This window comes from Cryptomeria japonica, chromosome 3 (genome assembly GCF_030272615.1).
Source record: "Cryptomeria japonica chromosome 3, Sugi_1.0, whole genome shotgun sequence".
NCBI lineage: Eukaryota > Viridiplantae > Streptophyta > Pinopsida > Cupressales > Cupressaceae > Cryptomeria > Cryptomeria japonica.
Window position 1 is genome coordinate 694,936,367 of NC_081407.1, and position 72,089 is coordinate 695,008,455.

The following is a 72,089-nucleotide window of genomic DNA, read 5'->3' on the forward strand; positions in this document are numbered from 1 at the left end:
CTCCTTTTATGCTTATTGCAAGAATCCCCTTGGCTAATGTGTTTGCCATTGTCTAATATTTCTTGCTAAGAGTAGAGACAAAATATGAAATTTTTCAAGTTGACCAAAATTTCCCAGATTTTTATCTAAAATTGTCAAACCTGAGTTTCAATGTCTCTACCTGAGGAAAGGCATCTTTGCCTCTATTTTAGTGTCACCACCACTAAGGATCGGCATCTCCATTTCTAAGGATCAGCGTCTCCAATTCTATTTCATCATCTCTTCCCCAATCAAAATCTAACCAGTTTCACTCGTGCACCATAAACCCAAGTTGCTTAAACACCCCCAAAAGTCCATTTACCACCAAGTCAAGAAGAACAAGCCAAGTTATAAACAAATCCTCAAGTTTTATAAGTTCTTTTACATCAACTGCAAACTCTTGTTTAAACATTGTACCTTCCTACACCATTTTCATGATTATCTACATGATTATGGAAATGAGTTTGATGAAGAACCTTTGAGATCTTGTGCTTTCCATCAACAATCGGGACTTTCCCAATCCCTTAATAGGAGTGGTCGCATCCCATTATCCATCTTGCTTTTACCAAAAATCACTTATTGAGTCATTCCCCATCGAAGGTAACCATCATTTTGTCCCTCTTATTCAATCCATCGTTCATCCATAATCATTGTCATTTTCATCTTTGAGGACTTAGCACATCAATCAACAACCTTAATCCAATTTTAATCAATCAATCAATCACCTCTCAATCCAAGGTCAACACTTTGCAAAGTTTGACTTAAACCTTTTATCATTTGTCAAAACCCCAATTACCCTTAAGCTTGAGAAAGAATCTATCTCAAGTATATAATTTAGTTGATCCTAATCATTTGGGTTGATAAAAACCCTAATCCCTTGCCCTATTTTTCTTAGGAATGAATTCTATCCTAAGTAGAAGAAGGCTTGATCCAATTTTAATCCAAGGACTAAGTTTAGCCTAGATTAGTTGTTACCTTGCTTTGTGGCCCACATAATTGACCCCTACACTATATCTATGTCCTAATCCAAGGCCTAAGATATTATCCAATCCATCTCATCCTAATCCAAGGACCATCCAATCAAATTCAATCCAATCCAAAACAAACCAAATCCAAATTTGCTAAGTTCTTCTCATCACTTTTTCTCACTGAGTCCAAATTATTCCAAAGTCCATTCTTGTCATTTTTCATCTTTTTCATTCTTGAGGTTACCCATGCATGGTCTTGAATCACTCCCAAAAAGAAAAGATGGTTGTCAAAGGCGATGAGATGACTGGATCTAGTTACCTCGTCGATCATGATCTCCAACAAGAGGAACAGTTAGTTGACCAACCTAAGCACTCCCCACATTTGAAAGCCTTCATGGAAGATTCTTACAATCAAGAAATGATAGAAATATTCTTCAAAGTTGATCCTAATGGGTTATTCAACCATCTCATCAAACAAGGGGCACGTGTGCCCCTTGACTTTGACCGATAAGTCCTTGACACCCCTATGGTGACCTTGTAAACTAGCTCATTCTCGATACCATTCTTTATCCACAACCTGCCACTAAAGCCACCACCACCAATAATCAATTCAACACCCAATCTGATTTCTGCAACCAATCCCAACCCCGCAATAATGTCTCCATCCAAGGTTGACCTCCCCATTCCAACAATCAATCCCCATACGAGTACACCCCGCTCGAGGTCATCTTCCAAAAGCTTGTCAAGGTTGGGGTTGTTGTCTTTTCGATGACTCATCATTTTGATGTGAATCAACCAAAACCTAGATTGTACAATGAGTGAATATTGTGACTACCATTGTGTCCAAGGTCATGATAGATGCAAGTGTATGAAAGTCCAGAATTATATCCAAGACCTGATTGACAAGGGTGATGTTGAGGTTGCAACTTCTAAACCTAGTAATTCAAATGATAAACTCAAAATGTATCAGGGTCCCTTTCCTAAGCATGGTAAGGATAAAGCTTCATCATCTCTTGAAGTCCATTATGACTACACCAACCATATCATTATCTTCAACTCCTTGGGTAGGCCGCATAGAGCCTATTGATACCCATATTAACACCATAACAATTCAAGGAGCTAACCCCTCATCCACTCCTCCCAGACCCTGGGTAACTATTAAAGGTACCCCTCCCCCGTAGTCATCAAGAAGAACCTCCCAAGATACCATAGTCATTCAAGGTTCTTCACCTTCCATATCACATTCCCATAATGACAATAATGTCACCACTCACAAAGGGAGAGTAACCATTCAGGGAGCTCCTCTGCAAACCCCCATGTCATCTACCTATCATTATGATATCCTTGATCACCTCAGCAAGTATGCATGCACAGATCTCCATCTTGAAACTCCTCAAGACTTCACCCGTTCATAAAGAGATCCTTGAACAAGCCCTTCTAGAATCATGTCTCCTAGATAACATAAACGCTGCCCAATTCCAAGCCTTAATTGACAACCTTATCGTGCAACACCATCTCATTTTCACATCCAAAGATTCTCCATCCACAAACCCATCCCATAGTAAACCCCTTCACATTGAGTTTATCATCCAAAAGCATAAAATCAAGAGAGACCTTATAGACGGTTGATCTAGACTAAATCTCACATATAAATTGATCAAACAATTGGATATCTTTGAATACTTGGTTGACACATCTAGAAAGATCATAATTAAAGCCTATGATGATGCAGAAAGGGTCTCTAAAGGCACTATAATACTACCTCTTCAAGTGGGCCCTATAATGGTTGAAAATACATGTCAAGTCTTAGACCTTGATCTTCCCTATAACATCCTCCTTGATCATCCATTGATCCTATTTCATCCATGTGCCATCAATACCTTAAATTCCCTTACAACGACAGAGAAATCACAATCCAAGTTGATCTGCAACCCTTCCAATATTGCAAACTCCTTGAAGGAAAACACCCTTATCATTTCCCACTCAATACACCTATTCCACCACCTCCATCAGATCCTTCAAATGTCTCATCCACCTCCTCCAAACCCGAGATCAAGGTTAGGATAATTGACAATGGCTGTGGAGAGTATACACTTCAAAATACACTCTATGTGGATCAAATCCCACCCTCTCCTAAGTCATATGGAAGGCCTAAAGAAATTGAGATCCAAAAGAAGTCCAATATGAAATACATAAATACCATCTTTAAGCAGTGGGGCCCACTTGATGAGGAGAGCCCGTAAACTAATGTTACCTCTTAGCTATACCAAGAAGAGCATGAAGCACAAACAAATATCCCTAAGAAAATGTATTTTAAGGCATCTTCTATTATAGACAAGATGGGCTATAAAGGAAATGGTCTCAGACCTCAAGAACAAGGAAGGAAAGCACCCATCTCACCCATCTCATACAAACACAATAGGGGCTTGGGTTACTCACCAGTTCCTAAGGTAACTATCACTGGTGCTTCGACATAACCTCCTTTTGAAATCAAAGACTCCAAAGAAGAGGAATTCCATGAATTTCCCTTCGAATACCTTCACGGCCTCTTTGATGATGCCTTCATTAACACCATCACCCCAATCACCCCTTCCACCCTATTTGACCTCCAACTCATCCACCTTGAACTCATTGACTGGGACCAACAAGGACCACCTGCCCTTGATATTTGTGCTAACAAAAATGCCTTCTTGGAATTACTAAACATGTGAGAGCTTGAGAACCACACATCCGTGAATGGAATTCAATTCAACAGGGTAGCATACATTGGTAGTCAGGTCAACTCCCTTAATCGCAAAAATGAAAATAAAAAGAAAAATTAGAAATCCCTTGGTGAAAACCTCTCTGAGGCACCTTCAAACTCAGAAAAAGAAAAAATAAAGGGTGTATCTTCTAGTGAAAACCTGGATCAAGCTCTAGAAGATAAGCGACTTGACCTACCTACCATGGTTCCCTCGTATTAGGAGAAATCATCATTGTTGATTCAAGAAACCAACACTATCAACATGGGTATAGATGACAAACCTAAGAATGTGCTTTTTGCAAAGTCCTTACAAATCAGGAGAAATAAAACTTCATAAGCTTCCTTAATGAGACACAAATCAACTTCATTTGGTCTTATGGTTATATGCCAGGACTTGATCCAGAACTAGTAGTACACAACCTCACTATCTGATCATATGCTAAACTAGTGAAATAGAAACTATGTAAGATGCATCGATAGATTCCCTTACTTGTCAAAGTAGAACTACAAAAGATGTTGGATGCCAGATTCATTAGGCCCATCGACTATCCTGAGTGGGTCTCAAAAATTATAATTGTTGGCAAGCCTATTGGGGTTATAAAGATTTGTACAAACTTCGAGGACCCAACAAAGCATGTCCTAAAGATAATTGTACATTACCTAACGTAGACAGGATTGTAGACCTAGCACCTGGGCATGAGATGCTTTCCTTAATGGATGGTTTCTTTAGATACAATCATATCAAGATCACTGAAGAAGACCAACACAAGATAGCATTCACCAACCCTTGGAGAACATTTTGTTATCAATTCATGCCTTTTGGGTTAAAGAATGCAGGTGCAACTTATCAAAGAGAAATGACAACCATCTTCCATGGCCTCCTGTGTGACATTATGGAAGACTGTGTGGATGACCTCTTGGGAAATTCTAAGACACATGAAGAACACATCCTTGTCTTGAGAAGAATCTTTGAAAGACTAGAAAAGTAAAAAACTACACCTCAATCCCAATAAATGTGTCTTTGGTGTCACATATGGAAAACTATTAGGGTTCATAGTGCCTCATAGAGGAATTGAAGTAGATTTGGCCAAAGTCAAAGAAATCATGGAAATTCCTCCCCCTAAGACACTCAAGAAGCTTTGTAGTCTACAAGGTAATCTTAAATCCATCCACTAGTTTATAGCATAATTTGTAGACAAGTGCCATCCTTTTGCACATATTCTATGCAAGTACACTAATTTTAAGTGGGACTTCCTATGTTAGAAGGATTTTGATAAACTAAAAGAGTATTTGGCCTCTCCTCTAACATTGATGCCACTATACTAGGACAATGACTTCTTTTGTACATATCAACAACTACAGTGGCTCTGGGGGCATTACTTACACAAACTGATGACAAATGAGAAGAGAATATAATATATTATATCATTCACACTCTTGTGGGATATGAACTCAATTATACTCCCATAGAACGAGCTTGCTTTGCAATGGTCTTTAGTACTCAGAAGCTTCAACACTACATGCTTAACAACAAGACTAAAATCATTGCAAAACATCATCCTCTCAAGTACTTGTTGTCTAAAGATACTCTCATAAGACACATAGCTAAATGGATCATATTACTAAGTGAGTTTGAAATTGAGTACATGTATAGGAAAGCAATAAAAGGACAAATCATAATTGATCAATTGGTTGATACTTCCCTTCAAGAAGATCACCCCCTCCTAGCAGAATTTCTTGATGATTCCATCATGTTTGTCACACAATCTACTCAATGGTTGTTATATTTTGATGGTTATTGCACACAACATGGATCGGGGGCAAGCATCTTTCTTATCACCCCTCAAGGTGACTGCATTCCAAAATCCTACAAGATAGTTTTAGCATGCACAAATAACATAGCAGAGTGTGAAGCTCTCATCACTGGACTCCATTTAGATATTCAATGGAAGATCATAGAACTACAAGTCTATGGAGATTCCTAACTTGTCATTAAACAAGTTAATGATGTGTATCAGACAAAGGATGACAATCTACTTCCTTATTACTACATGGTTGAATACTTCAAGCAACACTTCACTTTTATCCATTTTGAACAAGTTCCTTGGACAAGCAACAGAGCCATCAATGCAATGGCTATAATAGATTCTCTCTTGTAGATGCTTGCAAAAAGTCATAAATGTGAATTCTTGGTCAAGCACCTTTTAGTACCAACATATGATGTCCCTAAATCGGACATGTTATGTGTCCTTGTTGGTCTTGATGCCCCATGGTATCAAAAAACCTTCACTTACCTCCAAGATAACATTATCCCCCTCACCTCACCAAAACCCAACAACAGACATTCATTCACTACTCCACTTGATACACTATCCTTGGTGATACCCTATTTTGAAGGAACTTCAATGGAACCATCCTAAGGTGTTTAGACAAAGAGGAAATTGAACGAGCACTACATTAAGTACACGAAGGTACCTGTAAAGCACACTCAAGCGACTTCACTTTCGCTAAGAAAATCTTGTGCACAGGATACTATTGGCCCATAATGGAATAAGATGTCTACCACTATGTGAAGAAATGTATCCCTTGTCAGAAGCATGGTAACAAGACTCATGCACCTTCTTAGGATTTGTGGTCATTTATCACAACTTGGCCCTCCTCTCAGTGGGGGCTCAATATCATAGGAAAAATCCATCCCACCTCATCCAATTGTCACAATTTCATAATAGCCGCCACTAAATACTTTATAAAGTGGGTGGAATCCATACCACTCACCTTTACCACTGGCAAACAAATTTCCAAGTTTATCATAAATTATTTAAATTGTCGCTATGGAATCACTAAATTTATCATTACAAACAATGACAAATACTTCAAAAATTAGGATGTCAAAGAATTATGCCAGAAGTTTTCCATCCAACATCATTTCTCCACTCCATACTACCCACAAGATAATGGTCAAGTTGAGACTTCAAATAAAACTCATATCAAAATCATCAAGAAAATGGTCAATGAAGTTGGCCGTGGTTGGCACTTGCAACTCCATCCTGCCCATTGGGCCTACCACACAAGCATTCACACCCCCACACAAGCTATACCATACTCCTTAGTCTTTGATTTTGAAGTCATCCTACCCCTTGAGATCAAGATACCATCACTACGAGTATCCCTACAAAACATCCATCCTGATGAAGAATATAGAATGGTGAGGCTACAAAAGTTAGAATTTCTAGATGAAAGGTGTCTCAAGGCCTAATCACCTCCAGGTATATCAAAATTTCCTTTGACTGAGCTACAAGAAGAAAGTTAGGACCCAGGAATTTGACATTGGTGACCTTGTCCTTATGAAAAATTGGAGATATCTCCAAGACCTTGAGAAGAAAGGCAATTTTGAGCCTAATTGGCTTGGACATCACTACAAAGTATGGATCAGGAGCCTATCAGTTGACTAAATCTAAAGGAGATCATGTGGATGAGCCCATTAACATCATGCATCTAAATAAATTATATGCCTAGTCTTTAGAGATTAACAGTTTTCAAAAATCACAAAAAGATAAAAAATAAATCAAAAAATCAAAAAATATACAAAAAAATGAAAAAAGCAAAAAAGTAAAGAAAAATCAGTTCGTCCATTAGTGAAAACCACTATGTGGTGCTATGGGAAAGTACCTTGGTGAAAACCTGTTTCTAGGCATCAAGGTAAATAAGTCAGATCCACTATCTCTTTGGACACTCATCCCACCCACTTGCATTACTCCCCCCAACCAACATCCATATTTCTTTAATAATGTGAGCCATTAATTTGCCACTTCGCCCATCATGTGCTCACCTTACCTGTGTAAGTACTTTCCATCGTGATCACCCACATCATTTTCCTATCCTCCTTACATCCAATCTTCCCTCGTTGAGATGATAAGATTTTGTCTAAGCTGTAAATAAGGATCACTCTACTACACTGAGCTTTTATCCCATCACATTGAGATTTACCCCACTTTTTGAGATTATCCCGTTAAACTGAGCTTCTTCTTTACTTGCATGTCACCCAAGCACCCATCCACACCAAGATAATCAAATCTCAGTGATGAGATTCCATATTTGCATCCACTCACACCTCCATCTTCTCTATTACTTAAATTTGTCCTATCAGTTACCTTTGCCCATCGGTATGAATCCTTCACATGTTTGGCATGTTGTCACAATACTAGTCCTACTCTTGGCACTAGATGTCAGTTGGCCATGTGTATGTCATTTGCATGATTGGTATTGTCATATTTATTTACATTTTGTGTCCTATGACTACTCCTATCTAGGGCTACCATGATCATCCTATATCTTGGTATGTCTTGGGTTGGTGTATATTGGGGCATCTTTTGTGGTATGGTGTGCTTGATGGTTTCTCTTGTACAATCTTGCAGTCTCGCATTTGCATCATCATGGTGTTTGTGAGCCTATGTGGATTGAGATACCTATTGTCTAAGAGTCTAGTCTATCCCTTGGATATTCACAACATCTTGATTCCTATAATCAGTGGTGTAGATAATCCTTGGCAATATCAAACTCTATTTTCTCTCCACATCTACACAACATGAAATCCAACCCAAACCCCCCCCCCATTCATTCAGTCCCCTCATTCATCCATCTTGGAGAATCCAATTTATTCATTTCTCTTCCTCCCTTTCATCTATCCAATCCTATTCATTGTATTATGATTGGCTCATTACAAAGAATTGTCCATCCCCATTCCATTACATTTTCATATAAATTCAAATTATCATTGCATGTCATATCAATGTTCACCTTTGCATTTTGTCATTTCATACATTTTAGATGTTCATTATCATTTAGTTGCATATTGCATGATACATTAAATTATTTTGCATTAGGGTTCATTATCATATATTCATAAGGTTCATTTTACTGGTTATAATATATATTTTCATCTCATTTAGGTGTGCTCTACATGGAAGTTTATTCATTAGGATTCATTACAACTCATTTAGGAAACATTAAGTAGTTCATTAAGAGTTGCCTCATTTTGCATATCATTATATTATTATATACATTTTCATGCTATGTCATAATAAACATAGTCATTGCATATCATTTCACCTCATTGCATTCATTAGGCATCCATCTCATATCATAATCACATACACATATCGATCATACATAAATCCATGAAACACTATGCATATCATATATTGCATACGTCATAGGTTATTCATATTCATCACATGTCAAAAATCATCATAGCATTAAAAATCACACACATCACATAGAAATCATGTATCCATCCTGCATCCAAAACATGTTAGTAACATAGCATCTAAGAATAAACCAAAACATGTGCATACATCATATAGACATATATCCATCCTACATCACAAACACGTTAGATAATCATCATTGTGCATCATCATAAGCATAAATAATCCATCATAATCCATGAATCAACATATTAAATCAAAGTCCATAATAAATTCCATCAATAAAGTACATCATAGTATCACCACCAAAAATCATCACTCATCTCATATATATCAAAAAAATAATGTGTTCATACAATGAAACATCCCCAAAGGGTCAAAATGTCACACATGATCTAAGAGATAGCCTGTTCTCTTCCTGTCACATGCACTTGGGTCTTCCCAACCACTAGATGGTCCTGCTAGAGGTGCTCGGGGTTCCCTCATCCCAACATATCCACTTGACTACTGACTCTAAGTCATGTGATACCATGTACTCTTTGTATAGGATGTTGCCTTCTGATCTACTAGTACCTCTTGATGATATAAATCCCTATAATATGGGGTCTCTCGTGCCATCCTCTCTATCTACTCGTGTGCACTCGTGATCTCTGGACATAGGAGAGAAGCCTCCTAGAACTAGTAGCTAGCAAGAAATATCCCTCTCTCCTTGGAGGAAAGTAGCATCTTCCTCTACTCGGGATAATCAAGCCCTTAGGCTTTTATCTCATCATCCATCCTCAGCATGAAGATGGTGCGAAGAGGAAATAGGAATGGTGGAGCGCGTGGGAATGCAGACCCTGTTGTGATGGAAATGTTGTGACGAATTGCAGCCCTGTTGGAAGCCATTGAGACAACACAGAGAAGAGGTCGACGTATTGAAGATGTGAGTGAAGATGGACAAGAAGCCTTGGTAGAAAAAATTAAACCCACCAGCGATTGATCTGAATGAAGAAAGGTTCCTAAGGGTTTTGAGTAGGGCGAATACTAAACCATATTTTACCCCACCGGAATATGATGGAAAGTTGGATTCAGATGAATTGATGGATTGGATCTGAGAGACGGAGAAATGTTTTGATTTTAAGAACACTACAGAAGAAAGGAAGGTGAAATATGCATGTACCTAGTGGAAAGGTCATGCATCTCTTTGGTGGGAGAATTTGTAGATTGATAGACAGAGAAGAGGTAAAAAGGAGATCAAGACATGGGCTCGGATGGTTGCTAAGTTGAAATCAAAATTTAGGCCAATTAATTATCAAGTGAATTTGTTCCAAAAGTTGCAGAATTTGAGGCAGAAAGAATCTAGTGTGAAGGAGTACACCAAAGCATTTTACAAATTGAATATTAGATCCAGACATGTTGATGATGAGGTTGAACAAGTTGCAAGATATTTGAATGGATTGTGGATGTCTATACAAGATGAACTCAGTTTGATCAAATTGCAGAGTGTTGAAGAAGCATACTAGTATGCCCTGAAAGCATAAGAGAAGTTGAACAATAGACATGAGCAGAGAAAAAGTGGTAGAGGTGGAAGGTTTTCCAGAGGAAGATTTCAAGGAGGAAGAGGATATACCAGAGGAAGAGGAACCTATACAGATTAGAACAAGGGCAAGGAAATAAGCAAAGAAGGTAATTCATACCAGAAAAATGATAGAAATTTTTGTTGGAGGAGAGAATCGGATGGCTACCGGAATGAGAATTTTGGAAAAGATGACTCGAGACAAGACAAGAGAGTGTTTAGAGGAACTTTCTATAAGTGTGGAGGAGAAGGACTTCATGTTTTTGAATTTAAGAAGACAGACAATACCGAAAGAACAACAATGGTGGAAAAAAGCCTCATCGGATCAGCTAATAGACCAGAAAATGGAGAATTGTTGATGATGAGGAGAGCTTTGTGTCATACCTGAGGAGATGAAGAGCCCTTGCAGAGGAAGAATTTTTTATGGACCAAATGTAAGGTATCCAGTAAGTTCTATAAAGTTGTTATTGATAGTGGTAGTTTGGATAATCTTGTTTCCGAAAAGATGGTGAATAAGTTGAATTTGGAAAGTTTTCAACACCCTAAGCTTTATCACATATCATGGATTCAGGGTGATCATAAGTTGTTAGTAAGTGTGCAATGTTTGGTGAAATTGAAAATTGGGATTTATCATGATGAAGTCTTGTGTGATATTATGCCTATGGATATTTGTCACCTTTTGTTGGGTAGACCTTGGTAGTTTGATAGACAGGTAATACATGATGGGAGAAAGAATACATACACTATTGTGGCCAATGGGATGCAGAAAGCCTTGTTTCCCTTAGAGGAGCCTTTGAAGAGTGAAGTGTGTATGAATGCTAGAATTTGTTTGGTGTATGGAAAGAAATTCCTGGATGGAATGAGACATGAGAATGTGTGTTTTGCCTTAGTTCCTAAGAAGACTGAGATTCTCGAGCATGAAGAAGAACAACCAAAAGAGATAAAAGAGTTGCTGATAGAGTATGAAGACATCATTTTAGAAAATGTGCCTCATACCTATGAGAAGTATTAGTCATTGCATGGACCTGATTCCCAGAGCTAATTTTCCTGACAAACCTACACACCGAATGACATCGACAGAGAATGAAGACTTGAATAGACAAGTGCAGGAATTGTTGAAGAAAGGTTTGATCAGAGAAAGTTTGAGTCCTTGTGCAGTACTAGTAGTATTAGCACCTAAGAATAATGGAGAATGGAGTTTGTGTACCGATTCCAGAGAAATAAACAAGATCACAGTTAAATACCGGTTTCCTTTGCCTAGGATGGATAACAAAATGGACTGTTTGAGTGGAGCCAAATACTGTACAAAGATAGACTTGAAGAGTAGATATCATCAGATCAAGATCAGAGAAGGAGATGAGTGGAAGATAACATTCAAGACAAATGAAGGACTATATGAATGGTAGGGGATGCCTTTTGCATTGACTAATGCACCGAGTACTTTCATGGGGCTGATGAATGAGTTATTGAAGAAATTCTTGGGTAATTTTGTTATTGTATATTTGGATGACATTCTGATTTTCAGTAAGACAAAAGAGGAGCATTTGTTGCATTTACGACAAGTTTTGCAGAGGTTGAGAGAAGAAAAGTTCTTGATAAACCTTAAGATGTGTACTTTCATGAAGGAAGAATTAGTCTATTTGGGATTTGTGATAGCTGAAGATGCTTTGAAGATGGGCCCTGAGAAAGTAAAAGAAATTGTTGAATGGCCTACACCGGAAAGCATTGGAGAGATAAGATCATTTCATGGTTTGGCTAGTTTTTACCAGAAATTCATTAGAAATTTGACTTATGTTTGTAACCCTATGACTAAGACAACGAGGGGAGATAGGAAGGAAATCAAATGGCCCACCGGAGCAAACAAAAGTTTTGAATTGCTGAAGCGGAAAGTGACTGAGTAGCCTGTGTTAGCATTACTGGACTTCAACAAAGTATTTCAAGTGGATTGTGATGCAAGTGAAACTGCAATTGGAGTCGTATTAAGTCAGGAAGGGAGAGAAATATCTTATTTTAGTGAGAAATTAAATGATGCTCGAAGGAGATATTCAATGTATGTTCAAGAGTTTTATGCCATAATTCAAGCCTTCAAGAAGTGGAGACATTACGTGTTGCCTAAGAAGTTTGTGTTGTATACTGATCATCAAGCTTTGAAGTATTTGAACAGTCAGAGTAAGTTGAATCATAAACATGTGAAATGGGTAGAATTTCTACAAAGTTACACCTTTGTGTTGAAGCATAGAAGTGGGAAATCTAACAAAGTTGTTGATGCATTGAGTAAAAGAAGGAATTTATTGACAAAAATGAGAGTGACAATATTAGAATTTGAGGAGTTGAAGACCTTGTATGATGATGACCTGGATTTTGCACAATCTTGGAGAGCATGTAGAGAACCGGTTACGGTAGACTGAAGCAAGTGATTGGATTACTTCATTCAGGATGGGATGTTATTTAGAGGAGTTTAGTTGTGAATACCTAAGAGTTTTATGAGGTAGAATCTTGTGAAGTGGAAAGGAAAACCAGTTGAAGATTCATCCTAGATTTCTCAGGCAGAGGTAGACCACCTTGGTTTTCCTCTAACCCCAACAAAGTGATAGACTCACTTTTTCAACAACCTCGGATGTCTGATGCAAGAGCATCCCCGGTTTGTGGCAATCTTGCATTAACCAAAAATATTTCCTTTCGGATTTTCTTTCTAATTTGCAGTTTCAGCATTTCATTCTTCATTTTTTAGCTTTGGCTCATTGGATCTCGAGGAGTTGGATTTTTGCTTAAAGACTTGATCATCTAGAGAACCTTTCCAGTTTGATTGTGGCAATGAAGAATGCTTCTTAAGGGTTTTGAGTAGGGAAAATACTAAACCACATTTTACCCCACCAGAATATGATGGAAAGTTGGATGAATTGATGGATTGGGTCTCGAAGATGGAGAAATATTTTAATTTTGAGAACACTGCAAAACAAAGGGAGGTGAAATATGCATGTACTCGGTTGAAAGGTCATGCACATCTTTGGTGAGAGAATTTGCAGGTTGATAGATAGAGAAGAGGTAAAGAGAAGATCAAGACATGAGATCAAATGGTTGCTAAGTTGAAATCAAAATTTATGGCAGCTGATTATCAAGTGAATTTATTATGGAAGTTGCAAAATTTGAGGCAAAAGGAATCTAGTGTGAAGGAGTACACCGAAGCATTTTACAAGTTGAATATCAAATTCAGACATGTTGATGATGAGGTTGAACAAGCTGCAAGATATTTGAGTGGATTGTGGATGTCTATACAAGATGAACTCAGTTTGATAAAATTGCAAAGTGTTGAAGAAGCTTACCAGTTTGCCCTGAAAGCAGAAGAGAAGCTTAACAAAAGACATGAGCAGAGACAGAGAGGTCAAGGTGGAAGGTTCTCCAGAGGAAGATTTCAACAATGAAGAGGATATACCGGAGGATGAAGAGGTTTTCCGGAGGAAGATTTCAAGGAAAGATGATAGAAATTTCTACCTAAGGAGAGAACTAGATGGCTACCAAAATATTAATTTTGGAAAAGATGACTAAAGACAACACAAGAGAGTGTTTAGAGGAACTTTTTATAAGTGTGGAGGAGAAGGACATTGTGCTTTTGAATGTAAGAAGACAGAGCATACCGGAAGAACAATAGTGGTGGAATAAAGCCCACCAGATCAGCTAATAAACAAAAAGATGGAGAACTGTTCATGATGAGGAGAGCTTTGTGTCATACTAGAGGAGATGAAGAGCCTTTGCAGAAGAAGAATTTGTTCAAGACCAAATGTAAGGTATCTGGTAAGTGTTGTAAAGTTGTTATTGATAGTGGTAGTTTAGATAATCTTGTTTCAGAAAAGATGGTGAATAAGTTGAATTTGGAAAGATTGAAACACCCTAAGCCTTATCAGATAGCATGGATTTAGGATGATCATAAGTTTTTAGTAAGTGAGCAATTTTTGGTGAAATTAAAAATTGGGAATTATCATAATGAAGTAGATTGTGTGATATTATGCCTATGGATATTTGTCACCTTTTGTTGGGTAGACCTTGGCAGTTTGATAGACAGGTAATACATGATGGGAGGAAGAATACATGTACACTATTGTGGCCAATGGGATGAAGAAAACCTTGTTGCCCTTGGAGGAGACTTTGAAGAGTGAAGTCTGTACGAATGCTAGAAGTTGTTTGGTGGATGGAATGAGACATGAGAATGTGTGTTTTGCCATAGTTCGTAAGAAGACTGAGAATTCAGAGCATGAAGAAGAACAATCGGAAGAGATAAAAGAGTTGCTGACAAGGTATGAAGACATAATTTCAGAAAATGTGCTTGATACCTGTGAGAAGTATTAGTCATTGCATGGACCTAATTCCCAGAGCTAGTTTACCTGACGAAGCTACACACCAGATGACACCGGCAGAGAATGAAGAGTAGAATAGACGATGTGGGAATTATTGAAGAAAGGTTTGATCAATGAAAGTTTGAGTCCTTGTGTAGTACCAACAGTATTAGCACCAAGGAAGAATGGAGAATGGAGGATGTATACCGATTCCAGAGCAATAAACAAGATCACAGTTAAATATTGGTTTCCTTTGCCTAGGATGGATGACAAAATGGACTGTTTGAGTGGAGCCAAATACTTTACAAAGATAGACTTGAAGAGTGGATATCATCAAATCAGGAGCAGAGAAGGAGATGAGTGGAAGACATCATTCGAGACAAATGAAGGACTGTATGAATGGTTGGTGATTCTTTTTGGATTGACTAATGCACTGAGTTCTTTCATGAGGTTGATGAATGAGGTATTGAGGAAATTCTTGGGTAAGTTTGTTATTGTATATTTGGATGACATTCTGATTTTTAGTAAGACAAAAGAGGAGCATTTGTCGCATTTAAGACAAGTTTTGCAAAGGTTGAGAGAAGAAAATTTATTGATAAACCTTAAGTAGTGTACTTTCGTGAAGGAAGAGTTAGTCTATTTGGGATTTATGATATTAAAAGATGGACCCTAAGAAAGTAAAAGAAATTGTTGAATGGCCTACATTGGAAAGCATTGGAGAGGTAAGATCATTTCATGGATTGGCTAGTTTCTACCAGAAGTTCATCAGAAATTTTAGTTTTGTTTGTAACCCTATGACTAAGACAATGAGGGGAGATAGGAAGGAATTCAAGTCAATCACCAGAGCAAACAAAAGTTATGAATTGTTGAAGTGGAAAATGACTGAGCAGCCTGTGTTAGCTTTATCGAACTTCAACAAAGTATTTCAACAGGATTGTGATGCAAGTGGAACTGCAATTGGAGCCCTATTGAGTCAGGAAGGGAGAGAAATAGCTTATTTTATTGAGAAATTGAATGATGCCCATAGGAGATATTCAGTGTATGATCAGAAATTTTATGCCATAGTTCAAGCCTTGAAGAAGTGGAGACATTACTTGTTGCCTAAGGAGTTTGTGTTGTATACTGATCATCAAGATCTGCAGTATTTGAATAGTCAGAGTAATTTGAATCAAAGACATATGAGATGGGTAGAAATTCTACAGAGTTACACCTTTATGTTAAAGAGTAGAAGTAGGAAATATAACAAAGTTGTTGATGCATTGAGTAGAAGAAGGAATTTGCTGACAGAAATGAGAGTAACAATATTAGGATTTTTGGAGTTGAATACCTTGTATGATGATGACCCATATTTTGCAGAACCTTGGAGAGCATGTAGAGAATCGGCTATGGTAGACAGAAGAAAGTTGTTGGATTACTTCATTCAGGATGGGATGTTATTTAGAGGAGTTCAGTTGTGCATACCTAAGAGTTCTATGAGGGAGAATCTAATAAAGGAGAAACATAGTGGGGGATTAGTCGAACACTTTGTTGTTGATAAAACAATAGCATCGGTAAGTGAGCATTACTTTTGGCCCCAGATTCATAAGGATGTTAGGAAATATGTGCAAAGTTGTAGAATTTGTCAAGTTGCAAAGGGTAGTAATCAAAATGTGGGATTGTATAAACCTTTGATAGTACCAGAGAGGCCTTGGGAGGATATAAGCATGGATTTCATACGTGGATTTCCTAAAACGCAGAGGGAATGATTCTATATTTGTGGTAGTGGATATATTCTTGAAGATGGCTCATTTCATGCATTGTAAGAAGACATTAGATGCAATGCATATGGCTGACCTATTTTTGAAGGAAGTGGTGAGATTGCATGGATTACCTAAAAGCATAGTTTCAGACAGAGATACTAAGTTTGCTGGTTATTTTTGGAGTACACTTTGGAAGAAGATGAGGACAGATTTGAAGTTCAGTTCTACTTTTCACCCACAAACTGATGGAGAGACAAAATTAGTTAATCGGAGCTTGGGAAATTTGTTAAGATGCTTAGTTGGAGACAAAACCGGAAGTTGGGATTTGATTCTTGCACAAGAAGAGTTTGCCTACAATAATTCAATAAATAGGAGTACCAGAAGGACACCTTTTGAGATTGTTACCGAAGCACACCCTAGAGGTATATCAAAATTAAGAGATATTAGCAGTGAAGACTAAAGAAGTTCATAAGAAGAAGAGTTTACAGATCACATAAAGGACTTACATATTCAAGTTAAATAGCATTTGGAGGACATGAACAACAAGTATAAGGAGAAAGCGGATGAAAAAAGGAGACAAATAATTTGAAGTTGGCAATGAAGTGATGGTGTATCTGAGAAAAGAAAAATTCCCTTTTGGAACTTATAACATGTTGCAGATTTGAAAGTTTGGACCTTGCAAGATTTTGAGAAAGTTCAGTTCCAGAAATGCATATGAAGTGGAGTTACCAGATAGTCTAAGTATTTCACCTATATTTAACATTGTAGATCTACATCAGTATCATGAACCAGAATTTAGTGAGGAGAATATTGTAGACTTGGAGGAATAGTTTCCCGAAAGGAACCGAATCATATTGAAGAAATTTTGGATAGTAGTATTGGGCGTAGTACCTGAAACAGTCAATATAAGGAGTATCTTGTGAAGTAGAAAGGCATACCAGTTGAAGATTCATCCTAGATTTCTCAGGAAGAGGTAGACCGCCTTGGTTTTCCACTGACCCCAACAAAGTGATAGACTCATTTTTTCAATAACCTCATATGTTTGATGTAGGAGCATCCCCAGTTTGTGGCAATCTTGCATCAACCAAAAATATTTCCTTTCTGTTTTGCAGTTTCAGCATTTCATTCTGCATTTTCTGGCTTTGGCTCACCGGATCTTGAGGAGTTGGATTTTTGCTTGAAGACTTGATGATCTACCTTATTCCCAAACCGCAGATCATTTGGATCTTTTTTCCGGCAAGTTATCACTACCGATTTTCAAGACAGTTTTCTAGTATCGGTTGCCTGGACCTATTTACATTTGTAATCTACCAGAATCTACCGGATCCCTTCCATATCTTGTGGAACCCTGAGCATTGATTTTGATGTTCCTTGGCGTGTAGCCGACCTTCCCTTCTATCTACACTTCATCCTTTGGATTTCCTAGAGGAATTTCTTTGGCGGTGTTCAACTTTGTTGATTTTACACATTAGGTCTTGTTCTTTGGCATTTGATCCCTTTTTGGGCTGACCAGATCCCCTTGGATTGTACAAAATCATTGTAATTGAGAATTAGAATGCAAATCAGTTAAGATATAGAACATAAAAGATAGATCTTAAGATTTGAGGTCCTAGTTGCGACCTATTCTGTAATTAAGCATGTTTTAGCAAGCTAGTGAGCCGGTTTCTATAACCCAGTTTTTACCGATTGATTGTAGTTAGTTTTTCTGATATAATTCATTTAGCTCTACATTGCCTTCATCATATCTTTGTGTTTTCATTGTGTTTACTCTTGCTGACCAGTCCGGATTGATCTCTTTGAGGTCCCTCCTAATCAGTGATTGCACCAAAGATCCTCCTGCAACCATTCCTACAATTTTATTATCCCTTTCTTCTAAGCCTATTTCTATCCCTAGGGAATCTTATCAAAACCCCTTCATCCTGCTTCTTCTTCCTATCTTCCCTCTTTAACCTCTTAGGTGGATACGATATTTCCTTAAATGAAGATACCGAAACTGCATCTCATGCATCATTTCGAAGAGTAGAGATGGCATTTTGCAGTCCTCTTCCCCTCTTCTTCCCTCCTAGCAGCGGAGACTTTGATCTGGTGATTAGCACCTTCACAGACATTTCCACACCAACACATGCAGGGATCATCTCCGCAAATGATGATCCCCGAGCATAGACATCGATTCGGTGATCGATGTCTACGCCCCACCTTCTTTTCCCCCTCATTAATTACTCCTAATTAATGCTAACCTACTAAATGACCAAGTCAGGACTAGGGTACATACTGGTGGGCCATATTTTGGTGGCCTCTAGTACCTTTAAATCCTCTCACCTCAGTGCTTGTGTCATGGAATGTGCAGCATGATGTCCATTCACTCTGATCACCAAGGGCTCAATGAACTATGTGTGTGATAATGACCCCTCCTTGGGCCTTGTGTTGCTTATATAAGCTCTTATTTCGCTTCTCTATCACTTTTTCTCCGTCCTCTCTTTTTCTTTCATCCAAAATTTCTTCTCGACTACCATTTTTCTATCTTTCTCATCTTTTTCCTATCATTTTCTTCTTTTTCGATAATTTTCCCAAAAAAATTTAAATTTTTTTTGATTAAATTCTTGAGGGGGCATACCTCACCCATGTCTTCACGCTGCCAGGGCATCTTTCTTCATCTTTTACCCACAACCAATTTTTTCATTACGTAAAAGAGGGGGAAAATGTAGGCATCTAAATTAATATTTAATTAATTTAAACCTTTCTACATAATTAATTTATTTAATTATGTCTATCACATTCTTCTTAAAATTAATTAAATTAAATTTGATTAATTTTTATCACTTTGGTCCCTATAATTAATTTATTAAAAATTAATTAAATTTCACATTCTTCTAAAGTCACCCTTATTGTTTTATTTCTTCTAATCCCACTTAGTTAATTAATTCCAATTAATTAACCTAACTATGTGATTCCTACAAATCACTTTTTGTAATCCTCATCTAGCGCAATTAATCACTCTTTAATCATGCTTATCATTTTCCTCAATTTTATATTCCTGACACTCATTATCTCTCCTCATGTCACATCCTCCTGACTTTTCCACTTACACTCTACACTCATTAACCCACCTAAACACTCCTCCTAATCATTTGCACATTCTTAATTAGGGATGACTCAACTCCTTTTTCACATCCTCATGCCCCCTCTTTTGAAGCAATTTTTAATTTCTCTATCCCTTTATTCTTCCCACACAATCTCTTAATTGGAAATTTCTAATTCCTTTGTCCTCCCCCAAGGAATTTTTAATTCTTTCTTATCCTTCCAATGTACTTGGGGATCTCTTCCCCATGTACTTGAGGAGTGTGCAGACAAGAAATGTCTTTATGGAAAATCCCTTGAATCGTACACCTTGTCCTCTCAATCCTCTCCCACTTTCTTTCAATCTTGTTAGTCCACCCATAAGTTTTTCTTTTTTTAAAAAAAATATTCCAATTCACTAGTTGTCTTTTTGTGCCTTTTGTTTCCATTAGGTCATTTGTTCTCTTCGTACTTGAACTGGTGAACTCTTTTTCAAAAGGTTCAAAGGTTCAAGGTTCAAGGCGCAGTTTACAAAAGAAAGTTGTTCTAGTCTTTGTCACCAAAATTCCAAGCGTGTTCCCTTTGTTTTCAGTCATGGAATTTTTGAACCCGTTGAACCAAATTTTAAGTGGTTCAAAGGTTCAAGGTTCAAAAATGTCTTTTTAGTGGGTCACGGCACTGTATTGTTATATGACGAGCACGAGTCTTTTTATGTTGAGTTGATATATTGTCATGAACCTTAAACCAAATTGCAAATGGTTCAAGAGGTTCAAGGTTCACTTTAATTATTCCTTTTCTTTGTCGCTCATTCTCGGTGTTGTTATGTGCCGCTTGTTACCATTCATTTATGACAGTGAACTTGAACCATTGAACCTTGTGTTCAAGTGGTTCAAGGTTCACAAGTTCATTTCAAAATAATCCGAAAAGCTTTTTGGAGGAAATAAAAGCAGTGCGACAAGAAGGAATATTCTCTTATTCGGCTTTTGAAATTCTAAATATGGAAAGTAATTTAGAAAACATCAAATTGCCTATGCAGAAGTGATAGGTAATTAAGAAGGTGTCAGGTTTGTCATTTCATCGTTACTTCACACGCTTGAGTAAATCATGATGAAGCGTGTGCAACCCTATTAATATTTCCCTGTCTAATTAAAGGAAAATGTACGAGTTTATTTCCATATTTAGGAAGGTCATAGTTGCCATAGTTCAATTAATTGGAGGCGTCGAAGGTAAATCTAGCTCTGTTCTCTGGAAGAATTTCCAGTTTTCATAGTGTTATTGGGTAAGTTCAGTTGTCTTCTCCTATGTTGTGTTTCTTTGTGCACTGAAGTTTATCAGTATAGAAAAGGGGGAAATCTGAAAATTGTTGGGGTAGCATAATGTATTGCTGTTAGAATTTCTTGGTTAAGGGAATAGATAGTTAAAATGAGGCATGTGCTACCCAAGCTTGACCGAACCTCATGTTTAGTGAGTATCTTACCAAAAATGGAAGACACCTCCTTAGTTCATGCAGATTCGAGGAATTTCCTTGAAAGGACTAAGAATCCTCAAGCTGGGTCGCTAATGGAGAAGATAGTTAAGAGTGGTCTTGTGAAAGTTGCTGCATTCCCACTAGTCGCGTCGTGTCCAGATTTAGTAATGGCTTGTATGAATAGATATGACTCTAAGAACAGGTGGATTAGAACTAGTGATGGTGAAGTGTTAGTCCATATTAATAGGGAAATGGTGATGGCAACAATGGGTATTCTGCATAAAGAGGAGTATGAGGATTAGACAATTGGAAATTCATACGCCTATTTCTCTGAGAAGAAAAGCAAGTACAAAAGTGTAATTGCAAGAAATTGGCTCTTCAGGGTTCAGAAAGGAGGATCACGACTACCCAAACCCTTAACCAAAGAACACCTCATCACTAAGGTGCGAGACATTGTTGTTCTTTTAAAAGGAGTAAAGGGGAATTCAATCCAAGTGGTTCTATCTGGTGACAGATTTCTGGATTGATCTCAGGTAATTGTGGAGAGGCTTCACGAAGGGCTGAGCAATTTTGTGGGTATGAATGGGTTTTACATGTCTTCTTACCTATTTTATATTTTAGCCTGCACAAAAGATTGGCCTGGATTATCCAATGAACCTTGGATTATCCAATGAACCTTGGATTGATGGAATGAGGGTTTACGATTTTTACCCTTTGTTGCAACAATAGAGATATGTTGAACAAATTGACAAATGGAATGGAGTCTTTGCGGGAAGACTGGCCTTTGAACTTTAGGGTGATCCCAACAAGAGAATGTCCATAGAGGCTATGTAGTTTGTGAGTATTTATGGAAGCTTCTTTATCTAGCTTCCATAGTTTACTTACATACGGGTAGGTGGTTTTGAAGGCCAGCCATTCAAATTGCCCAGGTACACCTTTGATAGCTTCATACTTACAAAGGTGAGCAGGCAGCTGGCTCATATAGATAAAAGACTAGGGGCAAAGGGAGAATCCGGGGTGGTTTTTCCCATTGAGCTTGGGTATTACAGTTGCAAATCGGTATCAGATGCTTTGAATTTGGAACTGGAGTTCAAAAGGATGAACCTACAGCCATATTGTTGGCATATGTGCAGAGCATGATGACATTATGATATTGTATGTTGTCATTGATGTCAATATGCTGAAGTATGAACCGATATGTTGTAGTAAGCGAACTGGCAAGGGAACTGGTATAATGATGTAAGCCGATATTTGTGAAAAAGTGAAGCAGTATGTTTGTTCAAGATGAACCGGTATGTTGGAATAAGAACCGGTAAATGGAAGTTTTGTATTGGGGTTTCATTTGGCATGACTACCAGTTGGTAGTCTCAGCTTCAGGGTTTCCAGTTGATGTATTCCAAGCTTGTGTGATTCAACTGATGACATCTTGTGATGAGTTAGCATTGTAATAAAGACTAGATAGTGTTGCCACATCAGCCTTGTGCGCGTGAAGGATTTCCTTGAGGATCTTACATGGAGATTGATCCTATCTACCTCGGGAATGTGCCAAGTCTCTATAAATGGTGGAGAGCGCTTGATGAGTTATTAGCTTCCTAAAGCGGCAAAGAATGAATGTTGGAGAACATCTTGAGATCTATTGAAGACTGTTGTATTCGATGCAGTGTGATTAACGGTCAGGATTGAATCGACTAGATTGTAAAATCTAAATGTTTAGGGTTTAGGGTTTATGCTACTGACCTATCTGTTTCCTATAAGGTCGATGATGTTTTTCTTTTTGAAGTTGTTGGCAAATGTTATATGTGTATCCCAGTGAGTGATACTTGATTCTTGCTAGACCAAAGAAGTGTGTTGGTACCTACAGAGTGTGATTGCAGAAGAAAAGGAGCTAAAGTGGATCTACCTTGGCATTGAGTGTCGTTATCAGATCAGTGTATTACCTGTTGACTTCTAACCATTTCAGTAGTTGGAAAATCCCTTAACCGGGTAGCTTTAACAGGCTTTTGTGTAAATCCTTTAACGGGGTGACTCAATTCAATGAGTTCTTCAAATCCTCTTTTGAGGTAACCTTTAACAGGGTTCTAACCTTTAACTGGCTATTTAGCCATCCCTTGACCGGGTGATCCCTAGCAGGATCAGTTCCTAGAAGAACCTACTGTAAAAGTCTCTAACCGAACTAGGCTCCTAATAGAGCAGACTTCAAAAGAGTTCAAGAACAACTTGTGGGTATTCATCCCCACCGTGGTTTTTCCTAGTTGGGTTTCCACGTGAAAAATCAGTGTGTCATGTGTGATGCCTTTCATGTGATGGTTTAGTGTTTTATGTCAAACTGGTAAAATATGTTGAACTAGCAGTCATTATATTTTTTATGATAGATTACCTGTTTATGCATAAGGGTGAAGTGGAAATGAGGTATTAGATTGTATGGAAAGCTAAGGGTTTCCGGTTTATGTCTTTCACATTCTCACTGTGTTTTACCGGTAGTAATCTGGTTTAGACCGGTGTTAGTGATTGCCAGTCAAGTGCACTGTTTGCAGTCAAACCGGTTTAGGAAAAGTGTTTTTGCCTGTACTGATTCACCCCCCCCTCTTAGTACCGGTTTGCTACTAACTGGTTTATCATTTATTCATCAATTGGTATCAGAGCATCTTCTAGGTCCTCTGTGTTGTAAGCTTAACTGCTTGAGGAAAAGATCTTACTCTAATGATGAAGAGGGAAGGTCCAAAGTTCAACATAAACAACTTTAAAAATGGAAGGACAGAACGAAGATATACATCAAAAGCATGGGTGCTCAACACTGGAGCTATGTTGAGAATGCTTATGTTATCCCTACTGTTACTCTCATCGATGATCAAAAGAGAGAGATTCGGGAGAATGGGCAAGTCATGGAAGCCCTAATCAGTAGTCTATCTGACATTGAGTTTATTGATGTTCAAGATAAAGACAATCCCAAAGAAGTATGGGATGCTCTTGAGAATATCTATGGCGGTGATGAGCATGTGAAACAAGCTAAGGAAGAGAGCCTTAGGGGAAAGTTTGAAGACATGCGGATGGTTGAAGGAGAGACCATTCAACAATATGGAATAAGAATCAAAACTGTTGTTGGAGACATCAAGAGTGCAGGTGGTATAATAGATGATTCCACTATTGTTAGCAAAGTCTTGAGATCCTTATTACCAGTCTATCCAATAAGGGTTGCTACTATTCAGGAGTTGAGGTCTATAAACAAGACAAAGGTATCCCTAGACTCCATCATTGCTAAGTTGACAACTTATGAGCTAAATAATTATGATGGCAGTATTCAGAAGACTAAATCAGCCTTTAGAGCATCTACTAGACCATCTAGAAAGGGCAAAGAAGCTAGTACCAGTGGTGAACCAAGACAAAGCAGAGAAATGGATGATGAGGAGATCCTGATGGAATTTGAAGCTCTTCTTGCCAAAAGACTTCCTAAGGGAACCGGTAAATACAAAGGTAAGCTCCCTTTGAAATGCTTTTATTGCAATAGGATAGGATACGTTGCTATAAACTGTCCTAATGGTGATAACAAGGACAAACCAGAGAAGTTCAAGAAGTTCAAAGGAAGAAACAGAAGAAACTATTTTGTAGCAGTTGATGAAGGTGTCACTGATGATGAATCAGAAGATGAAGATAGTGAAGACATTGTGTTTGTAGCAGCTAAGGAAGATGTGTCAAACAAGAAGGCTCTTGTCTCCCGCTTTGATAATTCCAATGAGTGGATTATTGATAGTGGTTGTTCTCAACATATGACTGGTGATAGGAGTAAGTTTCTATCTCTAGAAGAGTATGATGGTGGTGTGGTTCATTTTGGTAATGATCCACCATGTATGGTAAAAGGCAGAGGGTCCATCTCTCTAAATGGAAAAATTAGTGCTGACAATGTGTATTGGGTAGAAGGTCTCAGACACAACCTTTTGAGTGTTGCCCAGCTGAATGATAATGGACTCACTCTGGAACTCAGAGATGGAGTGTGTAAAATAAAAGGTAAGAGTGGTGAACTGATGGCCACCAGTATGCAGACCAAAGGTAACCTATTTCAGCTGAATGCAAATATCAATACATTTCTAATGGCTAAGTTTGGTTATAGCTGGATATGGCATAGGAGACTTTGCCATGTAAACTTTGATAATATTGTGAAGGCCAATAAGATCAAGGCAGTTAGAGGATTGCCTATGCTGAGCAAACTAGAAAATCCTTTGTGCAGAGAGTGTCAACTGGGGAAAATGTCTTCCTCAACCTTCAAAGGTAAATCTTTCACTATAGACAATTTACTTGATCTTGTGCATACTGATTTGTGTGGTCCTATGAGAACTAGGAGTGTGCAAGGAGATAGGTATTTTATGATTCTTACTAATGATTGCTCAAGAATGATGTGGGTCACATTCTTGAAAGACAAGTCTGAAGCCTTTGGAAAGTTCAAAGCCTTCAGAGCACTGGTTGAAAAAGAAAGCGGTAAGAGGATTAAGTGCCTAAGAACTGATCAAGGAGGAGAATTCACTTCCAGTGAATTCAACAAGTATTATGAAGAGAATGACATCAAGAGGCAACTATCTACCCCCCAGACTCCACAGCAAAATGGCCTAGCAAAGAGAAACAAGCAGACTATAGTTGAAGTAGCCAGAACAATGTTGATCCAAGGAAAAGTTGCTCACACTTTTTCAAGAGAAGCGGTGAGCACTGCAGTCTACACAATGAACTGGGTACTCATCAAGAAAGGTAAGGATAAAACTCCTTATGAGTATTGGACTGGTAAGATACTAGTGGTAAGCTACTTTAGAGTGTTTGGTATCAAATGTTATATCAAGAGGAGTGAACATCAGAGCAAGTTTGATACAAAATGTGATGAGGGAATATTCCTAGGATATTCCACCAAGAGTAAAGCTCTCAAATGTTTCAACAATAGGACTCAGAGAATTGTTGAAAGCATCAATATTAGAGTTGATGAAACCTCTGAGAAACCTGAGGAAACCGATAGTGAGAAAGTAGGAGATGAACCGGTAGTAACCTTTTGGGAACCAGTTGCAAAACAACCTAGCACTAGTAACCGGAAGATGTTGATGCTGATGAAGATGAGGATGAAGAAGAAAAGCAAGAGGAAGCAATTAGGATCATTCCTAGGTATGTAAAGTTGAATCATGATCCAAAGCAAATCATACGGGACAAGGATGCAAGAATTCTTACAAGAAGAAAGGTTGGAGAAAACTCTTGCATGATCTCTGAATTTGAGCCTAAAACATTTAAAGAGGAACATAAAGATGAAGACTGGATCAAGGAAATGGAAGAGGAACTTGACCAGATAGAAAAGAATGGTACATGGTCTTTGGCACCCAGAACTGAGCATAAAAATGTCATAGGCACCAAATGGGTTTTCAGAAATAAGTTGAATGAAGATGGCACAGTGGTAAGAAACAAAGCCAGACTGGTGTGCAAAGGATATGCTCAAGAAGAAGGAGAAGATTATGGAGAAACCTTTGCTCCCGTAGCCAGATTGGAAGGAGTTCGTATGCTTCTTGCATATGCAGCCTTCAAGGGATTCAAAGTATACCAAATGGATGTAAAATCTGCATTCCTGAATGGAATACTAGAAGAGGAGGTGTATATAGAGCAACCAAATGGGTTTTCCCTATCAGAAGATAGTGACATGATGTGTAGGCTACATAAAGCCTTGTATGGACTAAAGCATGCACCTAGAGCATGGTATGAACACTTGCACTCCCATCTTGTGAAGATTGGATTTGAGAGAACAAGTGAAGATAGCAATATCTACTTGAAATCAGAAGGAGATCAAATTCTAATCTGTGAGGTATTTGTTGATGACATAATTTTTGGAGGAGATGACAGGATGAGTCATGATTTTGTAGATGAGATGAAAAAGGAATTTGAGATGTCACTTATAGGGGAGATTAATTTCTTCATTGGACTACAGATTCAACAAATGAAAGATGGAATCTTTATCACTCAGTCCAAGTATGTCAAAGAGGTGTTGAAGACCTTTGGCATGGAAGACAGTAAACTAGTTGGTACACCGATGGTAACCAGTTGTAAATTATCAAAAGAGGATGACTCAGTGTTGGTAAATGAGAAAGAATACCGATCAATGATTGGTAAATTACACTATGTAGCACATAGCAGACCGGACATTGCACATGCAATGGGCATTATTGCATGGTTCCAGAAAAGCTCAAGACAATCCCACTTGGTAGTAGTCAAGCGGATTCTTAGATATCTGAAGGGAACTATTGACTATGGATTATGATATCCATACAATAATGATTTCAACCTAAAAGTGTTTACAGATGCTGATTGGGCTTGTAATGTGGACGACCGGAAGAGCACAACCGGTGGTGCATTCTTTCTTGGTGGTAGACTAGTCTCATGGATGAGTAAGAAGTAGATTTGTATCTCTTAGTCTATAGCAGAAGCGGAGTATGTTGCAACATTTATGAACTGCACCTAGACAATTTGGATGAAGCATGTATTAAATGGATTCAAAGTTCCTGTATCTGAATCGGTAAGTATATTTTGTGACAGCACAAGTGCAATTAACATCTCCAAGAATCTAGTTTTACATGCTAGAACCAAGCACTTTGAGCTCAAGTATCATTTATTGAGGGAAAAGGTTCCAAACAAAGAGGTTGTACTGGAACATATTTCCAGTAAGGAGTAGTTAGTAGACATATTCACCAAGCCTCTACCAAAGGCTACCTTTACCTATTTGAGAGGTGAATTAGGGGTGGTGCCCCTTCAAGAGGTGAACTAAAGGAGTGTTCTCCACATCAGTCAGGTCTTACATTGATATATCTTTTTCAGGATTGGTGTGTTGAAGGATGCTACTCCTTAGGGGGACTAGCATAGTGGAACATAGATGTGCATGCCTCCACTTTGGCATTGTTGTCAAAGGGGGAGAAGATGTGAAGTGGAGAAGATATCTATAGTATTAGGGAGAAGATGTGAAGCAAAAGCACAAAGATATTTTTTTATATTGCCATCAATGCCAAAGGGGGAGATTGTTGGCATATGTGCAGAGCATGATGACATGATGATATTGTATGTTGTCATTGATGTCAATATGTTGAAGTATGAACCAGTATGTTGTAGTAAGTGAACTAGCAAGAGAACTGATATAATGATGTAAACTAGTATTTGTGAAAAATTGAAGTGGTATGTTGGAATAAGAACCGGTAAATAGAAGTTTTGTATTGGGGTTTCATTTGGCATGACTATCGGTTGGTAGTCTCAGCTTCAGGGTTTCCGGTTGATGTATTCCAAGCTTGTGTGATTCAACTGATGACATTTTGTGATGAGTTAGCATTGTAATAATGACCAGATAGTGTTGCCACGTCAGCCTTGTGCGCATGAAGGATTTCCTTGAGGATCTTGCATGGAGATTGATCCTATCTACCTCGGGAATGTGCAAAGTCTCTATAAACAGTGGAGAGTGCATGATGAGTTATCAGCTTCCTAAAGCGGCAAAGAATGAATGTTGGAGAACGTCTTGAGATCTATTCAAGACTGTTGTATTTGATGCAGTGTGATTAATAGTCAGGATTGAACTGACTAGATTGTAAAACCTAAATGTTTAGGGCTTAGGGTTTATGCTACCGACCTATCTGTTTCCTATAAGGTTGATGATGTTTTTCATTTTGAAGTTGTTGGAAAATGTTATGTGTGTATCCCAGTGAGTGATACTTGATTCTTGTCAGACCGGAGAAGTGTGTTGATACCTATAGAGTGTGATTGCAAAAGAAAAGGAGCTAAAGTGGATCTACCTTGGCATTAAGTGTTGTTATCAAATCAGTGTATTACTTGTTGACTTCTAGCCATTTCAGCAGTTGGAAAATCCCTTAACCGGGTAGCTTTAACAGGCTTTTGTGTAAATCCTTTAACGAGGTGACTCAATTCAATGAGTTCCTCAAATCCTCTAGCGAGGTAACCTTTAACAAGGTTCTAACCTTTAACCGGCTATTTAGCTATCCCTTAACCGGGTGATCCCTAGCAGGATCGGTTCCTAGCAGAACCTACTGCAAAAGTCTCTAACCGGACTAGGCTCCTAACAGAGTGGACTTCAAAAGAGTTCAAGAACAGCTTGTGGGTATTCATCCCCACTGTGGTTTTCCCAGTTGGGTTTCCAAGTGAAAAATCAGTGTGTCATGTGTGATGCCTTTCATGTGATGGCTTAGTATTTTATGTCAAACTGGTAAAATATGTTGAACTAGCAGTCATTATATTTTTTATGATAGATTATCTATTTATGCATAAGGGTAAAGTGGAAATGAGGTATTAGATTGTATGGAATACTAAGGCTTACCAATTTATGTCTTTCACATTCTCATTGTGTTTTACCGGTAGTAATCTGGTTTTGACCGATGTTAGTGATTGCCAGTCAAGTGCACTATTTGCAGTCAAACCGGTACAAGAAAATTGTTTTTGCTTGTACTGATTCACCGCCCCCCTCTCAGTATCAGTTTGGTACTAATTGTTCATCATTTATTCATCACATATATGGCTAGGCCAAGATTTGACAGCAAAGGTTATGCAAGGGAGAACCTTAACATAGACAGTCATTTTTGCCATGAACCTTAGATAGAAGATTATTGGGAAAATTGCAAGGATAAGCATGAAGTGAGAAAGAGGTTGTGGTCAAGATTCACTTTGTGGTAGATAGCTATCTTGAGGCTCCCAATTAATACATCAGGTGTATTGGAAGATACAAAGGAAGATGTCTTGGACCCTGAGTTTGGTTCTAAGATTGAAGGGAAACCAATTCCAGAAATTGATTCGAACAAAAAAGAAGATGATATCATTCAAACAAGGACATTCAATGTTGTCAGGAGAACAAAGAGATGGTTGAGGAAACTGAAATTCAAGGAGGGTCCTTCCATGTCCCCACATGAATCAAGAAGTGATTCACACATCCTAGTTCAATCTCCTATTTTTGCCACTAATAAAATTACTGATATTGCAGGTGTCTCAAAGCCCGCTATAGAGAAAATACTGCCAAGAAGGTTAGGAAGGTCACCATCTGGTCTTACAACTGTCTGAGTAACCAGGTCAAGAAGAAAGAAGAAAAGTAGAGAGCTTGTTCTGCAATAGGTCATGGTGGACTTAGACCCCAGTGAAGAGCCTGAAGAAATAATGGACCCACAGGATCAAAGCGAGATTGGGATACAAGAAGTGGATACAAATGAAGGAGTAGAAACTCAATAGGATCCCATGAATACCCTGGTAATCGTCACCTCCCCAGATGCACAGATCACCCCTCCACCTCAAGGACCTACCAAGATGGTTGGAAGCCACCATTGGAAAGAAGAGGAGTGCGGTGCCGGTCACCATTCCAATGGAGGACATGGTTAGTAAATGCTTAGGAAAAGCATTAAAGCCCAAAAATCTCAAAACACAAGCAATGCTTGATGTGGATGACACAACAGGACACTAGATAGCTGAAGTGGCCAAGCCCATTCCTGGGAGAGATGTAGATAAGGCCACAGAGGAAGATTTTACTGTGGAGAAAATTGATTTGGGCATTCCATCAAGGGTCGTGGATGTAAAGCATTTGGAATCCTCTACAAAGAGGATAATCTCTAGGACTCGGAAAGATGATAAAGACAAGAGAGAAATGAAGCAAATGGTCACAGAGATGGCAGAGTACATCAATGCTATTCATAATCCAAATCCTCTACCATTGTCACAGATACTAGTGTCATTTGACCCTAAGTCTCCAGCAAACCAAAAGATGCTTGATCAAGTTCAAAGGAACAGGGTAGTGACTAAGATGTTCAACAAATGGCTGGATCTAATAATCCAACAAGGATCAGAATATATTACTAATTTGGTCAAGGTTTATAAGGATGCAAAAACTATGAGTAAAGAGCTCGAGCTAGAGACAGTCGACTGGGAAAAGGAAAGGATTAAGTGGGTAGCGATTCTTGCACAAATGAATGATGTTCAGAAGTATGGAGTGATGAAGTTCCTAGTTGAGAAACTGGTGGAGATCCTAGATGATAATGTGTGATATGTGTCAAAGAAAAATGTGGAAGAGCACAACTCAATCATCAAGAAGGGTCATGAAGAGTCCACTAAGCTACTCAAAGGACTAACTGATTTGATTGACACTATACAAAAGGACGTTAAATATATTGATATCCAACTCATGAAGGAGGGAGCTAAGGTGATTGAAGAGGTTGCAGACATGATTAAAGTCTTTCAAGATAGAGTTCATTCCATCCAGACCACAAAATCTTTGACTACCAATGACTTTTCGAAGGTAGCAAGGATTGAATCAATGCACATTGTCTGTTCGGATCACCTGGAGGTTCATAAAGCTAAGGTCATGCAAGTGAATATGGACAAGGAAGTGTGAAAATAGAGGATCATACACATTGGCCTGCCCTATTTCCAAGTTATCCTGAACTTTTCAACTGCACACCTAGAATGGTGACGATTCATGACAAAAAAGAACAAGCCCGTAACTTCCTCAGTTGCGGTGGATGCTTAGTTGTGCTACAATGAAATGTCGGCCTTTCAGTGGCTATTAGTTTAGTTTTCTTTTGTGTCATTCGAACAGTTTCTTTCACTGAAGTGAAAGTAAATGTTATTTGTTAATTATGTTAAAACTATGGCCTGGTGGCTATTTAAGATGAAAAGCTTGATTTTGAAAAGGTTCTGAAACTATGATTTTAGAAACAATAGAAGAGTTTTTTATTCGAATTGTGGGAAATGAAGTAATGGCTGATTATTAATGGAATATTGTGACATCTTTGAATATGTGCATTCTGAGATTCATAATTCTTCTTAGGTTATTATTTGGGCATAATTTAATCTGATAATCAGTTATCTCTGCATTTCTTTTCAGTTCATATTTATTATAGATTGTTGGATGACTCGCATGGTGTTAATCAACTTGATCCCCCTTTCCCTGTGAGGCACGAGAGAGTCTTGATTAAGCTGCTAGTTTCTCTTGTTGAGTTCTCATTTTGTTTTGAATGTATGCAGTAAATATATGTTAATCAAAGTCTGTGAACTCCTCTTTGAGCAACTTCTGAGGAAAATTTAGGCATTTTTTTTTGTGCTAATGGATAAATGTTGAAGCCTTTTCAATACTTTCTGGTTAAAAGTGTTACAAAAATCAATTGTATAGTTAATTAATTGTAAATCATATGAGGAGCTGTCCTCTAATGCAGAGGTTGAATTATCATTAGTTCTTCCAACTGTTGGTATATTTGTTTCTTTCTAAAGGGTAAAATGAAGTCACATTTCGCTTTAAGAAGATAATAATTAAAAGTTCAAGGAGACAAATTTGTTAACCAAAAGATTTTTGGCGACTCTACTGGGACTCAAATTATAAAACTGGTTGCCTAGCTGCAAGTCTGGAGTCAAGGAGATATACTAGGTCCCAAAGAAGGGATGTGTTTTTTGATTCTGTCTTTCAAGAGTTACAGAACCTAGATTTTCAACCCACCTTCTCACCTCAGAGAAGGGCAAGAAGTAGGCCTGCTTTCTCATCGCCATCACCACCTGTGTCATCAGTTTTTCAAGCTCTCACCTTGCACGGTGTTACTCTACCTAGTATAATAAACCCTACTCCCCTCAATATCATATTTTCAATGGCAGCGAATAATCCTTGGGGGACAGCTGTAGGCCCATTGAACCTAGGTCTGAATCTTAACCCCTTACCAAAGGGCACTAGGAATCATTTGCCAAAATTTAGTGGCGATGGAAAGATTACTATTGATGAACACCTAAATTCCTTTAATATAGCCTGTGGAATAATAGCAGTTCAACATGAGGATGTTGCAGTGAGATTGTTTGTCCAGACACTAACCGGGGTAGCAGCAGATTGGTTTTATCACTTACCAAATAGTGTGATAACGACCTGGCAGGATCTAAAAATGCGATTTGAAGAAAGGTTTAAAGTACCAGAGGATGAATACTCCCTCTTAGCTCAATTAGCCCAGTTAAAGAAGGAAATTCTTGAATCTATGAGGGATTTCATAACAAAGTTTGATAAGATCTTGCACAAAATTCCAGCTAATCAAAAGCCCTCAGATGACAATCTTAAGTGTTTTTTTAATTAATTCTATGCCTTCCGAAATAGGTTTCTTGATCCATAGGCAAAGAGTTGCATATTTAAACACTGCCAAAACCCATGCAGTTGAATTGGAAGATGATCTAATCATAGCAGGTAAATGGAAAAGGGAAATACAAACACTTAATGCTTAGCCTTCAACTTCTTCTTCTTATTCTGATCTTTTTATCCAAAGGTTAATGAATGACATGATCACCCTTAAAAGATAGTTGCCCAAAGCTAGTACCTCATACCCACCTCCTTACCAAGATGTACCTAGAAGGAATGTGAACTAGTCTCCGAGCTATGGGAATAAGACCTCGCAATTACCCCCTGCTCAGCAAAGATTAGCAATTGAAGCACCTCCTACTAAAGGGAATATGTGTATATTTCACCTTACTAATGAACATGATGGTAGTTCCTATTCTGAGATGGCACGGTATGCACAATTGATGAATTTCAATTATACCTCGAATGAGTGGGGTGAAGAGGAATCTCCAAAGTAACTTGGCGACTCTGAAATCCATTTTCTTGAGTATGAGTCTGATTTGGAAAGAGGCGGTGATATTTTGGTTACTTTGGAGGATCCTTCATGTGCGGTGCTCACAAGAAACCAACAAAATGTGAAACCCCATATGTCTTCTTCTTCATCTATGATGGCCTTCAAAGGTAAAGGAACTGATTCAAAGTTACATAATAATGATCAAAAATTGCAAGAGCCTTTATTTTTAAAGCCTATAGAAAAATAAAGTTCTTTTAATATAGTAGAATTTTGCAAGTCTTCTCAAATTCAAATCACACCTACTGAGTACCTAAAACTAAATCCTAAAGAATTAGATAGACTGGTACAATTTGTGAAAGGAAATAATACACAACAGATTAATGATATGCAGCGGTCAGTAAATGTCTTATTGCCCTCACATAGCAATGAGTTGGTTCATCCCCCGGTTTGTGAAAATATGCCTAAAATAACTACTCTTCAAACAAATGATTATTTTCCCCTTCTTGAGTCAAAACTAGAGCCCTTTTATATATCATTATTCATTAATGGTCATAGGTTGAATAATTATATTATAGACTCAGGTGCATCTGATAACATAATGCCCTCCATTGTAGCCAAAGCATTGGGGTTATCCCTGACCAAACCTTTGGTAGATGTTATTCCATGGACTAATAAAAAATTCCTCTGCTAGGCCAAATTAAGGATGCTCAAGTAGTTCTTTCCTCCCACTCGGATAAAAGGATCAAGTTGACGATTCTAATAGTTGATATCCCAACCAGTTACGGCATGCTTTTAAGTCATACTTTTTGTAGAGACTTAGGTGGAGAAATCAAAATGGATTGGTCCCAAGCCATAATCCCTGTTGGAAAATAGTGAGTCATCCTGCAACCTAAACCAAAGTCCAAATTCACTATTTTCCCATCTAATGACCCTAGGGCCCAGATTTTGTACCATGATTGTCAATTTGGGAACTACATGATTCTGTCTGACAGTGAAGTGGAGGGGGGTTCATCTCAAAATGAGGAAAAAGAAAGCATGTGGCTAATGGAGTTCGATGGCAGTTGTGCAGCGTCAGGCTCTAGCGCAGGGGTTGTGTTGATACCACCTTCTGGCAATCCTATTCCTTTTTCCTTTAAACTAGAGTTCAAAAACACCAACAATATAGTGGAGTATGAGGCCTTGTTGTTAGGCTTAGCCGAAGCTAAAAGGTTGGGAGTGAAGATCCTACGGGTGAAAGGAGATGTTGAACTTATTGTTAAGAAAGTTATAGGGTTGTTTAGTGTTAAGAATGAAAGGTTGAAGCACTATCAAAATAGAGTTTGGGAAAAAATTGAAGGTTTTGATGCATTCTCCATTGAGGCAATACCTAGAGAATTGAACTCAAAAGTCAATTCATTAGCAGTCTTAGCTTCATTGCTTGTCCCACACCCTGAATTTGTTGAAGAAACTTACAAGATAGAGTTGGTATATTGGCCCAGTGTTCCAGACAACTCTGACTCATGGCAGGTATTTGAGAGTGATAAACAAATAAATAATTTTATGCAAGGTTTGGATATGTTTTCTGCAATGTATTTTGAAGGTTCTGATGCAGAATGCAAAGAATTTTTGCCTAAACGAGCCAAGGAATTACCTAATGGAATCATGCAATTGAAAGGAAATAATATTCTTGGAGGACTAGTTTCTTTCGAGAATTTGTTTGACCGTAATGATGCCTACAAAAATAACAAAGGTGATAAGTTTCGAGAGGCTCGGGATAGTGGAGGCTATGAAAAGGTCAACATTGGTACTGAGAATGAACCTAAATGTATCAGTCTGGGAAAGTGTTGTATATCGGCTTCATTAATCTCTTGGTGGAGTTTAAGGATGTGTTTTCTTGGTGTTATGATGATCTTAAGAACTTCAGAGAGGGAAAATTCTAGCATCAGATTCCCTTGAAGCCCGAAGCAAGCCCATTTCGGCAACAACTTAGAAGCTTTAATCCAAAAGTGGTACATGCTATATTCTAGGAAGTAGATAAGATGCTAAAATCGAGGATTGTATACCCCATCCATCATTCTACATGGATAGAAAATATTGTACCAGTCAAAAATAAAAATGGGGAAATAAGGATTTGCGTCGACTTTAGAAATCTAAACCAAGCTAGCTTAAAAGACAATTATCCCTTGCCGGTCATGAACCAGATTTTGCAAACCATCTCAGGGTCGGAGATGATGTCCATGTTAGATGGATTTTCCATATATAATCAGATCAGTGTTCAGGAAAATGATCAACACAAAACTACCTTTATTACTCCCTGGGGTACATTTGCATATAACCAGATGCCTTTTGGTTTGATCAACGCAGGAGCAACATTTCAGCGGGCCATGGATTTGTCTTTTGGCCACTTAAAGGATAAGATCATTGTTGTATATCTGGATGATTTGACAGTGTTCTTAAAAAGTAGAAAACATCGCATTCGAGACCTAAAATGAGTGTTGCAGAGATGTCGCGAGCATGGGGTATCCTTGAACCCCAAGAAATCGGTGTTTGGAGTCACAGAGGGTAAATTTCTCAATCATATTGTTTCGAAAGAAGGGGTGAAAATAGATCCTGAAAGGGTAAGAGCAATTCAACAATTAACTTTGTCGTCAAGCAAGAATGTTGTCAGATCCTTTTTCGGGCAAGTGAATTTTCTTCAGAGGTTCATTTCAGACTTTGCTGAGACTACCAGATATATTGTGAATTGATAAGTGAGAAACAATCTTTCAAATTGAGCAAGGAGGGGAAGAAGGCATTTGCCTCAATAAAAGATGCAATTGGTCAGGCACCTATCTTGGTTAATCCTGATTTCAATAAAGATTTTTTCATCTACTGCTATGCATCAGAGCACACTATGTCAAGGATTTTGCTACAAAAGAATGATAATAATGATGAGGTCCCTATATCATTCATGAGCATACCTCTGAAAAAGCATGAACTTAAAAACTCAATAATGGAAAAGCAAGCATATGCGGTTGTAAAGGCAATGAAACAGTTTAGGTATTATATTATCCATTATCATGATGTGGTTTATGTACCTCATTCAACTGTCAAGAGCATTCTAACGCATCAAGACATAGGGAAGAATGAAAGAGCTTCTTGGGTAACAAAAATTTAGGAGTTTGATTTAGACATTTGACCCACAAAATTGGTGAGCGGGCAAGGTTTGTGCAGGCTGATCGCTGAAAGTAAGGAGGAAGTGACAGAGGAATTGCCTTTAGTTTTATTTGTTTCCCTACAAGATTCTTGGTTTGCGGATGTAGCTTATTTCTTGACATATGGAGATTGCCCAAAACACCTTTCTGCGAAGGAAAAGAGGAACCTGAGACTGAAATCTGCTAAGTATGTCATATTTAATGATGTACTATATAAAAGGGGATTAGATGGGACCTTTCTAAGATGTGTCGATAAATCACTCCAGGAGTCTCTTTTGAAAACATTCCACGACGAAGCCTGTGGGGGTCATTTTTCTTCAACAGTAACTACTTAGAAGATCTTAAGGAACTATTATTATTGGCCAGGAATGTTCAGGGATGCATATGCATGGGTGGCCAGGTGTGAAAAATGTAAGTTGTTCACTGGTAAAGCTCAACTTGTAGCATTACCACTCAAACCCATCATTGTGAATGAACCTTTCAAACAGTGGGGTCTGGATTTTATTGGTCCCTTGACACCAACCTCAAGTGTTGGTCATACCCATATTTTAACAGCTACATATTATTTTACTAAATGGTTCGAGGCCATTCCGGTACAAAAGACAACCTTAGAGATTGTTTGTAATTTTATGAAGGAGAACATCTTAGTTCATTTTGGAGTCCCATTAAAAATTGTGGTAGATAACGCTACCAATTTCTCCTCCATTGAAATTTATTTGTTTTTCTATGATCATGGAATCTCCCTTGCTCACTCATTTGATTATTATCCTCAGGGGAACGGCTAGGCTGAATCCAGTAACAAAAACCTCATTAATATCATGAAAAAATTAGTGAGTGAGAATTTTAAGGATTGGCATAAGAAACTATATGAAGCTCTTTGGGCCGATTGTACATCGCCAAAGAGGGCAATTGGGATGTCTTTGTTTGAACTGGTCTATGGTGTTGGCGCTCAGGTAGCACTTCCTTTAGAGCTGGCAGCCACCAAGTTACAAACAGTGATTGAAAACGCTTACTTCCAGAGTTCTTTAGAAAAGAGAATCATGCACCTGACAAAGATTGACGAAGAGAGGGATAGACTGGTGGACCGGATAACAGAACATCAAATGAGAGTAAAAAGAATATTCGACAAGCGATCAAGGCCTCAAAAGTTCATGCAGGGTGATCAGGTACTGCTTTGAGACAGAAGAAGAGAACCTAAGGGAGCACATGCTAAGTTTGAGTATCTTTGGAAGGGACCATTCCTGATTCATGAGGTAAAGGGACCGAATTCTTTTAAACTTGCATATTCGAATGGTATTGTTCTTCCTTTGACCTATAATGGTCAAGATTTGAAGTTATATCAATTGTAAACGAGAGTCCCTTGTAGTTTTTGTACAATATTGTTTAGTTATTTTATGTTTGTGTGTCTTTTCGGTTTAGTCAGTTTGTGTGTCTTTGAATAAAGTTTGGCATGCGAAAACAGAGATTCTGAAGTTCATTTCTAGTTCCTTCATAGTTCTAGTCCCCAGTCAGAGCCGATGTTAGTCCACCCGTAAGTTTTTCTTTTTAAAAAAAACAAAATTCCAATTCACGGGTTGTCTTTTGTGCCTTTCGTTTCTGTCGAGTCATTTGTTCTCTTTGTACTTGAACCATTGAACTCTTTTTCAAAAGGTTCAAGGTTCAAGGCACAGTTTAAAAAAGAAAGTTGTTCTGGTCTTTGTCACCAAAATTCCAAGTGTGTTCCCTTTCTTTTCAGTCATTGAAGTTTTGAACCCGTTGAACCAAATTTCAAGTGGTTCAAAGGTTCAAGGTTCAAAAATGCCTTTTTAGTGGGTCGCGGCAATGTATTGTTATATGACAAGCGCAAGTCTTTTTATGTTGAGTTGATATGTGGTCATGAACCTTGAACCAAATTTTAAACGGTTCAAGAGGTTCAAGGTTCACTTGAATTATTCCTTTTCTTTGTCGCTTGTTCTTGGTCTTGTTATGTGCCGCCCGTTACCATTTATTTCTGAAAGTGAACTTGAACCATTGAACCTTGTGTTCAATTGGTTCAAGGTTCACAAGTTCTTTTCAAAATAATCCGAAAATCTTTTTGGACGAAATAAAAGCGGTGCGACAAGAAGGGATATTCTCTTATTCGGCTTTTTGAAATTCTAAATGTGGAAAGTAATCATGAAAACATCAAATTGCCTATGCGTAAGTTATAGGTAATTAAGAAGGTGTCAAGTTTGTCATTTCACTGTTACTTCACACGTTTGAGTAAATCATGATGAAGCGTGTGCAGCCCTATTGATATTTGCCCGTCTGATTAAAGGAAAATGTATAAGTTTATTTTCATATTTAGGAAGGTCACAGTTGCCATACTTCAATTAATTGGAGAAACTGAAGGTAAATTCAGCTCTGTTCTCTAGAAGAATTTCCAATTTTCATAGTGTTATCGGGTAAGTTTAGTTGTCTTCTCCTATGTTGTGTTTCTTTGTGCACTGAAGTTTTATCAGTATAGAAAAGGGGGAAATCTGAAAATTGTCGGGGTAGCATATTGTATTGTTGTTAGAATTTCTCAGTTAAGGGAATAGATAGTTAAAATGAGGCCTATGTTGCCCAAGATTGACCAAACCTCATGTTTAGTGAGTATCTTGCCAGAAATGGAAGACACCTCCTTAGTTCATGCAGATTTGGGGAATTTTCTTGAAAGGACTAAGAATCCTTAGGCTGGGTCGCTAATGGAGAAGATAGTTAAGAGTGGTCTTGTGGAAGCTACTACATACCCACCAGTCGTGTTATGTCCAGATTTAGTGTTGGCTTGTATGAACATATATGACTTTGAGAACAGGTGTATCAGAACCAGTGATGGTGAAGTGTTAGTCCATATTAATAAGGAAATGGTGATGGCGACAATGGGTATTCCACATAAAAAGGAGTATGAGGATTGGACCATTGGAAATTTATATGCCTATTTCTCTGAGAAGAAGAGCAAGTACAGAAGTGTAATTTCAATAAATTGGCTCTTGAGGGTTCAGAGAGGAGGATCACAACTACCCAAACCCTTAACCAACAAGGATCAGAATATATTACTAATCTGGTCAAGGTTTATAAGGATGCAGAAACTGTGAGTAAAGAGCTTGAGTTGGAGACAGTCGGCTAGGAAAAGGAAAGGATTAAGTGGGTAGCGGTTCTATCACAAATGAATGATGTTCAGAAGTATGGAGTGATGAAGTTCCTAGCTGAGAAACCCATGGAGAACCTAGATGATAATGTGCTATACATGTCAAAGAAAAATGTGGAATGGCACAACTCAATCATCGGGCAGGACCATGAAGAGTCCACTAAACTACTCAAAGGATTGACTGATTTGATTGACACTATACAGGAGGACCTTAAATGTATTGATATCCAACTCATGAAGGAGGGAGATAAGGTGATTGAAGAGGTTACAGACATTATTAAAGTCTTTCAAGATAGAGTTCATTCCATTCAGACCATAAAATCTTTGACTACCGATGACTTTTCAAAGGTAGCAAGGATTGAATCAATGTTCATTGTCTATTCGGATCACCTGGAGGTTCATATAGCTAAGGTCACGCAGGTGAATATGGACAAGGAAGTGTGGAAACAGGGGATCATACACATTGGCCTGTCCTATTTCCAAGTTATCCTGAACTTTTTGGCTGCACACCTAGAATGGCGAGGATGCTCGATAAAATAGGACAAGCCCGTAACTTCCTCAGTTGTGGTGGATGCTTATCTGTGCTACAATGAAATGTTGGCCTTTCAATGGCTATTAGTTTAGTTTTCTTTTGTGTCATTCGAATGGTTTCTTTCACTGAAGTGAAAGTAAATGTTATTTGTTAATTATGTAAAAACTATGGCCTGGTGGCTATTTAAGTTGAACAACTTTCTTTTGAAAAGGTTCTGAAACTGTGATTTTAGAAACAATAGAAGAGTTTTTGATACGAATTGTGGGAAATGAAGTAATGGTTGATTATTAATGGAATTTTGTGACATCTTTGAATCTGTGCATTCTGAGATTCATAATTCTTCTTAGGTTGTTATGTGGGCATAATTTAATCTGATAATCAGTTATCTCTGCATTTCTTTTCGGTTCATATTTATTATAAATTGTTGGATGACTCACATGGTGTTAATCAGCTTGATCCCTCTTGCCCTGTGAGGCACGAGAGAGTCTCAATTAAGCTGCTAGTTTCTCTTGTTGAGTTCTCATTTTGTTTTGAATGTATGCAGTAAATATATGTTAATCAGAGTCTGTGAATTCCTCTTTGAGCAAGTTCTCAGGAAAATTTAGGCATTTATTTTTGCTGATGGATAAATGTTGAAGCCTTTTCAATACTTTCTTGTTAAAAGTGTTACAAAAATCAATTGTATAGTTAATTCATTGTAAATCATATGAGGAGCTTCCCTCTAATGCAGAGGTTGAATTATCATTAATTCTTCCAACTGTTGGTATATTTTTTTCTTTCTAAAGGGTAAAACAGAGTCACATTTCACTTTAAGAAGATAATAATTAAAATTTCAAGAAGGAGACAAATCTGTTAACCAACAAATCTCAACCCTTCGTTCCAAAACAATCTTGGCCCTCCATTTTGGCCTCCCCCAATCTATAAATTGGAGTCTCTTCCCTTCACAATTCATCCATCATTTGAGTAAGTTTATGTTGTTAGTTTGAGAGCCAAAATCTATTCAATGTATCCATATTATTCCCAAATCTTGCCACACATAGCCAAATCCATCCACCACAATCCCCCTTTTTATTCAATTACTTGTTGTGTAGTGGAAAGAAATCCACATATCCCCTATTCAAAGACAAAATCAAGTGGAGCACGTGGGTGCACTTCACTTCAACAAGCTCAATCAGAGGAAGGAGCACAAGATTTAGGTATGATGGTGATATTTGTGTCCATTTAAATGATTTTGATTTTTTTTTTATGATTTATGCAACTAATCATTAGCTTAGATTTTTGTCACCTTCAAATATGTATTTTAACCCTTGATGATTTGATATGAGCTCAAACAGCTTTCCTAATAGGTAATGTTGTGACATCTAAAGAGCATGCACAATAGCTTGCAAGTTTGAGATCATGAGATGCATAGTTTAACTCATATTTTTTTAACTTCCTTGACTCATAGCTGATTACTTGCTCATATTGCATTGGGACCCCTTCTAATACTTCTCCAGAATCATTTGTTACAACCACAAAATGTCCTTCTAGATCACACACTTTCAAGATTGGAGTTGTTGTTACCTTTTCTTTCAGATACTCAAAGGAATTTTAACATTTCTCTTTCCATTCAAACCTTATTTCTTTTCTCTGAAGTGTGGTGATGTGGTGGGTTATTCACAAAAAATTCATTACAAATTTCTTGCAGTTTCCTACCAACCTTGTGAAACTTCTCACTTCCTACATGTTTTTTGGGGTTGGCCATTCTAGTATGGCCTTGGTTTTAGTCGGATTTACCATTGTTCCCTTAGTGGATATGGTGTGCCCTAGGTATTTTACTTCATTCTACAAGAGGTTACACTTATATAAATTTCCATACAATTTGTGTTCTCGAAATAATTGCAAAATTATTTGCAAATGTTGAAAATGCTCTTCCTCATTCTTGGAGTATATCAAGATATCATCTAAAAATATTAGAAATTTTTTTTCAAGACAATCTCTGAACATACTATTCATATGGTTCATAAATTTTGTTGGGATGTTGGTGAGCTTAAAAGGTAAAATAGTAAACTCAAAATACCCATATTGAATTCTAAAAGTTATTTTATGGATGTGTTCTTTTAGTCTTAATAGATGGCATCCATGTCATAGGTCTGTTGGAATCGTTTACCATTGTGCCAAAATCTCAAACTATCAACGCTTGATAAAAATGCCAAATTTAACCCAGCCCATAGGATGCAGTTAAGTCATGTCACCAGTATTCAAGGAGGTGTTGACCACAAAGTCAACAATCTCCCCCTCAACATCAACTGAGCCTTTAACACCCACTAAAGGGAGATTTGAACGTCTAACCCAAGGCTCTGAATACCAATTTTTGGAATCGTTTGTCATTGCACCGAAAGACTAAACTATCAATGCCCTCAATACAAATGTCAGATTTAACTTAACCCATGGGAGGTGCTAACCACCAAGTCAACAAGGTCTATCTTAGAAATATTGCAACCCTACACATTTGATCAAAAAGATCGTCAATAGGTGGAAAGGGTTACTTGTTCCTTATAGTAACCTTTTTGAGCATTCAGTAATCAATACTAAGCTTAGGGTTCCATCTTTCTTCTTCACAAATATCATAGGAGTCCCCCCAAGGTGACACACTAGGTTGAATAAGTCATTTACTGATCAACTCTTGTAAATTCTCCTTTAATTCCATAAGCTCAATGGTTTTTATACAATAAGGAGCTTTAGACATAGGTTTATCTCCCTACACCAAATCAATGGAAATGATAAATACTCTCTTTGGTGAGCCACTCCTGATAATTCTTTAGGGAATACATCTTGATATTCTCGAAAGATAAGGGTGTTCCCTATAAATGATTCTTTCCTCTTACTAGCCTCATCAAATCCTAGTCCTTTAGAAGTGGATGACTCACATATCATCATGTCATCTTGAAATATTACCTCCTCTAATTCCCCTACCTCTTCCATTTTGACCACAAACATTTGACACCCTATTCTGTTACTTCGCTTCAACTGCATAGAAAAAATTCATTGTACGTTGACCTCTTGATGGGTTCCTTGAAGATACACCTTATTTCGAAGGTCATCCAAACATTCTATTGTTTTCAAAAAGTAATCTACCTTAGCTATTTGGCTCCACAATAAATTCATTCCTAATAACACATAATAAGAAATTGTAGTATTATAAATTATCACAGAGCTAATTTACACCTCATGTTTGTGCCCCTACTTTAACATTTCCTATCCTCATCTCCTATTTGTGTATGATTTATGCTCAATATCCATTTCTAATGCCATGTACACCCACTAATTGATTTCTCAGAGGGGTGTCCTTCTTCATGGGGCTTAATGATGGTCCTTAATGGAGAAGGACTAGGGAACCCACACCTTGGTCCTACAACCAGAATGCCCTCACCCTGGTCCCTCTTAGTTGGGCCCTATTTTGAAATGAAGCAAGGGTATTATCTCTCCCTCAAGAATTCAATTTTGTGGCTCTACGTGATCGTTGGAGGACGGCCTAATCAGTAAATGACCTAGATACCCCTATATAAAGACATTTGATCAACCTAATTTTATCCAAGCATCATAAGTTGACATATCCTAGCATTCTTGCATCTGTGAAGCCTTCATCATCAAGCATTTTCAAAGATCTTCAAGGTTGCATATTCTTCATTCAACCATTATGGAGAAAAAATAAATCATTAATATGCAAGTATGTGTGTGCGATTAGGGTTTTGTCATGTTCATGTCATTTCATACAACATATGTGATTACATTCAAGAAGCAAATCATCATCATTAACAATTGTAGAACTGAGGTACATATATTTTTATTATTTATTTCAATATTTGCATTATTTCATTCAAGGTTAATTCCTAAACTGTGGTTTGACTCAAGCAAACACCTATTTCCAACAATTTCCCCTTTATTTTTGTGTGCAAGAAATAGGTACAGATCTATAATTTTCAAGATCAACATTATTCACAGAGATGAATAGGTTCCCCTTTAGATAGAGAAAATTTTGGAGGACCAGAGTAACTGACACTCCGGTCTTTAAAATTCAGGTTGACCTTTTGGGAATAAATCTAAACACTCACATATTGCTCAAATTCAAGGTCATGGCTCTGTTTGACAACTGTAGCTTACTAATTATGCATAATATCTTCAATATCATCACATTTACCCTAATTTCAACATTTTCACAATTTAACTTAAAAAGAGGGAATTAAATTCCAACCAATGAATCTAATTAGAATTCTCAGCCCTATCCTTGTTGGATTGAGGCTAGATCTATTGGATACACCCCTCTTTAATGTAATTGGTCCCAAAGCAAAATTAGTGGTTTTTTTACTTTAGTGGTGGAAACCTTAATTTTCACCACATTACATTTTGGTGAACCTGACATCTTACACCTTAATTTCTTATTTATTCTCTCGGATTTGATTGTTTATGCAATTTAAAATTTAAATTTGCATCCATAGATCTCATTTTCAATTGAATTACATAACTTTAGAGGTTGATTTCACAAAAACCCTAATTTATAATTCTAAAAATTGTTTGTGGGTTGCATAATTTTTCAAATCCATTTTCAGATCTGATCTTTATGATATTTTATGCTATAATTTAGAGGTATTTATCTTTCAAATTCACAAATTACATTGCTTAATTAATTGGTTAATTAGTCACTTTTACAAAATTTTGTATTGTTTAATCACAAAATTCAATTTGTGTGCATTCAAATTTCTCTCCTTTATTCAATTGTGATTTCGATTTGGATTTTGCATAATTTCATTACATACATTGGGCAAACATTGATTTGGTTATAAATGGAGTTTTTATCTTGCTTTACCAAATCAATTTTTAATTTAATTCAAGATCTCCATAATGTTCCCTTTTGTGCATATGATGATAGCTCATATTTTTCTTTCATGCATAATAATGATTTTCCCTCCTCTAAGGATTCTCCTATTCATAAGGACACTTTAGTGCAAGGTGAGATTATTAACACTTCTTATAAAAATCTCTCTCCTTAGGGTGATGTTTTGATGAATGATGTTGATATTCCTCTCATAAGGAGATCCTAGAAGAAGAGGATGATATCATAAACACCTTCCTTAATGTTACCTTACCCTCCACGCATGGTATTACTCCTAAAGGTGAAGCATTAATGAGTTTTTGTACCCCTCCTAAAACTCCTATTATTCATTAGGAAAGAGTCAATACTCCTATCAATGGCTTCTCTAATGAAGAGAAAGAATTGAAGAGAAACATAACACAATCCTCCTCTAATAAAGATACTTTAGCGCAAGGGGGCAAGACCAAAATATTGACTTATCAGTCCCTTTAGATTCTCCTCATTCTCCTAGAGCCTATCTTAACCATCAAAAAATTTGTAGAGAAGATGATGTTATGAATTTCATTCATGATCTATCTTCCCATATAAAATTAAGTAAAGGTGAGGCCTTAGATAATAATGAAAACATGAATAAGGATGATAGAAAGGGAAATTTCCCAGCAAAGAATATTCCTTCTCCATCTATTTATTGCCTAGACCCTACAAAATATCGTAAAGATCTTTTCCCAACAATTACTACATATATTCCTGATTTTTTTTCATCCCAACAAGAGGATATTTTGCATGAGCTCCTCAAAACCAATCCAATTACTTTACCTTTGAAAAATCAAAGAAATAATTGTAAAAAATATTTGGGCAATCCTTATTTTTGCAAATATCATCAAATACATGGCTATTCTACTAATGAGTGTAATGATTTGAAAATTAGAATTCAACAACTTTTTGTAGCTTATATCATTCAAGTATTTGATGAAGATGTTGGTATTATGGATGACTTTGTCATGTGTTGCATTGGTTTTGTCATTGATGTCAACACTTGTTTTCTTGGAGGTTTACATTATGTTCACCGATATGTGTTCACCAGCAGGTTATATTGTTCACCGACAATGATGATGACTTGTTATCACTTGGAGATCATTTGGTTATGTCAAAGACATGGATTGGAAGTTTGGTTTTGGTGTTTTTCTTATTGGTATAATCGATTTGACATATTTGCCTTTATCGGCAGATAGGTCTAGGTTATGGACCGATATTCCAAATCAGCACAACACGTCATGGAGATTGTTTATTGATTGGTTATTATGGTAAATGTATTGAGTCAACATGTTGTATCACATCAAGACTTATTTGTAATTGATTCAATTGTAATATCTTTAGTGAGCCGACCTATACATTTGGTCTTAGGTTTTGTATATTATATGATTGTAAGATCTTATTGAAGATCGTGGTCATGTCATGAGTGAGTGTGGATATTGAAGAGTGAAAATAAGAAGATCCTTATGCGAATCACACATACATTATTTGAAGGTTGAAGGAAGGTTATGAAGGTGTTTTGACACTCATGTTCAAAGCTTAACCGGTATTGAATCCAACATTGCAGATGCTATTTTGAGTAGTACATTATCATTGGATTTAACCATCCAATTGTGTAGTCAGTGTGACTCCTATTTTGTGTTTGAGCAGTGAGCTCTAGGCAGTTGGCCTTTTTGCATGTGCAGATCCCATTTGTATACACATACTATCTATAGTAGTATCATTTGATTATGGGTAAGGTATCCCACTGTGGTTTTTCCCTTACCAGGTTTCCATGTCAAAATCTCTGTGTTATGTGTTGTGGATATTGTTTTTGTTTCTATTTCATGCATTAAGTTATACCGGTACTGCTATATCTGTTAATTTGTTTTACCGACACTTAAGTTTGGTTTACTGGCATTAAGGTTAAATTGGAATAACTTGCATTTAGATTACAATTTAGTGACAACTAGTTCACAACTGATTCACCCCCACCCCCCCTCTCAGTTGTCCTTCTCGGGACCTAACAATTGGTATCAGAGCAAAGTCCTCTTTTTGTGGAAGCCTAATAGCTTGAGAAGATCCTATGGAAACAAATATTTTAAGGAAGGACAGTCTGAAGCTTGATGGAACTAACTATGGCATATGGAAGATCAGAATGGAAACACATTTGAACTGCATTGGAAGAGATATATGGGATGTTACAAAGAATGGCTATGTTGCTCCTATTCTGAATCAACCTCATCCACCAACATTGGCCAAGGACATGGACAATGATTGCAAAGCAAGAGAAGCACTTTTGAGCGCATTATCATATCAGCAAATCATGGGATTATCAGATCGATCTACTGCTAAAGCTATTTGGGATAAGTTGGAAACACTGAATGAAGGATATACCACTGTCAAAATTGCAAAATTGGAATGTTACCGAGTCAGGTATGAAAATTTAAAAATGGAAGAAGATGAAAGAATTTCTGCATTTATGGAAAAAGTTAATGAAATTTTTTTAGGAATACAATGATGTGGAGGATCCTTAAGTGAAGATGAAATTGTATCTAAAGTTTTAAGAGCATTGCCACCGGCTTACAAAATGAAAGCAACTACTATTAATGAAATGAGAGCAATGCCTAATACTTCAGTTTCTAGAGATACTTTGGTTGGAACTTTCAACATTTGAACTTGAGGAATTTGGTCTTGTTGCTACTGTAAAGATTGATTTAGCCTTCAAAGCGTCATCATCATCAGCATCATCATCGTCTCACAAAAGTGATTGGAAAGCACTTTATGCAAAAGAACTTGAAGATATGAGGAGAGAAAATGAAAAACTTGAAGAACTTGAAGCACTATTTACAAGGAAAATGCCTAAAGGTCCAATAGGAAGTAAGTACGAAGGTAAAGAACCTTTCAAATGTTTTAATTGAAATGAAGCTGGTCATATGGCATCTAGATGTCTTGATAGACATGCAAGATTAAGGGAAGAAGCAAAAAGATCATATAAGCCTAACCCTGAATATCAGAGATATAGATTCAAGAAAAACAGAGATAAGTCATGTTACTATGCAGATGAAGGTGTTACAGATGACTCAGATGAAGATCCAACAGATAACATATGGCCTTTTGTTGCAATAAAGGAAGATAAAATGACACTTATTATCAAACCGGTAGAGCAGGCACTGGCAACAAAAAATGAAGAAAAAGATGAATGGATTATAGATTCCGGAAGCTCACATCATATGACTAGTGATAAAAGAAAATTCTTATCATTTCAGGAAATTCATGGAGGTCTAGTAAGGTTTGGAGATGGTAAAGCTTGTTCAATCAAAGGAAAAGGCACTATATCTTTGGATGGTAAGCATAATATTGACAATGTTTATTATGTAGAAGGTTTAAAGCATAATCTTTTGAGTGTTGGTTAGTTAGCGGAAAAGGGATTTTAGTTACAGTTCAATAATGGGAAATGCAAAATCATAAACAAAACTAGATTGGAGATTGCAACTAGTAATCAGACTAAAGGTAATATCTTTCACTTGAATACCAGTGATAAAACATGTTTGATTGCACATATAGATGAAAGTTGGTTATGGCATAAAAGACTGTCATGTGAATTTTGATTGCATTGTAAAGATTAGTTCAACTTAGGCAGTAAGGGATTTACCTAAGATTGTGAAACCTCATAATTCGGTATGTAAGGAATGTCAAATGGGAAAGCAAGTTAGAAAAAATTTTAAGAGCATTACTGAGAAGTCCAATAATATTCTTGATTTAATTCATACTGATTTATGTGGTCCAGCAAGAACAAGAAGTCTAAAAGGAGATAGATACTTTATGCTAATAATTGATGATTATTCTAGAATGTGTTGGGTTACTTTTCTCAGGGAGAAATCAGAAGCTTTTGGAAGATTCCAGATATTCAAGGCAATGGTAGAGAATGAAGCTGGCATGAAAATCAAATGTTTAAAATCAGATCAAGGAGGAGAATTTACATCAAGAGAATTTAATGCATTATGTGAAGTGAATGGAATCAAAAGATAACTATCAGCACCCTGGACACCCCAACAGAATGGAGTTGTGGAAAGGAAGAACATAACTATTCCGAATGCAACAAGAACAATGTTAATGGAAGCAAATCTACCTCATGTGTACTGCAGAGAAGCAGTGAATACAATGGTTTACACTTTCAACAGAGTTCACATCAAAAGTGAAACCGGTAAGACCCCTTATGAACTATGGTCTAGTAATATTCCTACTCTTAAATACTTTAGAATATTTGGAAGCAAATGTTATATTAGAAGAGATGAGTATATTGGCAATTTTGATCCTAGAAGTGATGAAGGAATATTTCTTGGTTATTCATCTAAGCAAGGCATATAGATATTATAATAAAAAGGTTACAAAAAATCATTAAGAGTACTAATGTGAAGATAGATGAACACTTTAGAGGAGATTCAAGATCTGTGGAACCGGCAGTTGAAATGATCATAGATCAACCAACATAGACTCCACTGGTACAGAATGAAGACCTAGTCACACCGACATCATAAAAAAACTCAACAGTGACTGAAGAACAACAACCTATGAATGTTAATTAGAACAAACCTAGGTATGTAAGATTGAATCATTCAGACAATCAATAATTGGAAACAAGAATTAAGGTGTTATTACTAGAGAAAGACTAGCAAATGAAGAGGCATGTTTAATTTCTCAAATTGAACCAGCATTTTTTATTGAAGCATGTAAGGATGAACACTGGATAAAAACAATGGAAGATGAATTAGAAGAAATTGAAAAGAATAATACTTGGACATTGGTTCCTCGACCTAAAGACAAAAATTTAATTGGAACTAGATGGGTATATAGGAATAAACTTAAAGAAGATGGAGAAGTAATCAGGAACAAAGAAAGATTAGTTTGTAAAGGTTATTCACAAAAAGAAGGAATTGATAATAATGAAACCTTTGCACCGGTAGCCAGAATTGACGCAGTTAGACTATTTCTTGCATTTGCAGCTTATAAGAACTATAAAGTTTATCAAATGGGTATAAAATGTGTATTTTTTAATGGAGATCTCAAGGAGGAAGTTTACATTGGATAGCCTGATGGATTTTCTTTGACAAATGATAAGGATATGGTTTGCAGGTTAAGGAAAGCTTTATATGGCTTGAAGCAAGATCCTAGAGCTTGGTATGCTAGATTGGATAAATATCTTTTGAAACTTGGTTACACAAAAGGTAATGTTGACAATAATTTATATTATAATGTTACCAATGATGATATTTTGGTTATTGAAGTCTTTGTAGATAATATCATTTTTGGAGGTGAAGATGGATTATGTAAGGACTTTGCTAATCAAATGAAAAAAGAATTTGAAATGTCTATGATTGGAGAGATAAAATTCTTTCTAGGCTTTAGATTTCACAAACAAATAAAGGTATATTCATATGTCAAACAAAGTACTTGAAGGAACTTTTGAAGAAATTTGGTATGGAGAATTCCAAACCGGTAAGTACTCCTATGACTACAACTGACAAATTGACATTGAAGGATGATCCAACTCCTATTAACCCGATAAGGTACAAATCTATGATTGGAGGTTTACTGTATTTGACACAAACAAGACCTGATATAATGAATGCACTATGTATTGTTTCAAGATTTCAAGGCAATCCTAAAGAAAATCATGAATCAATAGTTAAAAGGATTTTCCGGTACCTACAAGGCACAACAAATCTTGGTTTATGGTATCCTAAAGATGAAAATTTTGATCTATGTCATACATCGATGCAAATTGGGCAGGTGATGTAGATGACATGAAGAGTACCATAGGCGGTGCATTCTTTCTTGGTAGTAGATTGATTTCATGGATCTGTATGAAGAAAACTTGTACATCATTATCAACAGCAGAATCAGAATATGTTGCAGCAACAACTAATTATACTCAGGTATTATGGATTAAGCAAATGTTGAAGGATATAAAGGTAAAATGCAAAGAACCAATAATCATTTATTGTGATAATTCAACTGCAATTGATATATCAAAGAATCTGGTATTTCACTCTAAGACAAAGCATGTTTCTATTAAGTATAATTTTTTGAAAGAGAATGTTGAAGCAAATGAAGTGAAATTGGTTTATGTGAATACTAAAGAGCAAATTGCAAATATCTTTACAAATCCTTTGCCTAAGGAAACATTTGAATATCTTAGAGAGCAGCTTGGGGTAATTTCCCCACTGACAGAGACTTAGATGTTGAAGATTGGCATCAAACCAGTAGGAACTAACAGAAAAAATCTTTTTCCAACTTTGATGGAGGAGAGCTACTTCTCAGGGGGAGTAGTTGGCAGAATGTTAAGTTTTGAATTCTTAACTGCTTTAGCATTTGATGTCAAAGGGGGAGAGATATCTATGGAAAAACATTATCCCTTGGAGGAGAGATTATTTAATAGGAGAAATATACTCTTTGGATATGTATTTTTGGTTTCTGTTTCTTTTACAGAACTTTGTATTGATCTATCTTTGGAGATTGATTGGTTTACTGGTTTTGGCATTCTATTTTTGGCACTTAGATGTTTTTCCATCTAGTGTTGTCATCAATGCCAAAGGGGGAGATTGTTGGTATTATGGATGACTTTGTCATGTGTTGCATTGGTTTTATCATTGATGTCAACACTTGTCTTCTTGGAGGTTTACATTATGTTCACCGGTATATGGTTAATGGCTTATGCACAATCACCGGCATGTGTTCACCAACAGGTTATATTGTTCACCGACAATGATGATGACTTGTTATCACTTGGAGATCATTTGGTTATGTCAAAGACATGGATTGGAAGTTTGGTTTTGGTATTTTTCTTATTGGTCTAATCAGGTTGACAAATTTGCCTTTACTGGCAGATAGGTCTAGGTTATGGACCGGTATTCCAGATCAGGATGATACATCATGGAGATTGTTTATTGATTGGTTATTATCGTAAATGTATTGAGATGACATGTTGTATCACATCAAGACTTGTTTGTAATTGATTTAATTGTAATATCTTTAGTGAGTCGACCTATACATTTGGTCTTAGGTTTTGTATATATGATTGTAAGATCTTATTGAAGATCGTGGTCATGTCATGAGTGAGTGTGGATATTAAAGAGAGAAAATAAGCAGATCCTTATGCGAATCACGCAGACATTATTTGAAGGTTGAAGGAAGGTTATGAAGGTGTTTTGACACTCATGTTTAGAGCTTAACCAATACTAAATCCAGCATTGCAAATGCTATTTTGAGCAGTACATTATCATTGGATTTAACCATCCAATTGTGTAGTCAGTGTGACTCCTATTTTGTGTTTGAGCAGTGAGCTCTAGGCAGTTGGCCTTTCTGCATGTGCAGACCCCATTTGTATACACATACTATCTGTAGTAGTATCATCTGATTGTGGGTAAGCTTTCCCACCATGGCTTTTCCCTTACCGAGTTTCCACATCAAAATCTTTGTGTTATGTGTTGTGGATATTGTTTCTATTTCTATTTCATGCATTAAGTTATACAGATACTGCTATATTTGTTAATATGTTTTACCGGCACTTAAGTTTGGTTTACCAATATTAAGCTTAAATTGGAATAACTTGCATTCGGATTACAATTTATTGACAACTAGTTCACAACCGATTCACCCCCCCCCCCCACCCCTCTCAGTTTTCCGTCTCAGGACCTAACAGAAGATGGGGTAACCCCTTGTCTTATTTCATCTCTATAACATATGTTCACCCTTCATGTTGGTCCTCATCCTATGACACTAGAAGTTAACTTCATTGGGGGGGACTATTTTAAATATAATAAACTTGGGGCAGCAACACAATTCATTCTTGCCTTTATCCTATTTCTTCTCTCTATCTAAGGTTTCACCTATTCCCTTTTAGGGATTGCATTTTTCATGTCCTTTATTGAATGGAATGGTGTGTCTCTTATGATTAATCTCTCCTTATGGGAGTTCTTGATCCTTCATTCTAATTCTCTCTTTTTCTTTGAAGATTAGTTCTTCTTTAGAGTTGAATTTTACATATATTAATCTTTTCTTGCATTGAATATTTCTTCATGTGAGTATATTGTGCATTTTCTTATGTCTAATCTCTCCTTATAGGTTGTGTAATTTTTCTCATCATCCCTATACTTGGGAAATGATTACTCTTGTATCCTTTCTAAGGATCCACTTTTCCTTTGTTGAGTCGTGTTTTCTTGTGATTTAATGTCATTCCTTGTGTGAAGTTGTTGTTTTCTCAAGGATTCTCTCTTATACAAGAGGTGTGCATTCTTGACTACAACCTCTTCTTCACTTGGCAATGTATATCTATTGTGAACAAACCCCTTCACTTTGGGTCAAAAGTGTGTCATCCTTCATCAAGAATCCCTTTCATCTAGCAATAGGTGGAAGGTAGACATTCTTGTTTCTTCTTCCCTTTTTTTGGTAGAAGATGTTATGTTTGTTCAAGAAATCCTATTGGAGGTGTTGTCACAGGGATTTGCACCTGATGTAAAGATGAAAAATCTACAATCTCGTGCAACATGAGAGTACTGTTAGGCTGTGGGTATCCTATTGTGAGAGTAGACCTCTAGATTATGGTTTGGCTCCCTTTAGATAACCTAAAAACTAATGACTTTTTGACTGGAAAAGAGGTAGAAGGATGATTCTGAAACTAAAACTGAACTAATAGGTGATGCACCAACTTAATGAGAAGACTTGTTTTTCTACCAAATTCACAATTACTTCAATTTTGAAACTAAAAGCTCACAACTCAGAAAAACTTGTTTTGCATCAATGTTTCATATGAGAGGTTTTATTGTTTGATGTTTATTTGAAAGAAAACAACATTGTTTTCATAACATTCATTCATAAAAAATTATAAACACATTCAATGACCTGCTTTATATCAAGTTGCTCATGTACTAAACATCTAAAGAATGAAGCAAAAATAAAGGATTTTGGTGTAAATCACAATATTCTTATCATATCATTCACATAAAATAATTAGACAAGAATATTTCTAAGAAAAAACTGGAATTGTTTATTGAAAAGTAGGAATCATTTGCATTAGAAATCTAGAAAACTTTACACAAATATAAAAATACTCATGAGTAATAAGTTACAAAATCCAAAAATAAGTTGCTTAAATAGAGATAAGACTAAGAACTAGAGAAGAATGACTTATAGTTAAAATAATCCAAAAATTAAAAATTTGAAATGTTGGTTTTCTATGCTCCATGTTGATTGCTGCTTTTTCTCCAAATCAGCTGCTAATTGGCTACCTATTCTCTTATTCAATTGCTGGGCCCATATGAAATTGAAAATCCCTTAAAATCGGGGTCAAAACTAAAGATTTGGAGCTGATAACTGCTTCAAAACTCCCCTTGGTTGATGACTCACTTTTGGGGGCCTTCAAATCAGATGTTGAACTATTGTTTATGTGTCAAAATCCCCCCAAAAAGTGGGATTTTATCTTTGGTCGCCCTCCTTTCGACTCATTTTGAAATTTTGAGTTTGGTTGCACAAACTTGAATTTGGAATTCAAATTTGATCTTTATGAAATAGAACCTTCCACTGACCATCATGACACATGTCATCTTTATGCTCCTCTCTATGTCAACACAAGATTAATGGACGCCTCTCTAACTATGTTGCCCTTGTGATTTTCAATCAAATACTATGACTTGAGAGGCCATGTGTGATCTAAATGGCGACTCTAATAGTCTTTTCTAGATTTACATTGTCTTCCCATGACTTTGATTAAATAGATGCATGTATTGTTTGATAGTATTGTGATCTATGATGCTTTGTCTTTAGGCTTGCTCATGCTAGAAAGGTATTAGACTAAACAAAGAAGGATATTGAATTTCCTGAGAGTTCATTATGACTACATTATGCCTCTTGACAACTCTTCATGACTGTCTTTTGACCATTGTCTTCTCTTTCACTGATTCATGCTATGAGAATTTATCAAAACCCTCCATCAATTTCCATTACTGATATAAACTTTGATATCCTTCATGACCACGTGACCTTTGTTGCTTGTAATAGTGGTCATCCACTTTATTATTCTCAATGTGCCATTGACACTTAGATTTTCTAGTATAGATAGGGACAACAACAAAATCTCACTTGTGCCTGAAGTATGAGTGCTTCTGACTTGCAAAGGTATTGTCATTATGGTTTGATCAATGCCCAAGAGCATCATTGCATCTATATTGTCAAAAGTTCATGACTTTGAACTATCACTGTGATTTTGTGCTCTGAATTCACAAATCTTTTGCTTTAAAAACCTTTTACTGATGTTGTTTGGATCTCTTGTGTGACATGAATTTCTATATGTCTTATGATGTATCTTAGGTGTACATCTTCTTATGTGGCTTATCATGTTGGGCAGTGACTATTTCCATACCCTATGATTGTGAAGGCTACCATGCTCTTGACTAGTGATTACCACTGTTATACCTACTACTCTCTTTGGTATTTGATCACTATTTCTTGACTAGGTTTGATTGATCAAACCCTCCTTGACCTCAAAGAATATGGTTGGGATTATTGTTCTTAGTTTTAAAGGCTTCATGACTGTGATTACCCTTTGACAATGACAAATCACAGTGATCTTTTCTTCATGCACTGTTAATGTATTGTCTTTGTGACATTCTACTATTCAATCTACTCTAACAATATTTCTCACTCTTTCCTACTATCTCAAGCAGTATCACATCTTTAAATGCTTATGCAGATCATTGTGCCACTAGTTTTTTACTATGCATTGAAAATTGCGAGGGCTTCTTATCAATCTTTAACTTATGTATCTTAGTGGAACCGTTTTTCCATTTGAAGGGTTGCTTGAAATGCATTTACTTGACTGCTCTCTGAGTATGACTACAACTAAACCTTTGATGTTTGCCAAAAAAATTAATGCTCTTGACTTTGACTGCTCCAATCTTCTTTACCAGCAAGCATATGATTGTCCCTTTCATGATCATCATTTCTCTTTGACAGTGAAATAGATGTCTTTACCTTATACCATTAACCTTACTTTTGAATCACTATTACCTTGAGAAAATGGCTACCATTTCTTGTGAAACCACTGTAATGATATCATCAAACAATGATTTCTCTTTCCATTCTCTTCAATAACCTGCTTATTGAACTTGTGGATTGAAATATGCTTAATCTTGAATGGCCTTTGTTTCTCTTGTATCTACTCATCCTTGATAATCTACTCATAGCACCACTTATGGTGACTATGTGATGATACTTTGTCTCTTCAAACACCAACTTCTCTGAGATAATTGTGCATGTGAATATGGATTCCATTTTGATATCTATCAAAATATGAACTCGCTGTAATGATGGATGTTTGAGATCCTCTCTTGCTAATGAAGGTTGATGCTCTTGATGGATTTGACTGAGGTTATCTTTTCTCTTGGACTGGTACTATTTTTGCACTGAATATGATTGTTATTTTATGAGATTTTGTCTTCCAATTTGTCCCTTTACCGTGTATCAACATTTCTCTTGTGATCTTAATTAGTTGCTATTTACTATCATTTGGCTTGCAATAAGCTTTGGGCAAGCTTTATACCTTTGATACCTTTGTCTCAGTTCTTCATGATTGTTGCACTTTTATTGACCTTTTATGAATGGATTGTAATCTTGTTGATTTCTCATGATCAATGCTTGGAGTGTCGAAGAGAGAAAATCCCCCCATATGAATGTCATCATTATGATATTTAGAATTGTGCTCATAGTCTGAGACTTTCCACTATGTGGTTGTTCATAACTTGATTTTAACAGTGGATACTATCACTATGTGTATCATCTTTGGGATGTGTCTTTTTGAGCCTTGGATACCCTATCACTGTGTTTTGTTGTTCTTTGAATGGTACTACAAAATTTTGACCCATTGATATGTATGGCTTGAAGGACTGCTACACATGTAATGAAATGCCTTTCAAGGAGGGTCTTTGGATCCTTGAAGCCTTTTGACTGCATTGTGGTCTTCAAGTACCTTATACTAGTAGGGCTTGCTATTTTTTGAATTCTAGGATAACATGACTATGACCTGTGTCTTTTATTGACTGCTATTAAGCATTAGATCTCTGCTTACACATGATGACTGTCTCTTGAATGCCATAGATTTTGTGATAAGGAAGATCTCATTTAGTAGTCTCTTAGCCTTGATCATTAAATTGAAGAAAAACTTAAAGCCATACAAGATGAAGTACATGCTCACTGTTTCTTATTTCATTACTAACTTGGTCATAAGCTGATCATTGTCATGATTTCATCCCTTTACTCTTTGAGTTTGAGAACAAGCTTAATGAAAGTTGTAGCTCTTTAATATTATGGAATAAGAGGCCTCTAATGATTGTGGTAGACCTAGAAGTTTGTTGGGATGTGTATGCAATTTGGACTTGCTCCCTATCTTTAAAATATATGTCCTTATTCCATGTTCACTACTCTGGCTTTGATAGTGAATATGATACTGACTATTCTTGATCGTATCCTTCCACTTTAACTGCCACTGCCCTAAAGAACCCATGACTGCTATATGTGATCTTTTATGACTATCAAAGGTTTTGGAGACTAGCTCTCTTCTATGACAGTAATCTTTACGATATTCTGACCATTGTGCTATCTCCATTGACATTATATTGGGTAACTACCATGAAAATGATCTTTACCAATCTGATGTAAGCTGAAAATGCATAGTGTTATAATGCTTACAGACTGCACTAACTGTTGTCTTAGGTGCCTTCATGAAAGAATCTTTGAACCCTTATCTCTTGCTGACCTTAACCCTGTTGGCATCATGAAGTTTGGAGTACTTAAGAAGTTGTCATTGATGGCAATACTAGTTCAAATGTCATCATAACTAATCGGAAAAGGGTTATAGTGGATTGGTAAGGAACATGGGACTAAAGACTCCCACCAGTGAGAAGTGACCGGTTTACAGGAAGAAACAGGTAGATTAAATTGAGTAAAGCAAGTTCACTGATATGAAGAAAACAACCGACAAAATATCACTATGGTGAAATGTAGATCTGTTCAATTTAGAAAGTGCCAGATGAAGTCAGAGTGCTTGTTAGAGAATCAACAAGATTTGTGGCATGAACAACTAGTCCCACTGGTATAAGCGACGAGATTCGAGGAATGAACAGATTGGTGCATAGAATGATTTTTGAGTTTGAGTTTTGGAGGGAAAGTTGGCACCAAGATTCAAGATAGCTATATACATGTTTTTCATCTTGAATTTTTGTGTTGTTGAAGTGGTGAGAGGATTGAGGTTGGAAGTCCGAGCAAAGGTGCAAAATAAGCGAAGTGTAGAAGGGTTCCTCATGAATCAGTGAAGCCATCACCGAGCAGAGATCGAAGCAGATACAGAATGGATCTATTTGATAGAAAATTATCATCATAAGATCAATGACTTGTTGCTCTCTAATAATTGCAACATAGTAAAATCCTTTAATCGGGTGGACTTTAATAGATCCCTTTGTAAAATCCCTTAATCGGGTGACATCCTAAGAGATGATCCTAAGTCCTTTAACAAGGCTACCTTTAACATGGTAAAGGTTCTAATAGGCCTTGAGGAAAATCCCTTAAATGGGTGGCACCTAACTGTGTAAAGTTGTAATCTCCTAATAGGGATGGCTCCTCACCAAGCGTACTTAAGAATAATGCAAATTTTGTGATTTTCTACTCACATTGTGGTTTTCTCCCATTTGGGCTTCCACATGATAAATATTGATTGTCATGTGTGTTTATTTTTGTGTGTGCATGTTTCCTATTAATGCTGCTTATACGAATAAGTGTTCAAGTTTGAATAAGAGTTTTGATTTAGGTTAAATCTATAATAAACCGATATAATGTTGATTCACCCCCCCCTCCCAGTCACCAGTTAATATTAACAAACCCTTTTTGTCTTTTCTAAAGCCTTGGCAATGAATGACTACATTTTTGATGACATCTTTGTCTTAGGACTAGGGCTATAGATGCACAAAGGTTTTTAATGAACTCAAAACTACTTTGATTGCATTCATCTTTACAATAAAAACAATATTTGCATAGAAAATGAATATTTTTAAAAACAATAATAACTCCAAATGAGAAATGAGGGGTTTCTTAAGGAAAACAAGGATGAATCTCTAGCCACCAATATAATGAATACACCAAAGCATATAAAATCTACAAGGGCTTTACGGGTTCAACAAAGACTCTAAATCCTTGATGATAACAAGTTGTAATGAACAAGCAATACTTCCTTCCTCAAATCACTGCTGCTACAACTCGTGGCTTTGTGCCTCAAATACCATTTATTCTTTATACACAAGAAGTTGTTATTGTCAGTTATTCTTAAAACTTTGGCAGTCATGACAGTAACAAAGAACAAAAAAGAACAACTATAAAGCTAGGGTTCTTTCAATGGAACTCAAGTATTCTACTCCAAATCAGGTTGAAACTACTTAACTCAAGCCAAACTTGAGTTCACTCAATAAATACGCTGAAAATAGACCCTAAGAATTTCCCTCCAAACATCTCATCAACAACTTTACTTTATCACACTTTTTCATTAATAATACTGGACTTTGAACTTTCAACGTGGAAAATAATTTTGAAGCTTTCGGAACTTTAATAAAAATTTCTTTTGTATGTTTATCAATATAATCAAAAGCACTAAAGTAAAGATTTCATCCCCAATAATTTTAAACTTTCACCATGCGTACCAAAACACAAATATAGTCATATGTGGATTATTTTTGACCTAGAAGACAAAAATTGGATAATAGAAGGTACATGTCTTTTGAGAAAAGATCTCTTCTCCTCTAAGGATCTTGTAAGAGTATTTCCTCTTTAGCTTGGATTTATGAACATTGTTGCCTAAAATGATATCTCAATGACATTGAAGGTTGGGTATCCTTATTTCTTGCTTCCTTAAGACATTAACATAGGGATATGTTGACATCTTAAAGGGGGGATACATATTGCCCCTTTTGTACCATATTGTACTATATTTTTACATGTCTTAAACATGGTGTTCATTCTTGAAACCAGAGAAAACAAACTCTTCCATGAGATGCTTCATGTCCAAAACTAGACACAACATTTATATATGTCTTATATATGAGGTGCACATTCTTGAAATTGGAGAAAATAAACTCTTACATGAGATGTCCTTGAAACCAGGCATATATTTGTCTTAAATGGGGTTACACATTCTCGAAACCAGAGCAAACAAACTCTTACACAAGTTGTTCTCGATACTAGATATACACCCTTTGGAATTTTTTATTTCATGTCTTACATGGGTTGTTGCATACTCAAAATAGAGAAAACAAACTCTTGTACATGATGCTTAACACCTGAAACTAGACATCACTTATGCACACACACGAGATGAGTGGATCTAGCAAAACACATCTAGACTATTCCTACTCTCCTCCCCAATATGGATCACTTGGAAAAACACATTCTAGAATGCATGTATCCATATTCTCTCTCATTATTCTCATGGGTCACCTAGAAAAACACATCTAGAGTGTGTATCCATGCTTATCTCTTTCTTCTCATGAGCTCATAGCTTTTCTATTTGTAGTTCATGGATGATGCATGCTCTTGCTCTTTTATGTGATCACTTGTGTTCTTAAGATGGCATTTTTCAAGAATGATATTAGTGGTTGAGACATTTTAATATTGAGGTCTCTTCAACTAGTTGACTTGAGGTCTTGTATTGGTGTTTAGCTATTTGTGTGTGTTTTTTCCCTTTTTTCTTTTTTTTTCCTTTTTGTCTTTGTCATGTTTTGTGTGCCCTTGTATGCAATTGACTGAATTAAGATCCTAAGAATGGGTACTTAGTTCCTCAAAATTAGTGATGTCTAAGGTACTCCTTGTGATTGTGCTCCTAATTGCTCCTCTCCTTCATCTCTTTCGTCTACTTTACCATAAGTATTTGCATAGGCTCATACTCCCATTAAAGTGGGGGCTAAATGTAGCATCATAAATTATCACCGAACCAATTTACACCCCATGTTTGTGCCCCTACTTTAACATCTCCTATCCTCATCTCCTATTTAGGTCAGATTTATGCTCAATCTCTAGTTTCGATGCCATGTGCACCCACTAATTGATTTCCTGGATCCCGATGTCCTTCTCCATGGGGCTTAATGATTGTCCTTATTTGAGAAGGACCAAGGCACCCACACCTTTCCCTATTTTGAAATGGGGCAAGGGTCCTATCTCTCTAATGAGAATTTTATTTTGTGGCTCTGCATGACCGTCAAAGGTCAGCCTAATCAGGAAATGACCTAGATACCCATATATAAAGACATTTGATAAACCTAATTTCATTCAAGCATCATAAGCTGACATATACTAACATTCTTGCATCTGTGAAGTGTTCATCATAAAGAATTTTTAGAGATCTTCAAGGCTGCATATTCTTCATTCAACCATTGTAGAGAAAAATTACATCATAAATATGCTTGAGTATGTGTACATGTGATTAGGGTTTCGTCACGTTCACGCCATTTCATACAACATATGTGATTACATTCAAGAAGCAAAGCATCATCATCAACAATTGCAGATCTAAGGTATATCTTTCCATTATTTATTTCAGTATTTACATTATTTCATTCAAGGATAATTCCTAAACCAGGGTTTGACTTAGGCAAGCCTTTATTTCCAACAATTTCCCCTTTCTTTTGTGTGTGTAGGAAACATGAATAGAGTTGTAATTTTTAGAATTGACATCATTCACAGAGATGAACATGTTCCCCTTTAGATGATGAAAAGTTCAGAGGACCAGAGTGATCGACGCTTTGATCCCAACAATTCAGGTTGACCTTTTGGGAATAGATCCAAACACTCACATATTGCTCAGATTTAAGTTCGTGGCTCCGTTTGATGACTGTAGCTTATTGTTTATACATAATTTCTTCAATATCAACACATTTACCCTAATTTCAACATTTTCACAATTCAACTTAAAATGATGGAATCAAATTTCAACCAGTGAACTATCCTTGTTGGATTGAGGCTAGATCTATTGGATTCAACCGCCTTTAATGTAATTGGTCCCTAAGCAAAATTAGTGGTTTTATTACCTTAGTGGTGAAAACCCTAATTTTCACCACATTGCAAAACTTAAGGGTCCTATATACAAATTAACCTCTATTGTGAATCCAGAAGTTCAACTTTGGACTCAAACAAACATTGCTCTACCCAAGCTCTTGACTAATTGGCATATTCTACTATCAAAGAGTTGGCCATATAACTATCTCTCTTTGGAAATCTACTTAATAACTTGGGTTCTATTAAACATTTTGTGGCATTGATATCAATAAGAATAGTTATTGGGTTCTTGTATAATATAATTATTGTTTCAATTGGTGTGATTTGAAAGTCTGCCTATTTGTTATCTAGTACCGCATGGATCCTCTACTAAAAAGCTATTTGTTGATATGCCAGTGGGTTTCTTTATTGTTGCCTGCTTGGATTCTTGGTTGGACATTGATTCTCATAATGATCTTTGCCACACATAAAAATTCCACCTGGTGGTCCCCTCCTTTTAATACCCTTGAAGGAGGTATCTATTTCCTTCCTAGAATTATTATATCCTTTTTCACTCTTCTTCTCAAATTCATGTTTTCACCCTTCCTATTGAAAGATCGAGATGGCCAAGTCCACCTAGCCTTCTTTTGACTTTTATCTCTGATGGCATCATCCTTTTTATGTCGCTTCTCCCATCTCACTGCCTTTTCATAAACCTCATCTATAGTAGTAGGTGTCAGGATGTCCATTGTTTCGTAGGCATGCGATTTTTAAGATTCGTGATGGATCCAAAATCTTTCATCTTCCTGGTATTGAGGCACATGTTTTAACAACTATGTGAACTTTTACCAGTATTCATTAACTATTAGCTCCCCTTCCCTGAGGTCTTGGAAGTTTGTCAATTTTTGTTCAAAGAATAGTTAAGGTGGTCATCTTTATCAAAAAAAAATTACAAACTATTTTCGTGCTATGTAGGCTCGTTTAAGACTTAGCTCAACCTTTTTATTCCCCCACCATGTGGTTGCCTCCGGACAACTAAAAGGATCCTTAAACTGCTTTGGTATTTTTAGAATAGTTTCTAATCTCAAAATACTTCTCCATTTCTATCAACCAACCTTCGACAATGTCTCCCGACACCAAGCCCTCAAAATTAGGTGAAGTAACCTTCTAAATATCATGGTCAACTCATGAACCAACTATTTCCTCATTTCAACTTTATCTTGAGCTTTTGATTGTTCTCCTCGGTGCTCATTATGTGTGGTGTGTTCATGCCTACTAAAGTTCTCCCAATGTTGGGATTCATGTTCTTCCTCTTTGGTTTCATGTTGACTCATAAACAATTGTTCTAGATTCATGTTTGAACTAAGTTTGGTTCATCATGGTTAAAAAGTTGATCCAACTTAGTCATGGGGGTGTTTACAATTTTTAATATGATTTCTAGAATTGCCCATGTTTATGGTTTTAAGAATGTTCTATTTTAGGTTCTCAACCATTACATTTACAAATGAAAAGTAAATAATTCTAATGTTATATGTAGACACCTAAAAATGTCTCATTGATCATGTACTAATTATTCGTCTAATTAGTTAAATAATTATTTAATTATTTAATTAAGTTAATTAATCTTATTCTTCTAATTTCATATTTCCTCATCATCTTACTAATTATTCTATTTGCTATTCTATCATCATTTAATCATTTTAACTATTTTATAATGTTAATTAAATATTTATTATTTAATTAATTTTGATTAATTCCCCAATTTAAATAATTTTTATTTTCAATTTCTATCTCTAATCATCTAATCATTCAACCCTTTTCTAAATATTAATTAAATATTTATTATTTAATTAATTGTTATTTAATACTTTAATTTAAATAATATTTATTACTAATTAATTCTTCTAATTCCATTTCCAAATGCCCAAATTCTAATTTCAAATTCTTCTAATTTCTTCTAAATTCAAATACATGTGCATGATTTCAAAAATCAAAGTCAAGTTCTAAATATATTCAAATACAAAATTGAATTTAAAATAAATTCAATTATTTGAATAAATCTCATGCAAAGATTAAATTGAAAATCTAAGTCAAAGTGCAAGCACATGCTAAATTAATTAATTCAATCAATTAATTAATTAAATAATTTATGGGTATGTGCACCAAGTTGTGGTACCAAAAGGGGGTCTTAAGATGCCACTTTTTTCTAAAATCAACAAAGTTTGAACTTCAACGACAAATTGAAGATAGTTAGACTCCAAATTTGAAGATGCAACAAGAACAAGAGTCAAAGTGCTTTGAGTCTACTTTCTAAACAACTATTTTTTTTTGAAAATGGTGGAGATTAAGGGCTTCAAAAAGGGGGGCCACAAAAAGTGGTCCTGTTTTTATGCAAAAAACACAACATAGCGTCTGTTGTGGCCCCCCTAAAATGTTAACTTCTTTTTTGAATTTTTAAAATCGCTTCAGTGAGAAATTAGCTAACACCTAGGGAGGGTACGTAGTTTGGCTAAGGGATGGTACGTCCCTTTATACAAAAAAAATAAAAGGTCAGGAGGTTGTGATTTGGAGGCTTTTATCGATTGCAGGAGATGGTGGGTGGAAACGAGCCAATGGAGTTTTATGGGGGGGTTGTGCCGCCTTTAGTAACTAAATCAGTTTAGGCGCGCTTCGCCTCCATTCTACTATACCATACTATCAAGATGAATAGTCCAAGATGACATAACCTAGATTTAATTAAGATGGAGGGATTACTCTACTCTACTCCCACCTCGGGGTTGAATAGCGGTGGAACTCCTGGGAATATCGATTTCATACGGTTTGTCAGCCGTCCATTCCGGTTCGTCAAGTTATGCCAGATTTTTTAGCTAATTTTTTAATGAGTATATGACTTTTTACTAATTTTTTAAGTGGACACATCCTAAAAAACAAAAATTTGAGCGTGCTCCCCCCTAAAATCATTGATAACTAATAAAAAATGAAAACCTTTTCTTTTAAAATTGTGTAGAATGGAGTCTAGTTTCTAAAAATGTAAGTTTCTTCAAAATCGGATGAATGTGTAAAAAACTATACCAAAAATAGTGCATGTTGGTTTTTGACCAAAAATGAACACACTAACAAAAGAAATTATAGATGAAAGCCTTAACGAAATCAAAATGTGAAAAGAATTACATGCTTGGATAGCTAAGAGAGAGATCAAGGTCTCTATGGTATTTTTTTTCAGTTTTATTGAAACACGTGCAAACCTGATGGAGAGCATAGCCAAAAATATGTGAAAATTTTCTAATCCTCTATTAAAAACACATCTCAGCCCTGAAATGGTCGTCCAACCCTTTGGGTTGGATGCCCAAGTACAATCCAACCCAAAGGGTTGGTAGTTCCCAATGCAGACCATTTGGCGAGTGCCATATTATTTGGCGCTCGCCAAATGAAAAAAATTGACTTTTCCCATTTGGCGCGCGCCAAATTTGGCATGCGCCAAATGAGAAAAGTCAACTTTTTTCATTTGGCGAGCGCCAAATTTGGTGCGCACCAAATGTCTTGCATTGTCCAATTGGAAGGTTTTGTGATGCAAATATATACATGAAATATAATATTTAAGTATAAGTCACTTTAAGTTATATTTCATGTATATATTGGTAGGATGTTTGAGAGTGGTTTCAACTCTACAGGAGTTATAATGTAGATTCTTGTTTTTAGAGGATCATATTGACTTTCATACTTAGTCAAATTTCAATAATCAACATTCTCCTATTAGCACTCTTTAGATCCATATCTCACTATCTTTATGTTCCCTAAACTCTACACCTATCTCTCTCCCTCTTGTGTCTCTCTCACTTCTTTCTCCCCTCTCTAGGTATATCGTACCCTCTCTACCTTTCATCCCTTCCTTGTACCCTAATTTATATCCTTGACTCCCTTCCTCTCTCTTTTCTCTCACTCTCTTACTATTTCTCTCCCCTCCCACTCGTTTCTCTTGTTCACTACCGATCCCTTCTATCCTCTCTCTCCCCATATCTAGGGTTCTCCTTTCCTCCCTATTCACCTCACTGCCTCTCCCTCCCTATATTATTACCCACCTCTCTCTCCCCCTTTAGGTTTCTCACTTATCTAATTGTCCACCCTCTAGTTATCTCCCTACCTCTCCACCTTTCTCCCCCTTTCCCTTGTCCCTATCTATTTATGAACACTCTCCCTCTCTTCTCTCTCTACAAATCTAGATCCATCTCCTCATTCTCTAAGGTATCTCGCTCCCTCCATTTCTACCTCTCCATCCATCCCCTCTTACTCATCTCTTTTTTCTTCTATCTCTTCTCTTCTCTCTCCCTTCCCTCTCTAGATCCCTCCCTTCCTTTCTTCCCCTCTCCATTTATATATCCTTCCCCCACTCTCCCATTATCTCTCTATCTCTCTTATTATCTCTCTTCATTGTCTAGTTCATTAAATCTCCAACCCACCCTCTCTCCCCTCTCTATGTTTCTCCCTCCCTTCCTCTCCACCTATCTACCTTTGCATATAGGTCTCGTCACCCACCTCTCTTTATCCCCCTCTATCTATCTCACTCCTCTCTTGAAATCTAGGTCTCTTGCCTATCTATATGTCCCCTCTATAGTTCTCTCTCTCCCTCTCTATCTCTCTTCCCCTCCTCCTTAACATACGACCCACAACAACACCAAGTGGTGTCCTAAGGGGTCATAAGACACCATATGACCCCTGACAACACCTAAGGAGTCATATGGTGCCCTAAGGGCACACCATATGACACCTTAGGACACAATACAACCCATAACGACACCATATGATGTCCTCGGGGGTCATATGGTGTCCTAAATGGTCATAGTACATTATATGACCCCTTAGGATACAATATGACCCGTAATGACACCTAAGGGGTCATATGTGTCCTAAGGGGTCATATGAAGCCATATGACCCCTTAGGACATAATATGACCCTTAACGACATCTAAGGGGTCATATGGTGTCCTAAGGGATCATAGGACACCATATGACCTCTTAGGACACCATACAACCCATAACGATACCATATGGTGTTCTAAGGTGTAATAAGACACCACATGACCCCTTAGGACACCATATGACCCATAACAACACCATATGGTGTCCTAAGGGGTCACAGGACACCAGATGATCCCTGCAGACACCATATGACCCATATTGACACTATATGGTGTGCTAAGGGGTCATATGGTGTCCTAAGGGGTCATAGGACACCATATGACCCTTTAGAACACAATATGACCCTTAAAGACACCTAAGGGATCATATGGTGTCCTAAGGGGTCATAAGACACCATATGACTCCTTAGGACACAATATGAACCCTAACAACATGTAAGGGGTTATATGGTGTCCTAAGGGGTCATAGAACACTATATGACCCCTTAGGACACCATATAACTCAAAACGACACAATATGGTATCCTAAGGGGTCACATGGTGTCCTAAGGGATCATAGGACACCATATGACCCCTTAGGACACCATACAACCCATAACGACACCATATGGTGTCGTAAGGGGTCATAGGATACCATATGACCAATTATTACACAATATGATCCCTAATGACACCTAAGGGGTCATATGGTGTCCTATGGGGTCATAGGACACCATCTGACCCCTTAGAACACAATACGATGCATAACAACACCATATTGTGTCGTAAGGGGTCATATGGTGTCCTAAGGGGTCATAGGATACAATATGACTCCTTAGGACACAATATGACCCCTAACAACCCCTTAGGGGGTTATATGACACCATATGACCCCTTAGCACACTATACGACCTATAATGACACCATATGGTGTCCTAAGGGGTCATATAGTGTCCTAATGGGTCATATGACACCATATGACCCCTTAGCACACCATATGACCCATAATGACACCATATGGTGTCCTAAGGGGTAATAGGACACCATCTGACCCTTTAGGACACCATATGACCCATAACAACACCATATGAGGGCTCATATGGTGTCCTACACCATATGACCCCTTAGGACATCATATGACCCATAACGACACCATATTGTATCCTAAGGGGTCATATGGTTCCCTAAGGGGTCATCAGACACCATATGACCCCTCAGGACACCATACGACTCATAACGACACCATATTATATCCTAAGGGGTCATATGGTGTCCTAAAGGGTCATAGGACACAATATGACCTCTAACGACCCCTTAGGGGGTCATAGGACACCATATGACCCTTTAAAACACTCTATAGCCCATAACAACACAATATGGTGTCCTAAGGGGTCATACAACACCATATGACCCCTTAGCACACCATACGACCCATAAAGGACACCATATGGTATCCTTCATCTGACACCATATGACTCCTTAGGACACCACATGACCCATAAAGACACCATATGGTGTCCTATGGGATCATATGGTGTCCTAAGGGGTCATAGGACACCCTATGACCCCTTAGGACACAATATGATCCCTAACAATACCTAAGGGGTCATATGGAATCCTAGGGGTTCATGGTGACCTTGAGAATTGAGAGAGACAATAAGAGAGTAAGGAATATATATGAGAGAGTTTTATGGTGTTTTATGACCCCTTCGAACACCATATGACCCCTAACTACACCATATGGTGTCCAAAGGGGTCATATGGTTTCCTAAGGGGTCATATGATGTCCTAAGGGGTCATATGGTGTTCTATGACCCCTTAGGACACCACATGACCCCACATGACACCATATGACCCCTAATGACACCATATGGTGTCCTAAGGGGTCATATGGTGTCGTTAAAGGTTATATGGTGTCCCATGGGGTCATATGGTGTTCTATAACCCCTCAGGGCACCATATGACTCCTAACAACACCAAATGGTGTCCTAAGGGATCAGATGGTGTCTTATAGGGTCATATGGTGTTCTATGACCACTTAAGACACCATATGACCCCAAACATCATCATATGGTGTCCTAAGGGGTCACATGGTGTCCTAAGGGATCATAGGACACCATGTGACCCCTAACATCATCATATGGTGTCGTTAGGGGCATATGGTGTCCTAAGGGGTCATATGGTATTCTATGACCCATATGGTGTCGTTAAGGGTCATATGGTTTCCTAAGGGATCATAAGGTGTCCTAAGGGGTTATATGATGTTTTGTGACCCCTTAGGACACTATCTAACCCCTTAGGACACCATATGACCTCTACGAACACTATATGGTGTCCTAAGAGGTCATATGGTGTTGTTAGGGGTCATATGGTGTCCTAAGGAGTCATATGGTGTTCTATGACCCCTTAGGACACCATATGATCCCTAACGACACCATATGGTGTCTTAAGGGGTCATTTAACATCATTAGGGGTCATATAGTGTCCTAAGGAGCCATATGGTGTTCTATGACCCCTTAGGACACCATATGACCCCTTAGGTCACAATATGGTGTCGTGAGGGGTCATATGGTGTCGTATGGGGTCATATGGTGTCTTGAGGGCTCATATGGCATCCCAAGGGGTCATAGAACACCATATGACCCCTTAGGACACCATATGTTGTCATTAGGGGTCATATGGTGTCCCAAGGGGTCATAGAACACCATATGACCTCTTAGGACACTATATGGTGGCGTTAGGAATTATATGGTGTATGGGGTCATATGGTGTCCTAAGGGGTCATATAATACCATATGACCCCTTCTGACACCATATGACCCCTTAGGAAATCATATGACCCCTTAGGACACCATATGGTGATGTTAGGGGTTATATGGTGTCCTAAGGGGTCATATGATTTCCTAAGGGGTCATATGGTGTCAGAAGGGGTCATATGGTATTCTATGACCCCTTAGGACACCATATGACCCCATACACCATATAATTCCTAATGCCACCATATAGTGTCCTAAGAGGTCATATGGTGTTCTATGACCCCTTGGGACACCATATGACCCCTAATGACAACATATGGTGTCCTAAGGGGTCATATGGTGTTCTATGACCCCTTGGGATGCCATATGAGCCCTCAGGACACCATATGACCCCATACGACACCATATGACCCCTCACGACACCATATTGTGTCCTAAGGGGTCATATGGTGTCCTAAGGGGTCATAGAACACCATATGACTCCTTAGGACACTATATGACCCCTAATGATGTTAAATGACCCCTTAAGACACCATATGGTGTCGTTAGGGATCATATGGTGTCCTAAGGGGTCATAATATGACCCCTAAGGACACAATATGACCCCTTAGAACACCATATGGTGTTTCTAGGGGTCATATGGTGTCCTAAGGGGTCATAGAACATCATATGACCCCTTAGGACATAATATGACCCCTAATGACACTATATGACTCATAACGACACCATATACCCCTCAGGACACCATATGGTGGTCTTAGGGGTCATATGGTGTCCTAAGGGGTCATAGAACACCATATAATCCCTTATAACACCATATGACCCTTAGGACACCATATGACCCCTAACGACGCCATATGACCCCTAACGACATGATATTGTGTCTTAAGAGGTCATATGGTGTCTTGAGGGGTCATATGGTGTTCTGTGACCCTCTAGGACACCATATGACCCCTTTTAACATCCTAGTACATGACATGACCACTTGTGACACCATATGACCCCTCAAGACACAATATGGTGTCGTTAGGGTTCATATGTGTCCTAAGGGGCTATATGGTGTCGTTAGGGATCATATGGTGTCTTAAGGGGTCATATGGTATTCTATGACCCATTTGGGCACCATATGACCCCTTAGGACATCATATGACCCCTAACGACACCATGTGACCCCTTAGGCCCCTAATGACACTATATGGTGTCGTTATGGGGCATATGGTGTCATAAGGGGTCATAGAATACCATATGACCCCTTAGGACACTATATGGTGTTGTTAGGGGTCATATGGTGTCTTAAGGGGTCATATGGTATCCTAATGGGTCATATGATGTCCATAGGGGTCATACAACACCAAATGACCCCTTAGGACACCATATGGTGTCGTTAGGGCTCATATGGTGTTCTAAGAGATCATATGGTATCCTAAGGGGTGATAGAACACCATATGACTCCTTAGGACACCATATGACCTATAGTGACACCATATGACCCCTTAGGACACCATATGACTTGTAATGACACCATATGTTGTCCTAAGAGGTCATATGGCTTCCTAAGATAGATAGTAATGGTTTCCTAAAGGGTTATATGGCCCACCATGCTCCTGCACATACCCAGATGGGTTATATAGAGATATAAGATACCTAGAGGGAGAGAGAGGCGTGAGAGACCTAGATAGGGTGAGAGAGAGAGAGGGTTGAGATAGATGGAGGGGGATAGAGAGAGGTTGGTAATGAGATATGGATGGATATGTAGAGAGGTGGAGAGGGAATGAGGGAGAAACCTAGAGAGGGTTAGAGAGGGTGTGATGGAAAGCTGATAATGTAGATGATAAAGAGAGAATAAGAATTAGTAGGGAAGGGAGAGAGAGATGGGATAAGGAGGGAGAGGGAGATAGAGAGGGAGAGGAGAAGAAAATGATAGAGATGCCTATAAATGGGAGGCAGGGATAAGAGGAGAGATGAAAGAATAAAGAGAGAG

General features: G+C 37.3%; 1 protein-coding gene across 1 annotated transcript; it reads left to right on the plus strand.

Annotated features, from left to right (window-relative positions):
• The first annotated feature begins 37,664 nt into the window (after positions 1-37,664).
• LOC131874325 (uncharacterized) lies at positions 37,665-38,024 on the plus strand. Its single transcript, XM_059217645.1, has one exon. It carries the CDS (start codon positions 37,665-37,667, stop codon positions 38,022-38,024), a length of 360 nt encoding a protein of 119 aa, XP_059073628.1.
• Positions 38,025-72,089: the final 34,065 nt, after the last annotated feature.

Bases quoted from the DNA above. Each gene is read 5' to 3' on its own strand.
- LOC131874325 (XM_059217645.1), top strand. From the start codon at position 37,665: ATGAAAAAATTAGTGAGTGAGAATTTTAAGGATTGGCATAAGAAACTA.